This window comes from Populus trichocarpa, chromosome 5 (assembly GCF_000002775.5).
Source record: "Populus trichocarpa isolate Nisqually-1 chromosome 5, P.trichocarpa_v4.1, whole genome shotgun sequence".
Taxonomy (NCBI): domain Eukaryota; kingdom Viridiplantae; phylum Streptophyta; class Magnoliopsida; order Malpighiales; family Salicaceae; genus Populus; species Populus trichocarpa.
Genome location: NC_037289.2, coordinates 8235936 through 8306170, shown reverse-complemented (window position 1 = coordinate 8306170; position 70235 = coordinate 8235936). Strand labels below are relative to the sequence as shown.

Below are 70235 nucleotides of genomic sequence, written 5' to 3'. Positions count from 1 at the left end.
TTAGACAGGGTTGGAGCTGACATTCCAATTGTTCGAAGGCATGGAAGCAGCTTCAGGCGTCTGACTCTTATCGGTTCTGATGGTTCTCAACGTCATTTCATTGTCCAGACATCCTTGACCCCTAATGCAAGAAGTGATGAACGAATACTGCAGCTTTTCCGTGTAATGAACCAGATGTTTGATAAGCACAAAGAATCAAGACGTCGTCATATATGCATTCACACTCCAATCATCATTCCTGTTTGGTCCCAGGTGATTATCACTGCTGAATTTATTTGAATCTTTAAATGGATAAGCATGATGAAAATCATACAAAGACAGGAAATAGCATCTTATAGTGGGACATTGAATCCGTGGTTTTCTGTTCTTTGTTTCCTCTCTTTCTTACTAGTACAGTTTTTGCTGATAGATTGCACCTGATAGTGCTAACAAGGGCCTATCTGAATTGTAATTCTGATAATTATTTTCTGCATGGGCAGGTCCGCATGGTCGAAGATGATTTAATGTATAGCACTTTTCTTGAAGTGTATGAGAACCATTGTGCAAGGAATGACCGAGAAGCAGATCTCCCAATCACCTACTTCAAGGAGCAACTAAACCAAGCTATATCTGGCCAAATCTCTCCTGAAGCTGTTGTAGATCTTCGCCTCCAAGCTTACAATGAGATAACTAAGATTTATGTGTCTGATGGCATCTTTTCCCAGTATATGTACAAGACTCTTCTGAATGGCAATCATATGTGGGCTTTTAAAAAGCAATTTGCAATCCAGTTAGCGCTTTCAAGTTTCATGTCTTTCATGCTGCAGATCGGAGGAAGGTCCCCAAATAAGATACTATTTGCTAAGAACACTGGCAAGATTTTCCAGACAGATTTTCACCCTGCATATGATGCAAATGGCATGATTGAGTTCAATGAACCCGTTCCTTTTCGGCTAACAAGGAACATGCAGGCATTCTTCTCCCATTTTGGAGTAGAAGGTCTTATTGTGTCTGCCATGTGTGCTGCAGCACAGGCTGTGGTTTCACCAAAAGTAAGTTTCGGTGACCATCCATTTAGTTGGTGAGTTACTTTGATGGATATCATCCAGATGTAATGTTTTCAAATTTCTATTTTGCAGCAAAGCAAACATTTATGGCATCAATTAGCCATGTTTTTCCGTGATGAACTTCTGTCTTGGTCTTGGAGACGACCACTTGGGTTGAATCTGGGACCTGCTGCCAGTGGGAGTAGTATGAACCCTGCTGATTTCAAGCATAAGGTCACTACCAACGTAGACAATGTCATCAACCGTATCACTGGAATTGCTCCACAGTATCTCTCTGAAGAGGTAACCTCTATCTCCAATATCCCATCAAATGTGATGTCTCAATTACGTATTTTGGTAGTTATGAATAGCAGAGATACAGGCCCTGACATATTTGGTTAAATCTGTGGCAAAACCATCATGTATATTGTAGTGGTGAGGCTTGAAGATAAGCTGCCTGATTTGCATTGGATATCTTGAATCATCATCTCACACATTCTTTATGGTGTGCTGAGATTTAAAATATTGTAGAGTTCAGGATTGAACTTAAAGCACCATGGCTTTATGGTTTGGATCGGATATAAGGAAATTCATTAGCATTGCAACCCAAATTGGTTGGAGTTAAAACTAAGACAAAAGTCGCTGATTTCTTCATATTGACTTTACCAATCGTATTCGAACAGAAATTATTCATCTTTCTGTGAAGCAGTCAATAAGCATATATGATAAGAAAGGTGACTGCTGTCCCAAATCTGTCATGATGCGGCAATGTGCATGATGCCCAAAAATGTGATCAACGGAAGATCTAAAACTAATTCGTTTCCTTTGCTGATGGACGTGTTTTGTTTTCTTTCCCATTTTGTGCTGCATCAGGAGGAAAATGCTGTGGACCCACCACAGTCGGTGCAGAGGGGTGTCACTGAGTTGGTAGAAGCTGCTTTGACACCAAGGAACTTGTGCATGATGGATCCAACATGGCATCCCTGGTTTTAAGCCATGAATGGAGAGTAGCGATTGAATGTCAATAGTGGTTTTCTATTGTAAATAAAGATTATTATGCACAGCTGAATCTGGAAATTGCTGCTAGTTGTCATTCATTTTGAAGTCTAAATAGTTAACGGTAGGCTTTATATATGAATGTTCATTAATTGAATTAAGCAGTTGCATCATGAAAATTCTACAATCAGATGGAGGATTTTACAGTCTTAGGAGTCCATGAAAACGGAACGTGTCTTTACTGAGTTTATACACATTTTAAATAGTGAACTTCTTAGTTTGCCCTTTACAGGGGTATTTTTTGGGTTTTCTTGAAAGGCTCATTGGCCATTACACAAGTGAAATGGTTGACTTTCTTTTAAAAGTAAAATATTTGAAACTGGTATCTATAGGTTTTTATTTATTTCATTTGTTCAAGCACATTAAACACTTTTAAGAAGATTTTTTAACATTTGAACTACCATTAAAAACAAGCTATGTTGTGGAACTAATCACCCAGTAATAGGGTTAGGGTTGGTGCCCGGTAATAGGCTAGCATTGTCAATCAGTTTGTTTGATGATTTAAGTTAATATAATAACATGTTTGTAATATGATATAAAAATGATATAAATTAACCTGACAGTCAATATGCTATGAAAAAAATTTGTGGTTGTATTAGTGGTAAAATGACATTCCATCAGCAATGATGGTGATCGCGTGTTGGAAAGTGATTGCCAACCGTGTGTTCATATAAAAAAAGGTGAGAAATTATGGTTAAAATCATAAAGTAATGTGAGGAAAATTCATTTTAAGCATGAGCATACAAAGGAAAAGTAATGTAATAATATTCCAATCATGTAATGTAATGGACCACTAAGCTGAAAGGTGAAGTAAATTATGTTTTTATTCGGTAGAATGTAAATATTTTAACGACGAGGTAATGATATTGATATAATATGACAAGATAAAAATAGTGATAATACAACTAAAATCAATTGTCATAAAACAAAACAATTGCTAAATGACCTAGAGTATGAAGAATACGAATTTTAAATTGTAGAGTATAAAAGTCGAATCACTAAAAAGTATATGATATCATGTCTATTTGTAAAAGAGTGAGTCTTAATTATGTTTCTTTTTATATAGATAATGTTGCCTATTAACATGTGGGTAGAAAAAATTATTTATTAGATGACATGATGGGTATAGAAATATATCTATATAAATCTAGCATGAAGGGTTCGAATAATAAATTGGATGTAAATAGCGAAATTGAGAGTGATTAAATTGATATGTGTTAACATATGTATATGTTAATAAGAAAACGATGCATAAACTAAGTTTTTTATTATCAATGTATAATTGATTTTGAATATTATATGTTGACTCCCTATGAGCTAGGAAATAAAAATTATTATGAACAGTGTGTTTGTAGGTCGTTTGATTCCTTATATTCTAGCTTAACGAAGAAAAGATCAAAGTTTAAGGAATAAACCATAATACTCTTGTATTTTGTTAAAAAAATAACCTTGATTTGTTTTAGTTCAAGGCTCAAAGAAGCTATTTTACGTGTAGAAATTATGGGGTGTTACAACTGTTAAATACTAATTTAGGCATGTCATTTGCTGAAACGAAACAAGCTATATGTCATGAACTTAGGTGGAATTATTATTATATGTAAGTTGATACAACTTGAAGGTGTCAAGTTGAAGAACATTAGTATTATCCTTTACCGATTACATGCGATACTATTTTAAAGACAATTATTGATTTTATTTTATCCAAAGTTAACCAATTCATTTGTTTGTCCCAACTTCTTGTTGAATTGGTAAAAGAACATCACAATTTGTATATGACTCATCTTAGCCTAGTGACAATGAAGATTATGATATGTTGGGCTCAAATGTGATAATATATGTTAATGGTGATGTTGAAAATGAGGTAATACCTTTTGTTCTTAAACATGAAGATGCTTCAGCATTTACATATGCTTTTTTTTCCATGATTAGCCGCTTAATCATAAACATTCAATCAAAGGTTCTTATTTGACGGTTAGACAAACATTCAATAGTAAAAGTGATTTAGTGAATGCAATTAAATGGTAGTATATTACAAATTTGTTATAATATCAAGTTCAACGATCGACCTTAAACTTTGTTCAATTTTAATATGTGCAAGCATCGAAAATATCAATGGTTTTTACATGGAGGGTGCTATAAAAGGTCAAACTTCTTTTAGATAACAAAGTTAAAAGGGTTTCACACATATACCACCATCTTTATCCAAAAAGAACACCATCAGCTTGAAGCAAATTTTGTTGCTAATGTTATTTCAACCCTTGTGATGAAGAACCTTTCTATAGGTTGTAAGCATTCATGATGAAATAAAATTAAATTACAAATATAAAATCTCTTATGATAAGACATAAGTTGTAAAATAGAAGGTGTTTAAACATCTTTTTGGTTCACATGAGAAGTCGTTTGAAATGTTGTCAAGATTATTGTTAGCAATAAAAGCATCAAATTCTGGAGCAATTGTTGTCTGGAATCACAAAGAAAATCTTGATGATAACACAATGATTTTTTAAAGAGTTTTTTTTTTGTCATTTAGACATTATATTGATGGTTTCAAGTATTGTAGGCCACTAATCAATATTGATGACATATATTTGTATGAGCGATATGATAAGAAGTTATTAATTGCAGTTGTTTTAATGTAAATAATAAGATATTCCCTTGGTTTTTTCCACTTGTTTAAGATGAAAATAATTAAAATTGGAGATGGTTTTTACTTTGCTTATAACGATACATTATCGATGAATGAATATGTATTTGTATAATATTAGATAAACATGCAAGTATTAAAAATAAAGTAGCAAAATTTTAGCATGAACCTTTAGGATACCATCAGTATTGAGTCTGATATTTTATTAACAGCTTCAATCACAAATTTAAAGACTCATCTACAAAATAAGATTTGATAAAGATGTGTTATGAACCTTTAATGCATAAACTTGATTTATGGTTCTCGAGAATGTGCAAGTTAGACCCAATATCAAGAATGGCTTGAGCTGGAATAAAAAAAGTTGGCACTTTTTTATGATAGTGGTCACCAATATAGCAATATGACAACCAATCTATTTGAATTATTTAATCAAATCCCGAAAGGTGCTCGTGCAATTCTTATTTTTGCTTTAGTGCAATTGACATTCTACAAGTGTAATAGTTATTGGATCGAACGGAGAGGTCAAACAAATAATTCCATTCAATGTGGAATAATATGGCGGCCAACAATTTAGGTTAAATTGATAATTAACAGGGATAGATCGATGTTGAACAATAGATTTTCGATGGGCAAAATCCTTATAAAATTAGGTGTTGTTAAAGAAGTAAGATGAATAGTCAGATTGAATAATAGATAGTTTGTCGACCATGTTTACATGTTTTTGCATGTTGCGCTAAAAATCGCTTGGACTTTAAATAGTATATTGATAATCATTACACTGTTCAGATCTACATATTAACATATGACTTAACATTTTGTCCATTAACAAATGAGTTAGAATAGAATTGTGACACAGGATCTCAAGTAGAAGCAGACTCATCTAGATGGAAACTTGGGCATGGTCGACGAATGTCAACTCGTTTGTATAACAAGAAGGATACAAAGAAGGAGCATGCACCTTATTGACGGGGTATATGCAATGAAACAAGCCATAATAGAAAAACATATCCAACTCGACAACGTATATTTGTTAATACATTTATATTGTACTTTGTTATTGCTTTAAATCCATTATTATGTTTTTGTTTACAATAATATTATACTCATTGAATATTACATTTCACAAGTATTATTACATAGGATACCACACATGTGAGGTGGTAAATCTTCTTCTCATGGAGGGCATACACATTGGGAGGCTAACATGCTTGACATGCCTAATTATTTTGCTTAAAAGTTTGTCACTTTACATACCTAATGAGCATGCTAATACTTCTGTCCTATAGTTATTAGATAAACACAAATAAGATAATGTATTTGTCGGCATCGTAAGTATATTTAACTTCAATTAACATTCTCATTGCTTAACATTCAATATACTTATATTTTAAACTGTGTTGCAGGATGAAGTTAAGATACTACGTGATAGGGTTAAACCATTTATGTTTCAGACGGGTTTTGTATATATTAGTTGTTTGAAGCACATTAAGCTTGATCACAACTTGATCAATGCATTGATTTAGTGATGGAGATGTAAGACGCACATGTTCCACACAGGGAGATGAAACCCATATTACAGGATGTAACGGTTCAACTTGGAATTTGCATTAATGAATATGCAGTCACATCTGATGGGGTGTGTAATCGGGTTGCGATATGCGAGTGTGCATTTATATTAACACCATTTTCTAATGAATTGAAAGGGGTATTATACGTCTTAAATGGATTGAGAAGATATTTTTCATACTACCAGATGATGCTGATGACGAGATCTTATGTATGAATGCATTAAATTATTATTTGAATTTGTGAAGTATATATAAAATAGTTTGATCATTAAAAGCTTATGCAAGTATGCCAAAGTGTATATATTGCATATATTTAACAGCCTTTTATTCACATATTTCACAGGGATATGTGTGCCTCTTATTTATCTAACGTTTCTTGAGGATTTTTAACATGATCCCCACATATAGTTAGGGTTTTGCTGTTTTGACATGCCTCTTCAGACATCTATATATTGCATGTATGAAGGGAGTAAAACATGTTGAGGGATGTTTACTACTTTTATAGGTATAAATGAAACAATTTAGAATTTTCATTTGCGTTTCAAGTGTTTGTTGGCAATATGAAGAAAAATAACTATTATGTTTTTTTAATAACTAATATAGTCTTAGGAGCATCTTCATATGAGTCGACCTCAAATTTTAAGGAAGTCAGTTATGATTGTGTAGACTATAAAGATTACACTTTAGCTCCTATTAGGATGCAAATAATCCAATGTTCAAATGTTGCTTAAAAAAGCTAATAGTATTATGATTTGTAATGTTAGGTGGTGTGTGATCAAGATGTTTGATAATAATCCTACACATGTATTGTCATTTTATCAGAGCGAGCTAAATAGGCCACAACCTATCCATGTATTTTTTGAACAATTTATTTCATAATTCAACTTAACTTTTACCTATTATTTCCATTTAATATTCTTGACACTTGTATTTAGGCCATGTGTAATCCATATGAGGATGTTAGAATAACAGTTGCTCTTGTTGTTTGCATTAGCAAGATAAACATATAGACATTAATGGTTCCACTGGTATTTTTTGAGATGGTTGAGCTACATTGCCTAGATCGAGTAATGTGATAGTTCGACTATAGACAACACATTCTAGTAGACATTGATACAAGTGATGGGTTACACGCCATAAATCGTTGGGATAAAAACGACGATTACAATTGGTTAAGCCACCATAGAACTTATATATCATAGTGGGATGCAGAAGGAACAAGATATTTATTGAAATACATCATGTGATTACAGAGGAGAAGTATATGATTTGGTATATGGATATCACGCACTGGTCATTACACCAAATCTCGAGCAAGTTCTTCCACCGATAAACTTGCAATACGAGTCATCGATAAACTTGCAATACAAGCATCATATTTAAAATACCTTAAGTAATGATAAATTTTTAGAATTAATATATATTGAACGATGTGTTTTATTTATGGAACCTTTAACGCGTGTATTTGATTATTATTAGGTTAACTTGTTTTTACCGGAGGATTGAAAGGCCGCCTTTGTGCTTCATAATATTGATGAAGAAAATGAAGGGCATATCTATGTGTCTTGGTGGTTCATTGTTTGTCACAATACTCTTACAAACTTTACAGAGACATTAACTCTTGATGATGTCGTGGTCGGAGATGAGGCTACTCAGGCAGGAAGTAGTTGTGCTATTGATGAACCTGAGTCATCCAATAGATGATGTAAGCATAGATAGATGGACTTGCTTATATGCTTTCAATACATTTTATTGTGTTGTTTTGTTAATTATGAGTTTGATGTTGTGTTATTTTGTTAATTATGAGTTTGTAGTTAATTTTAGTATATTTATAATATTGTTTATTGTAACTTTTTTGGTTTGGGGCTTGGGTTAGTGGAGTTGAGATTGAGATTTTTTTTATATACAACTTGGAATACTAGAATATTTGAAGTACTAAAATTGAAAATCAAAATCTTACTAGTCACCATGTGAATGAAGATAGCATGATTGTTTATTGAGTTTAGTTTTAATTTGAATATCTTTTAGTTTTTGAATTTACATGTGTCATGAACCAAATAATTATAAGATTAATAAATCAAATAACCATTGGAAGTAGAGTTATTATGCAATTCATCCTAAATCCATATGGATATTTTATTATACAAATTATTTACAAGACATGAAAACAGGAAAAAAAAATAGTTATTATGTAATTCACCATAAATCTTACAAGACATCTCCTAAATCCATATAAATTTGTTATTATAAAAAAATAATTACAAAACATGAAATTCATAAAAACAATAATTACAGGACATGAAAACGAGATAAACTTTTTAGTTATTAAGTAATTCATCATAAATCTTACAAGACCCCTTTCAAAAAAAAATATTTTTATGGTTTATTATATACAAAGGTGGAGATTTAGCTAGAAGAATTTTTAACTATTTCATTATCTGTTGTGTTTTGAAAATACGATGTGTAAAGAAATTGCAGTTTGTAAACATGACATTTATTTGATATCACGTTGCATAAATCTTACAAGACCCTCCTAAATCCATATGAATTTGTTATTATAAAAAAATAATTACAAAACATGAAATTTATAAAAAAAATAATTAGGGATAAATTTTTTAGTTATTATGTAATTCATCATAAATCTTACAAGACCCCCTTCAAAAATTATAATTTTATGGTTTATTATATACAAAGGTGGAGATTTAGCTAGAAGAATTTTTAACCATTTCATTGTTTGCCATGTTTTAAAAATGGGAGATGTAAAGAAATCGCGGTTTATAAACATGATATTTATTTGATATCACGTTCCATAAATCTTACAAGACCCCTTCTAAATCCATATGAATTTGTTATTATAAAAAAATAATTACAAAACATGAAATTCATAAAAAAATAATTAGGGATAAATTTTTTAGTTATTATGTAATTCATCATAAATCTTACAAGACCCCCTTCAAAAAATATATTTTTATGGTTTATTATATATAAAGGTGGAGATTTAGCTAGAAGAATTTTTAACCATTTCATTGTTTGTCACGTTTTGAAAATGCAATATATAAAAAAAATCATGGTTTGTAAACATGACATTTATTTGATATCATGTTCCATAAATCTTACAAAACCCCTCCTAAATCCATATGAATTTGTTATTATAAAAAAATAATTACAAAACATGAAATTCATAAAAAAATAATTAGGGATAAAATTTTTAGTTATTACATTATCCCTAATTATTTTTTTTTATGAATTTCATGTTTTGTAATTATTTTTTTAGTTATTAGGAATACAATTTTTAGTTATTATGTAAATTCATCATAAATGTTACAAGACCCCTTTAAAAAATATATTTTTATGGTTTATTATATATAAAGGTGGAGATTTAGCTAGAAAAGTTTTTAACCATTTCATTATCACGTTCCATAAATCTTACAAAACCCCTCCTAAATCCATATGAATTTGCTATTATAAAAAAATAATTACAAAACATGAAATTCATAAAAAAAAATAATTAGGGATAAAATTTTTAGTTATTACATTATCCCTAATTATTATTTTTTTATGAATTTCATGTTTTGTAATTATTTTTTTAGTTATTAGGGATAAAATTTTTAGTTATTATGTAAATTCATCATAAATGTTACAAGACCCCTTTAAAAAATATATTTTTATGGTTTATTATATATAAAGGTGGAGATTTAGCTAGAAGAATTTTTAACCATTTCATTATCTGTCGTGTTTTGAAAATACAACATGTAAAGAAGTCGTGGTTTGTAATTATTATTTTATTTCATTGTCAAAGAACAATCTCAACCTAATAGCTTAAACTGTTAGGTAAGGTTTCAATATATTATTTATATTATTCTCTGTGAAAGCCTTTTGGTCTTCAAACTTACACAGGTCCACATTACCTTGTGTTTAATTTTTATCAAACAAATAGGGATGATGAGATTCGAACTCGTGATCGCTTGGTTATCAAAGCTCTGATACCATATCAAAGAACCATCTCAACCCAATAACTTAAGTTAATATATTATTTATATTATTCTCTGACACAATATCATCTTAATTTTCCGTGCAAAATAAACACAAAATCTCCTTTCAAATAAGCACAAAATCCCCTCTACATCCCAGTATCCGTGAGATCCTCTCATTCAGCAACTATAGAGACTCAATCATAACCACTTTGTACTACACCCAATACTACTGTTGAGCTCTCAGCTGCTCTCGTTGACGACATTTTCTTGAATTAAACTTCCTATCAACACATCATTGGCAGATGTGTTAATTTAGAACGAGATTTGCCACAAAACCGAAGACATTAATTCTTATGAACTAAAAGGATTGCGCTATTATTTTCATTAATCTTTGTTCCACAGTTTCACTTTCATGTGTAAATCAAAACCCACAAAATGCTGAAAAAACGAACAACAAAGCGAAGGAATTTATCTTCCAAATTGGTGTCGAGAAAGACAACCATCTAATAACAAAACCATCTGATCGGATAAAAAAAAAATCACTCATTCCTCTTCTGTATGGAAGCGTATGTGCTTCCCTTTCGGAGTTGGCAAACCTTTCAAGCGTAAATCATCATCTCCACAGTCTACTACTTCTTCAACAATCTCATCATCACTGTTGTAAACAAATCGTGTGTGCTTTCCTTCAAACTTGGCCATTGCTTTCTCTTTCACACTTATTTGGCTAATGCCTTCACAAAGCTCATCAAGCAACCCTCCAACATCAGCCTCCTCCTCCTCTTCTGCCTCTTCATATTCATCACGATAATAATAATGCTCTTCTTCTTCCTCCTCTTCTTCAATTACTTCTTCCTCATCTTCATCATGGGTGCTTGCATTGACCTGAATTGACCAAATAGAGGCATTGTCATCATCTGCCAATGATGACTTGTCTTTGCTTTCACTTGTTATCACTTCACAGTTATCTCCTTGGTAAGTCAGTGCAGAAGAGCATTTTGATGAATCAGAACTTTCAGATTTCTCAGAGAAATCCAGCATTAATGACCTCGTCAAACTCTTTTGAGATTCAAGACTCTCTTGTTTCTTCACATTAAAGATCTCACTCACCTCCTGCCATTAAGATAGGAACCCAGATCCAATGAGATCCAAAAAAAAATTCGAAGTAATAGTTGATAAAACTCTAGATTATCAAACACAAGACAACCTGTATACTGGTTGCAATTACATAAAGAAAATAACCTACTATCTTATATTTTCAGTTTCTTTCATAAATAAATACTCAACTCAAGATTTCCAATTAAAACAGTCTGTCAGGAACAGGTATTGTTACCTGACAAATCTTTAATTTCTCTTCAATAACTGGCAAGGGAGTGACAGAGGCCAAGACAATGTCATCTCCAGAAAGATTAGGGACCTGAGGAGTATTTGCTGGAGTTGGTGCAAGAAGTCCCATTGGAGAATTAACAAATCCTTGAAGATGCAGAAAAGGACGGTTCTCCAAAGAAAGTTTTGAGAGCTCTGCCTCTTCTTCAACTTTCTGCAAGAGGGTTTTCACTTGACCCCTAAGCAATGCCTCTCCCGACCCAGGTGTGTTGGGGATGTTGTTCTTGGCTCTACTGTTCTTTTGCTTGGCTAATGCTGATGATGGAGTCTCTAAAATTCCCATTGCAATCCCAACAATTGGTGAATCATTTGTTATATCAATAAGTGCAGACCTATCTTGTAGTTGTTGTTTTGCATTCCTTCTTCTTGATTTCGTTACACCCTTATCAGAAGAATCTTCAATCTTCCCTGAAATAGCATCAACAACCAAGAAATCTCAACAAACAAATCTAGAAACTGTATAAAGATATTCTTTATGAATCCAAGATTGAACAAAACCAAGGTTTAATGCAAAACCATTATTTCTCAATCTTTGAATCTCAAACACTTACTTGAGAGGGGAATATTGTTGTTGGTGTTAAGAGCAGCAACAGTTTGTGATCTTGTAACTCTTTTTGTTGAAGATGGGGTCTCCATTGAAATTAATTCAAGAAGGGAATAAGAAAAGGAATCTGAGAGAAGAGAATGAGAGAAAAATACAAAGCAAGAAAGTAGAATTGAAAGCAAAAAAATACAAAGTAATGGATGTTTTTGACATAGTAGATAGGGTTTATAAAGTGAGAGAATCTGACCGTTGGAGCCTAAACACAAGCACACGGATTCACACATTTGCAAGGAAACTAGCCGTTATGGTGGATTAATTTTGAATAGTGTGCCTCCGGTTTTCTTTCGTACAGTTCCTTTGTTTGGGTTGGAGATTTGGACTTGCTATTATTGGGCTGATCCTTTTAACCGGAAAGAAATAATGGAACTTTCTAAAGATGCCCACTTCCTTTGATACATTTGAAATTTTTATATATATATATAAACACACACTGTGTGTGTGATCTTCCAAGAAAAAATAAACTTTTTTTTTTTAAAATTTGTGAGAATAATTGGGTTAAATTAACGGGGAAATTGAAAATAAAATAAAGTATTAAGTGATTTACTTCCAAATATGAGCATCTATATGAGTTTTCAAAAAAAAAAAAATCCTCAGCAGGATAAAAGCAGGTTTCGACCTGATTTTTTAAATAAGTTTTAGCCCCAGAGACATGATTTCTTTATTCAATTATTTCTTGTTTTTTAGATTTTTTTTTGTGAAGCAACTTTTAATGCACGTTATATATGTACGTTTAATCTGTTCAAACTATTATGTACAAGGTTGTCAAAAATATTTTTAACACGACACAAAAAATACAACATAAATTTGAATAATAAAACAAATCATAAAATTATAAGTATTTTTTTATATATAGTTCATACAAACCAATAAACAATTCCATCGATAAAGATTATTTGAAGATTACTCTTAATGAAATTCAAGTAACAGCACAAAGATCATTCGGTTAAAATTAGGTTAGATTGCCATGTTTTAATAAAACTACGAGATAGGTAAACTCGAATCGGTGAAGATATGGATGTCTCAAAGTTACCTTAAGGAAACTCCAAGTAGAGATATGGAGTTTGTTGGAGAGGAGTATTTTCAAGTCCTAGCATCGCCTTCTTTCTTTCGAGACTCGAGATGAATGAGTTTGAAGATATGAGATTCAAGATGCATGACATGCTCGCTGCATGCTTGATTTTGCCCAATTTTTGACAAAAAATGAATGCATAACCATGGATGTCAAAAAACTTGGTGAACCAACAACGAAGACTTTACATGAAAGGGTTCGTCATTTAAGCAAGAAGCTCTTAGAGGAGACCTTTTTTTCTGTGTCCATTCGCAAATCAAAAGGTCTTTGTAGCCTCTTGATTTACACTATAAACCCTAGGAGTTGCACTACCTGATGTATTCAAGCAGTACTTGACATTGAATTTATTAGGGTTTTCAATCAAAGAAATACCAAATGAGGTAGGGAAATTGATACATTTGAGACACCCCAATTTGACACATTGTTTATTTTTGTTTTCCCTACCAAAAACCATGTGTAATTTATGTAACATGCAAGCCCTAGATGTTTTTTTTTTTTTATAAACTTGTAAATTTAGGTGTAAAATCATAATTTTGCACGAATTAAGTTTTATTTTACTGATTTTCGAGTTTATAATTCAAATTTGCATGTTAAATATATATTAACTTCTAAAATTATATAATTTTATAAATTAACTTATGTTTTTCACGACAATTATTATTTACTAATAAAGGTGAAATTGACATAACCAGTGGTAAAAAGTTAACATTATTGGTTAGTGATATTTTTTTATAGTTAAATCCTTTCATTTATTTTGTGTGGACCTAGCAATTAAGCCTAATTAACTAAGACAAGATTTATCCGATGATAGAGTACATTATTGATTTATTATCATTATATCTAAAATAAATAAAAAAATCCTATGAAAATGTGTGAATATTAATTGGCCCCTATATCATGTAATTATTACCAAATAATGGTTATTAAATAGTGTTAGTTTTACCCAAAAAATAATTAAAGCTGGATAATAATTACTGGGGTAAATTATGTTAACTATCTTATAATTTGATCACGGAAATATCTTAGTATCAACGGGTTATTTATTTTTTAGAGTGAAGTTTTATAGAGATGGTTTGAAACTTTTTTCTTGTAAGAAATATTAGAAAAAAGTCGAAGAAGTTTTTTTATCCGATTTGATCTTGGATTTTTAGATCAATTAGAAAGTATTTTAAAGTTAGAAATGAGTTTATTAAAGTTCAATGTTTTCATATTAAAAAAGTTGAAAATAATTTTTAGAATCCAGAAAAACACCAACCCTGACTTTATGAGCACCAGAGATGGCCAGAAATCAAACCAGTTGACATCATATTGTTAAGCCAATGTGTTATCCATCTTATTGGTGAAAGAAACTATAGAAAGTCAAGGGAGCGGGCTCATCCTTCTTGTATGGACTCTTTTTAAATGGTTCTTCAATTTTATTTTATTTTAATTTAGAATGAAATTAAATAACTAAAATTATTAAAATGATATTTAAGAAATTATCCAATCTTTTCATGACTTTAAAATAAGATTATATTTTTGTTGTGTAATATTAACAATTACTTTGGGAATCATTATATATGAATCTAATATGATTTGTTTTTAAAAAAATAAACACACTCATTAATATTCAATGATAATAAAACATGTTCATGAAATAAAGATATGTTTTTGTAAAAATAAAAAATACATAAATAGAATATTTACCTGATAATTTTTTTAAAAGTTTAAATAATTGTTTTTTATATATATAGATATCTATTTTAACCAGTGGAAAGGTAGATAGAGACGGTGGGTAGGTAGGACGGTGCTGGGTAGGCAGGCAGGCAACTTTTGGACTGTTAGTCAGGAGTGAAAATGCACGTGACGACTCCTCACCTTCTACTAATACTATGCAAAGACTTCCCTTTTTATTTTATTATATAGGAATTCTTGTGATTTTGACACTATTCTTTATTATTTATTTATTTATTTTTGGAAATCTCCCTGCATCACACATGACGACTTTAATTATGAATGAAGCTATTAATCCATGTCTGTTTTTTCCTCTTTTTATTCAAAGTCGGACGGGGTAAGTACGGCAGGTTTAGGTTTTGATGAGAATTCAATCCATGCCTGTTTTTTCTAAAGTATGTTTGAAATTAAGGACATGATCATGTGTTTTATTATTAAATCTAAGTATATAATTATTTATTTGATTGCTCATAACAAATCGCAATTTGTGGAAAAGAATTACACAAAAGAGTATAATGGAGGCTAGAGAATGGGGGCAGAAGATTAATTATGTAATGGCTCATCGGCATTTGACAAAAGTAATTAAAAGGGAAATCAAACAAAATTTCTTTAGGAATAATCACTATCAGATTTTTGCATGTTACCCGTGGATTATTCTATTAGTATTTAGATACTGGTTTTGTAAAAAATACTTCAACCGACATAATCACATACCGTTACTGTTTGTCTAAAAACTTATCGTTGGTAATTTCTATTATGTTGGTTATTCCGTCGATAATATAATCATTGATGAATTTACAGATGCTAAAAAAAATTACCACATAATTTTATCGGTAGTTCAATCTGTAAGAATGACATATCATTGACAGAAAATACCGTTTGTAATTTCATCGGTGATTTATTTTTATTTTACCAATAGAATTAGCTTGTCGGTGATTAAATAGTGTTAGTGACATTTCCTATAGTTTTTTCAACTCCCTGGAACTCTACGATGAATTTAGTCCGTTGGTGATTCTGTTTGCAATAATGAGTGAAATTTCAAGTAATTTTTAGTATGTCGATAAGTCCATCAATAAGTTGATTAATTTTTTTCTTCTTAATATTAATTCTAATAAACAAAGTATAAAAAATTGAAAGAAATTAAATTAAAATAAAAAAACCAAATATTTATTACAAATTAAAAATTCAACAATTTAAATATAAATCATCTAGAAAAGAGGGGTCGAAGGAGGAGGAAAAGGAGGCCAGTCTTCGCCAAGACTAGGAGTAATAAGGTGGACCACATGTATCACCCATGTTTGATTTCAGCTCCATGTACAATTGCTCAAGTTCGGTCGTCTTAGCACCAAATTATTGTGTCTCAGTAGCAAGTATAGTTGTTTGAGCTTCAACTTGTTGTTGTACAATCGTCTAGAACTCTAGAGATTCAGTGCTGAAAATTGATTGCAAGTATCCAATGGTCAAAACACTACGGGCCCTTCACAAATTCTCGGTCATAGTGTTTGAGATACCATAAACTCGATTTTTATCGGGTTCATTTGACAATTCGGCCTCCAATCACAAATTCAGACCAAGTTCCAGATGGGTCGAATATCATCCTCGTATCTCTCATATAATTGAGTGGTATATGTTTCTTGAAAAAAACAAAAACAGTTAGCTAGTTCAAAAAAAATAACAATTTAAGAAAAAATTATTAAAGTGATAATGGTTTAAAATATTTTTCGTTTAGAAATACATTAAAATAAAAAAAATTATTTTAAAAAAAATATTTTTAACATCAGCATATTAAAATAATATAAAAACATAAAAAAATTCATTTTAAATAAAAACAATTTAAAATTTTAGAAACACGGTGCAGTTCCTATAACTTAGTAGCGAGAACAAATGTAGCACGAAACCTGGTATACAAATTAAAAGCTAAATAGGACGACAATAAGTCTAAATTAAGCAAGAAATCATCCACCCCATTATTATAATTTCAATATTGAGAGGTTGTGAAAATTAAGAATATACAAATATCCTCTTCAATCTCTATCTAGAAGCAAGAGCGCTAAAGAAAACGAAACATTAAAAGCTTGGTAAGTAGGAACAGCCTCACTCCCTCGCCAGCTAAGTAGCTAAGGAGAGGTAGGTGGCACATGCCGCCATCCCCTATTATACGTGGTTAAATACACACGCAACAGCGGCACTCTCTAACCAGGGTAGACTGGGTAGTCAAATACCGGCATTTGCATCCCGATTTTTTGCTTTTATAAGAGCTAGGAGAAAAACACAACCACTTCAAGCACTCAAGTCTTCGAACCAAAATCAAGCCGAAAACGATGGCCCCTTCTACCCTCACAGCTCTGGCAGAAGAGAAAACCCTCCAAGCAAGCTTTGTTCGCGACGAAGATGAACGTCCGAAAGTGGCATATAACCAATTCAGCAATGAAATCCCTGTCATTTCAATAGCTGGGATTGATGACGGTGGTGAAAAGAGAGCTGAAATATGCAACAAGATCGTGGAGGCATGTGAGGAATGGGGAGTTTTTCAAATTGTTGATCATGGGGTTGATACTAAGCTGGTGTCTGAAATGACAACTCTTGCTAAAGAGTTTTTTGCTTTGCCACCGGAAGAGAAGCTTCGGTTTGATATGTCCGGTGGCAAAAAGGGTGGCTTCATTGTCTCCAGCCATTTACAGGTATATCTTCTTTTACGTTTTGTTTTCTAAATTTAACCATTACAGACCTTTACTGTTAAATTCCCTATCGGAGTGATCTTTTTCCAAATGAAAAATACATGTTTCCAACTAAAAAAAGATACCATGCCAAGGCAACAAGTAGCAAGCAAATCAATCAAATTATTTAAAATATTCATAAAAACTTGTGAGAAATAATTAAACAATTTTTTTGAGTTTTTTTATTATATAATCTTGATTAGAAACTTAAAAGAAAAATTAATTCAGTTTGGTTTCGGATTCTTAGAAACTGAAAAAACTAAACCATGAATTATTAGGCATGGCACGACAGAATTGACTGAAGAGCAATACCTAATATATCCAGTTTTGCTAGTAAATCATTTCTTGATTACGCAAGATCAAGAAAGCCACTATTTTGGTTCAGGAATTCCTCTTCCCCGCAATATGAATGTGTATTCTGTTCTTACATGGAGACGAAATTATACCTTAAGACTACAAGGTCAACAAGGGAATAGTTGTAATTTAACTGACTGTCAGCACCCATGGTGGAGCTAAGACTTCTATTTTTGGGTTTTTTTTTCTTAATGAGATAGAGTGAGTGAATTAAAAGTACAATGCCTCACTTTAGGAATCAATATCATCAAGTACTTGATGCTTTGAAGATAGTAGACAGTACTAATAATAAATCAATATCCTGATTTATTATCTTATAAAACAGGGAGAGGCAGTACAAGACTGGCGTGAAATAGTGACCTTCTTCTCGTACCCAATTCGCACCAGAGACTATTCAAGGTGGCCTGACAAGCCAGAGGCATGGAAAGCAGTGACCGAGGAATACAGTAAGAAGCTAATGGAACTTGCTTGCAAGCTTCTTGGGGTCTTATCAGAGGCTATGGGATTAGAAACAGAGGCCTTAACTAAGGCTTGTGTTGACATGGACCAAAAGGTGGTGGTCAATTTCTATCCAAAATGTCCACAACCAGACCTTACACTTGGACTCAAACGCCATACTGATCCCGGCACCATCACCCTCTTGCTCCAGGACACCGTTGGTGGTCTTCAGGCCACTAGAGATAACGGAAAGACTTGGATCACCGTTCAACCTGTTGAAGGTGCTTTTGTGGTCAATCTCGGAGACCATGGTCATGTGAGTATGAAACTAAAATATTTCTTGTTAATGAAATTGACGTGAATGTTGAGCTGGGTTAAATACCAGCACTACTACCCGTAATTAATTGTACTAAAACTAAATGGTATGTTTGTGAGGCAGTATCTTAGCAATGGAAGATTCAGGAACGCAGACCACCAAGCTGTGGTGAACTCAAACTCTAGCAGGTTGTCCATAGCCACATTCCAGAACCCAGCACCAGATGCTACAGTGTACCCTCTCAAGATTAGAGAGGGAGAGAAGTCGGTGCTAGACGAGCCAATAACATTTGCTGAGATGTATAGGAGGAAGATGAGCAAGGACATTGAGATAGCCACGAAAAAGAAGTTGGCTAAGGAGCAGCTGCTGAGAGATTTGGAGACAGCCAAATTAGAAACTAAGCCCATTGAGGAAATCCTTGCTTGAATATGTCATTGTTGTCAAGTGTTTATGTGCTGGCCGTCTTTTACTCTGTCTGTCATTGGTGTCTGTTTAGTTTGATGGTGAAATGTGTTGAGTCTGTGGGTTATCTAAGAGTAAACCTTGCTTCTTATAGTTAAAAAATAATTTCTCCACAACCTTGGAAGTCTTTCATTTGTTGCCCAGGGCCAGGGTTCTTTTGTTCTAAAATATCTCTCAGAGCTTTTAGCTGTATCATGGAATTATGAAAATAGTCCTTTTACATTCTTCATTCAATAAAATCTCAGACGGACCATGTTCGATAGAGATCGAATCTATAGTTTCCAAACTTCAAATTCACAAGTCTATTCCCATTGTGGATGAACCAAAAGAGAATATTAGTATTCCCCAACTTTAACTGTGAATCTATAGGAACGATGCAGGCTTCATTCCTATGCTAACCAGCTGCCCATAGCACAATTAAAGCTGCAAAAATAAAAGCCAAAGAAACGATATCTCTAAGTTACTGCTCTTGCAATTTGAAGCAGCTTTAAATCTTAACGCACCATTCTATTTTTTTTCTTTTTTTATTGTAGTTAATGAAATCTATGGTTATTTGAAAGAGAAGTAGACACAGAATCCAAAACACAAGAGGATGAAATCTTTTTTTTTTTTTATTAACGTGGGTGTTCGGGCTAGCTTGTGCAAATTCCATAGGATCTGAAGTTAATGACTATGTAATCTTTTAGTGACACTAAGATTTGTGAGACTTAAACTAATGATGTCTAAAGAGTAAATTCAAGTTCTTGTAAATAAAAGAAATTCAATTTTACTTGGAGAAGAAGAAGGCGAGACAGTCCAACATAGAGAAAATTAGGTCCAACAATATACACTGAGACGAGGCCTAGGACAATAAGCAGTCTCCCAAAACATCCTCATAGAAAGTGCACAAAACTAGTAAAATGAAATTTCAGCCGCCTCGTAGACAGCACTAGATCGATAACTCACGCTGCAACGCTGGCTGATTTTAAAAAAAAAAAGAGTTAACGTGAATGAGAGATGCTCAACCAACAATAGTGTTTTTAAATAAGGAAAAAATATTGAAGGAAAGCGGCCAAGATGAATTCCTACTGCAACACATATTGCAGAGTTTTATAGAGTTTGATTCCATCTGCAATGTCACCAGTCCTCTGTATTCATATCATGACTGCTCTGTAAACAATTGATAGGATAATTATTAATATAGATAGATTCTGATATGTTGATAATATAGGAGAATTAATGGTCATCATCCTTCCTGTTGTTGCCTCTAATTCTGTATATATCTTAGCTGCTGTAACAGAGAAAAACATGAAATAAGATTCTCCTTTCTCTTTTGTTTCTTTAACATGATATGATATTAGAGATGCTTATTTACCAAAAAAAAATAATCATGAATGAGATGCTTTTGATATTTTATTTTGTAATTACATCATGATTCAGTGAACCCAACTCACCAAATAATGTGTTGACCTTTTTCTTTTGTTAGATTATAGAATGAAACATCAAAGTGTGTAGTTTCATTTTGATTCTTCTTATCCTTTCCTTTCATAAAAAGTAATTATGATACAACAATAAAATAATAGTGCAATAGTAATTCAACCTAGGTTGTTAAAATCGCAAGTGAACTCGTAAAATTGTAAGATTTTACGAGTCAATATGTATCTAACGTGTTAAATCGGATTAAAAACTCGAAACCAGTAAAATCGGACTTAACTCATGCAAAATCGGTAAACTCGGTTCGATTTTACGAGTTTACTAAATTTGTGATATGAACCAAGTCAGGTTCAAATTTGGTCTTAAAATATCTGCTGACTAGTTTTGCGAGATTAAGTATATCTTTCAAACCGTATATTGAATAAAGCTGAAATTTTACAGGGAAATATTATATACATGAAAATATATTGTAGTAAATTTTCAGGTCAAATGGAGTTAGGAAACATAATATTTTAGAGGATCAAATTTAGTAAACTAATATTGTCAAATATGTCAAACAATACCTTCGTGTACTTTTTGGGACATATCTAGAGTTATTGGTGGAATTTTGTTTCGATTAAAGTTGGGATAGAAACTAGACATCTGAAATTTTCCAACTATATATTGTAGGTCCAATAATTTATCCAAACGAGAGAGAACGACATGTTTGAAATCAGGACTCAAATCTGTCAAGAATATACAAAAATTAGAGATTCAGCTACGTAGAAGAATTTTAACAAGAAAACTTTTTTATTATTCTATTTTATTTATTTAATTAATTTTAAATAATTATTTTTAATTTGAATTTTTTCTAGCACATTAGACATTGTTTAGGGGTTTATTTTATTATTGAATTTATGTTAGTTAATTACTAATTTAAACTCATTAGCTTCCAACCCAAAAGGAGTTTATCAAGACTTATTGTGATGGGAATAACCAGGTTGTCACTAGGTTTATATGTGCTTCCTACCTTTCAGTAATTTCCTGTAATGCAAAATTTTATTTTGATACTTTTTATTTTTCCATATCATTAATTAATTAATTCATATTATCTATCTCTCATTTTATTTAAATCACTAATTAATTATAATATTAATATTGTTGACTCACCTTTAACCTAGCTATGATTCGAGAAGTACATCCCACTGGATCAAGGAAATCAAGCTTAAAAAGGAGGTGCCACGTGCAAATATCTGGTGTCAAGTTGAATGGGATGATGTTAGTTAAAATTATGTCTAATTTCCACTAATTAAAGGACCAAAACGCAAGTTTATTAAATAAAACACATCACTTTTGACACTTGTCATCTTAGAAATTAGTTCAATGATCGTAATCAACAATACATAGCTCACGTACATAAAAAGAACTTATTTTATAGTATTCCACTTGTTCAAATTCAAACCTAGAATTCCCAGTCCTTCGACCTCTCCTTACTGTGCAATCAGCAAATTTAATATTGGGTTTGATGGTGGCTATAAGAGTATATGTTTAATTTTTCTTTTACAAGTGATCCAATATTGATAGAGTTTTTATGAAAATATATTTGTCTTTATTAAAGAAATAGGGTTATTGAGACCAGAAAAAAAAAAAGATGATATACTTTATTTTCTCAGTAATTTTCATTTTTCTTCTATATCTCTTTTTTTAAAATTTTTTTGATCATCTCTCTAAAATAATATTTATAATGCATTTTCAAATTCTTGAAACGTTCATATGCATTCATTTATTTTCCTATCCATGTAAGATTTTCCTATCCGTGTAAGAAATTAATTTTCTCATCCATATTCTTACCTCCAAAATAAGAGCAATTACAAACAAGATAGCAAGAACAACTCCATAGCCTCCATTCCATTCACGTCCCTTTTCACCTAAATAGATTCCATAAAAGACATTTGCTACTACAAATATAATCAAAATCCTCCCCACACTGTTGTGATACCAATTCCAATACTTTCTTACTTTTAAGGACTTGTCTGGTCGAGCAAAAAATGTCATCACCTATTATATTATATACTATATTAAAACGCGTGGGAAAAACACTGTATATATACTGTGGACACAGACTCATTGCATTGTGGACGACATTGTAGCCATAGAGAGTTCGCACTGTGGACGGCACTGTAACACCTATGGAGGGGTTGTCTTTGCTATGTTTAGTCAAAAATTATTGTTGGGGGCGTTGTCTTTTCTATTTTTTATGCCAAAAGCTGTTGAGTCTGGCTTCCAAGCCATACCCAGATTGCTTCCAAAAGATTCCAATAGCGATAGGTCCTACCCCTAGCAAGACCCAATAGCATTGGGTTCCTCTCCCAACAAGACTCGGTAGCTTTAGGTCCGGCTGCCCAACAAGACCTAATAGCTTTGGATCCTGCCCTCCAGCAGGATCCAAAATAGCTTTGGGTTCGGCTGCCTAGCACGACCCATCAACATTGGGTCCTGCTATTGGGTTTGGCTCTGCAGCCAGACCCATGTTTATTAGGTCTAGATATTGCCAATTTTATTTGTTTTTCTCTTTAGATTTTTTTTTCTATTTCTCTTATTTAGTCCCCCCCACCCACCCGCCCCCCACCCAACAAGGCCCATCAAAATTAGTCCTACCCCCAGCGGAACCCATTAGAATTGGGTCCTGCCCCCAACAAGACATAATAGCTTTGGGTTCAGCTGTCAACCAGAACCCCATAACTTTGGGCCCAGCTGCCTAGCAGAATCCAATAGTGTTGGGTCATGCCCTCAACACAACGCGAAATAGCTTTGGGTCCGACTGCCTAGCAATACCCAATAACTTTCGGTCTGGCCTTAGCCGGGCCCAAATTTATTGGGTCTCACTCTTCCGCCAGATCTAATGATATAAGGTCTGGCTCCGCAACCACACCCAAAGATATTGGGTCTGGCTATGCAGCGAGACCCAATAGCGTTGGGTCCTGCCCTGAGCAACACCCAATAACTTTGGGTCAAGTTGCCCAGCAAAACCCAATAACATTGGGACCGGCCTCATCAACACCCAATAGCGATGGGTCCTGCTGGCACCTGGACCCATCAGCGTTGGGTTATGCCCCTAGCAGAACCCATAAGTGTTGTGTATTGCTTGGTCGTCAGACTCAAGATACGTAAAAAATCCTCTATACTTTTTATTTTTTAACATTTGAAAAAAAAAAAGTTATTGGCCCGCTGCGAACTGCGAGCTAATATGCTAGTATATACTAAAATACAAGTCACAATCAGAGAGAGATGATATTCAATTAACCTTTTTTCCTTTGCTAACAAATAAAAGGTATAAATTTGAAATTTAACAACTCATATCAATTGAATTACATGATCGATCCAATAATTATGTCCTGATATTTTCCTGACCTGAAGGCATCTAAGAAAAAGGAAGACCCCAAGACCCTTGTGGTTAGACACATCAGCACCAAGACGATCTTCAACGACAAGTCCGCAGATGAAACCAACTATACCTAGTAAAAATCGAATACAAGTGTGGACATAGAACCACATATGATCCCATTCCCTGAAATAGCGAGCAACTATTGCTCCGTTTATAATCAAAATACCCCAGCCAACCATGTTCAATGCTTCATAGCTCTTCCTTAATCTTGACTGTGGGAGTGAGGTTTTCTATTTTACCAAAAATACTTAAATAAAAATTATACCTTCATTATTGTATTATTATTTTGTTTAAGATTCGTAACTAGGTTTGTAATTAGCAACGCTTGGTTCGTTTTTTTTTCTTTTTTTCATAAGTTCGTTTGCAGGAATCATCCGTGGCAAAGCATTCAGCTGGAAAAAAATAATACTTTGACTCTGTTTCGGGTTGTGTTTGCACTAGAATTTTAATAATATTTGAATTTTTTTACTTAAAAATATATGTTTTATTTTTTTTAGTTTGTTTTAATGTGCATTTAAAAATAATTTTTTTTAAAAAATATATATATAATTTTAATATATTTCTAAAAAATATATATTTTAAAAAACAATTATTAACACCATCTCAAAACATTCATTCAACCAAACCCAAATTTTATTTACTCTAAGTTAATTATATATGAAAAAGTTTTCCTATCCGTGTGTAGGCAGTAATAATTACTTAATCATTCATTCATAATTACCCAAATCTTGAAAACGAAAATTAACTACCACACTCTAAAGAAAACGAAAAATTAAAAGTTTGGTAACTATGAACAACCTCGCTCCCTCACGAGCTAAGGAGCTAAGGAGAGGTAGTTGGCACATGCCAGCATCCCCTCTTATATTTAGTTAAATACACACGCAACATAGGCACTCTGTAGCCAGGGTAGTCAAATACCGGTATTTGCATCCCGATTTTTTGCTTTTATAAGAGCTCGGAGAAAAACACAACCACTTCAAGCACTCAAGTCTTCGACCTAAAATCAAGCCGAAAACGATGTCCCCTTCTACCCTCACAGCTCTGGCAGAAGAGAAAACCCTCCGAGCAAGCTTTGTTCGGGACGAAGATGAACGTCCGAAAGTGGCATATAACCAATTCAGCAATGAAATCCCTGTCATTTCAATAGCTGGGATTGATGATGGTGGTGAAAAGAGAGCTGAAATATGCAACAAGATCGTGGAGGCATGTGAGGAATGGGGAGTTTTTCAAATTGTTGATCATGGGGTTGATGCTAAGCTGGTGTCTGAAATGACAACTCTTGCTAAAGAGTTTTTTGCTTTGCCACCGGAAGAGAAGCTTCGGTTTGATATGTCCGGTGGCAAAAAGGGTGGCTTCATTGTCTCCAGCCATTTACAGGTATATCTTCTTTTACGTTTTGTTTTCTAAATTTAACAATTACAGACCTTTACTGTTAAATTCCCTATCGGAGTGATCTTTTTCCAAATGAAAAATACATGTTTCCAACTCAAAAAATATACCATGCCTCGGCAACAAGTAGTTGGTGCCCGGCTGGCTAGCAAGCAAATCAATCAAATTATTTAAAATATTCATAAAAACTTGTGTGAAATAATTAAACAATTTTTTTGAGTTCTTTTTATTATATAATCTTGATTAGAAACTACAAGAAAAATTAATTCAGTTTGGTTTCGGATTCTTAGAAACTGAAAAAACTAAACCATGAATTATTAGGCATGGCACGACAGAATTGACTGAAGAGCAATACCTAATATATCCAGTTTTGCTAGTAAATCATTTCTTGATTACGCAAGATCAAGAAAGCCACTATTTTGGTTCAGAAATTCCTCTTCCCCGCAATATGAATGTGTATTCTGTTCTTACATGGAGACGAAATTATACCTTAAGACTACAAGGTCAACAAGGGAATAGTTGTAATTTAACTGACTGTCAGCACCCATGGTGGAGCTAAGACTTTTATTTTTGGTTTTTTTTTTCTTAATGAGATAGAGTGAGTGAATTAAAAGTACAATGCCTCACTTTAGGAATCAATATCATCAAGTACTTGATGCTTTGAAGATAGTAGACAGTACTAATATTAAATCAATATCCTGATTTATTATCTTATAAAACAGGGAGAGGCAGTTCAAGACTGGCGTGAAATAGTGACCTTCTTCTCGTACCCAATTCGCACCAGAGACTATTCAAGGTGGCCTGACAAGCCAGAGGCATGGAAAGCAGTGACCGAGGAATACAGTAAGAAGCTAATGGAACTTGCTTGCAAGCTTCTTGGGGTCTTATCAGAGGCTATGGGATTAGAAACAGAGGCCTTAACTAAGGCTTGTGTTGACATGGACCAAAAGGTGGTGGTCAATTTCTATCCAAAATGTCCACAACCAGACCTTACACTTGGACTCAAACGCCATACTGATCCCGGCACCATCACCCTCTTGCTCCAGGACACCGTTGGTGGTCTTCAGGCCACTAGAGATAACGGAAAGACTTGGATCACCGTTCAACCTGTTGAAGGTGCTTTTGTGGTCAATCTCGGAGACCATGGTCATGTGAGTATGAAACTAAAATATTTCTTGTTAATGAAATTGACGTGAATGTTGAGCTGGGTTAAATACCAGCACTACTACCCGTAATTAATTGTACTAAAACTAAATGGTATGTTTGTGAGGCAGTATCTTAGCAATGGAAGATTCAGGAACGCAGACCACCAAGCTGTGGTGAACTCAAACTCTAGCAGGTTGTCCATAGCCACATTCCAGAACCCAGCACCAGATGCTACAGTGTACCCTCTCAAGATTAGAGAGGGAGAGAAGTCGGTGCTAGACGAGCCAATAACATTTGCTGAGATGTATAGGAGGAAGATGAGCAAGGACATTGAGATAGCCAAGAAAAAGAAGTTGGCTAAGGAGCAGCTGCTGAGAGATATGGAGACAGCCAAATTAGAAACTAAGCCCATTGAGGAAATCCTTGCTTGAATATGTCATTGTTGTCAAGTGTTTATGTGCTGGCCGTCTTTTACTCTGTCTGTCATTGGTGTCTGTTTAGTTTGATGGTGAAAATGTGTTGAGTCTGTGGGTTATCTAAGAGTAAACCTTGCTTCTTATAGTTAAAAAATAATTTCTCCGCCACCTTGGAAGTCTTTAATTTGTTGCCCAGGGCCAGGGTTCTTTTGTTCTAAAATATCTTTCAGAGCTTTTAGCTGTATCATGGAATTATGAAAATAGTCCTTTTACATTCTTCATTCAATAAAATGTCAGACGGACATTTTAAATTCACAAGTCTATTCCCATTGAGGATGAACCAAAAGAGAATATTAGTATTCCCCAACTTTAACAGTGAATCTATCGGAAAGATGCAGGCTTCAGTCCTATGCTAACCAGCTGCCCATAGCACAATTCATGCAGCAAAAATAAGAGCCAAAGAAACGATATCTCTAAGTTACTGCTCTTGCAATTTGAAGCAGCTTTAAATCTTAACGCACCATTCTATTTTTTTCTTCTTTTATTGTATTTCATGAAATCTATGGCTTATTTGAATGAGAAGTAGCCACAGAACCCAAAACAGAGAGGACGAAATCCAATTTTACTTGGATAAGAAGAGGGCCAGACATTCCAACATAGAGAAAATTAGGTCCAATAATATACACTAAGAAGGCCCGAGGCCTAGGACAATAAGCAGTCTCTCAAAACATCCTCACAGAATGTGCACGAAACTAGTAAAATGAGATTTCAGCCGCCTCCTAGACAGCATTAGATCGGTAACTCACGCTGCAATGCAGGCTGATTTTAATATAAAAAAAAAGTTAACGTGAATGAGAGATGCTCAAGCAACAATAGTGTTTTTAAATAAGGAAAAAATATTGAAGGAAAGCGGCCAAGATGAATTTCTACTGCAACACATATTGCAGAGTTTTATAGAGTTTGATTCCAACACAGATTAGAGAGTTTGATTCCAATTCTCTGGATTCATATCATGATTGCTCTGTAAATAATTGATAGGATAATTATTAATATAGATAGATTCTGATATGTCGAGATTATAGAAGAATTAATATACACAGTAACCTTCCTGCTCTTGATCTCATTTTTAGCCATGGGTTCGTTGTGCTGGATATATTGAAAATGAGAGTTTGGATGGCATCCTTCTGATTTTCTTTTCTTTTTAGTTTTAGTTGTTTATCTATATTTTTTTCTACTATGAGACAAGGGATGACAGGAGTTCTTGCAGCAGTCCTTCTGAACCTTCTAGTCCCACAATAATTTGGTGGCAACTGATAGCACTGAATTTTAGCTCAAAGACGCATTGATAGGAATGGGTTATGACCAAGGATCCAGCCTCTAGGCTTGAGGCCCAATAGTCTATAATTTGAGGAGTACATTCTACTGGATCAAGGAAATCAAGCTTAAAAAGGAGGTGCCACATGCAATTATCTGGTGTCATGTTGAATGGGATGATGTTAGTCAAAATTACATCTAATTTCCTCTAATTAAAGGACCAACATGCAAGTGTATTAAATAAAACGCATCATTTTAGACACTTGTCATCTTAGAAATTAGTTCAATTATCGTCATTAATAATACACAGCTCACGTAACCCAAGAATTAGAAAGATGATTTTTGCAATCTTGAGGGGTAGCTCAATTGGTCAGGTTTTAGGTTTGCTCCTCAATAATCACGAGTTCGAATCCCCCAAGGGTTACTGGAAACTTACATGGTCATTAACTTCAGGGCTCGTGAGATTAGTCGAGGTGCACGCAAGCTGGTCCGAACACCCACGTTAATTAAAAAAAAAGATGATTTTTGCAATGCCTATTGTCAATTTAGACCATTCTTTCTAAGTAATGCAAATATATAAGTGACAAGTATATTAATCACTTATCCTTGTATAAACATATCTATGTACATGGATTCACGGTTATATAAGTAATTTTCAACTCTAAAATAAAGGATTTCATCTTCTTCCTCTAGTTTATCTCTGCAACAAGAAAATACAGACACAGTCTTATAAGAATTCTATCTCCAAATTAAACAAATTTAGGCATCAAAGAATTTCCAAATCCCATAAAAAAAAACTTGTTTTGTAGTATTCCACTTGTTCAAACCTAGAATTACCAGTCCTTCAGCCTCTCCTTACTGTGCAATCAACAAATTTAATATTGGGTTTGATGGTGGCTATGAGAGTATATGTTTAATTTCTCTTTTACAAGTGATCCAATATTGATAAAGTTTTTATGGAAATATATTTGTCTTTATTAAAGAAATAGGGTTATTGAGGCCAGAAAAAAAAAGGAAAGATGATATACTTTATTTTCTCAGTAATTTCCATTTTTCTTCTATATCTTTTTTTTTAAAAAAAATTGATCATCTCTCTAAAATAATATTTATAATGCATTTTCAAATTCTTAAAACTAACATATGCATTCATTCATTTTCCTATCCGTGTAAGAAATTAATTTTCTCATCCACATTCTTACCTCTAAAATAAGAGCAATTACAAACAAGATAGCAAGAACAACTCCGTAGCCTCCATTCCATTCACGTCCCTTTTCAACTAAATGGATTCCATAAAAGACATTTGCTACTACAAATATAATCAAAATCCTCCCCATACTATTGCGATACCAATTCCAATACTTTCTTACTTTTAACGAGTTATCTAGTCGACCCAAAAATGCCATCACCTAATATATTATATACTATATTAAAACGCGTCACAAAAATATTGTATATTTACTGTGGATACAAACTCATTGCAATATAGACAACATTGTAACCATAAAGTGTTTGCACTGTGGACGACACTGTAGCACCTGTGGGGGGGCGTTGTCTTTGTTGTGTTTAGTCAAAAAATTATTGTTAGGAGGCGTTGTCTTTTCTGTTTTTTTGTGTCAAAAGCTGTTGGGTTTGGCTTAAAATCCACACCCAAATTGCTTCCAAAAGGTTCTAATAGCGATGGGTCCTACTCCTAGCAGTACCCAATAGCTTTAGGTTCAGCTGCCCAGCAGGACCTTATAGCTTTGGATCCTGCCCACAGCAGGACCCAAAATAGCTTTAGGTCCGGGTTGCCTAACAGGACCCATCAGTGTTGGGTCCTGCTATTAGGTGTGGCTCCGCAACCAAACTCATGGACCTATCAAAGTTGGTCTTGCCCCTAACGGAACCTATTAGAGTTGGGTTCTGCCTCCAGCAAGACCCAATAGCTTTGGATCTAGCTGTCAAGCAGGACCCCATAGCTTTGGTTTCGGCTGCCCAGCAAGATCCAATAGTGTTGGGTCATGCCCTCAACACGACCCAAAATAGCTTTGGGTCCAGCTGCATAGCAAGACCCAATAGCTTTGGGCCTGGCCTTAGTCGAACCCATTCTGGCTCCACAACCAGACCCAAGTTTACTGGGTCTACCTCTTCCGCCAGATCCAATGATATTAGGTCTGGCTCCCCAGCCACACCCAAAGATATTGGGTCTGGCTACGCAGTCGAACCTGATAGCAGGACCCAATAGTGTTGGGTCTTGTCCTAAGCAACACCCAATAGCTTTGGGTCCAGCTGCCCAGCATGACCCGATAGCTTTGGGTCCGGCCTCAGCAACACCCAATAACAATGTGTCCTGCTGGCACTTAGACCCATCAGCGTTGGGTTTTGCCCCAAGTAGGAACCATCAACATTGGGTCTTGTTTGGCCGTCAGACCCAAGACACTTAAAAGATTCTCTATACTCTTTATTTATTTTACATTTAAAAAAAAATTGTTATTGACCCGCTGTGGAGCGTGGGCCAACATGCTAGAATACTAAAATACAGGTCACAATCAGAGAGAGAGAGAGATTTTTCCTTTGCTAACAAATAAAAGGTATAAATTTGGAATTTAACAATTCATATCAATTGAATTATATGATCGATCCAGTAATTATGTGCTGAGATTTTCCTGACCTGAAGGCATCCAAGAACAAGGAAGACCCCAAGACCCTTGTGGGTAAACACATCAGCACCAAGACGATTTTCAAGGACAAGTCCGCAGATGAAACCAGTTATACCTAGTAAAAATCGAATACAAGTATGGACATAGAACCACATATGATCCCATTCCCTGAAATAACGAGCAACTATTGCTCCGTTTATAATCAAAATACCCCAGCCAACCATGTTCAATGCTCCATAGCTCTTCCTTAATCTTGACTGTGGGAGTGAGGTTTTCTATTTTTGCCGAAAATACATAAATAAAAATTATACCTTCAATATTGTATTATTATTTTGTTTACGATTCGTAACTAAGATTGTAATTCAGGCGTGTCATTGGTGGCTTTTAGTACCTCTCTCTTACACGTCCTGACATATCATTTGTGGTTAACAAACTGTCACAATTCATGCATAAACCCACTGCTACACACTGGACAGAGGCAAAGAGACTTCTACGCTATTTGAAGCATACCATTTATCATGGTATCCACATTCGAAAAAATTCACGCTCGAACCTCATGACTTACACAGATGCTGATTGGGCCGGCAACTATGATGATCGCAGCTCAACATCTGCCTGTATTTGCTTTCTTGGCTCCAACCTAATATCCTGGAGCTAAAACAAATAGCGGGTTGTTGCAAGATCATCCACCGAAGCGGAATATAGAGCCCTTGCAAATACAGCCTCTGAAACCATCTGGCTATTGTCCCTATTTCAGGAACTCGGCCTATCTCTCACTTCGCCTCCAATATTGCTTTGTGACAACCTGGGTGATACCCAACTCAGTCTCAATCCCATTCAACACTCTCGGATGAAGCACATTCAATCGACCTACACTTTGTCCGGGATATGGCTCAGAAAGGCATGCTAAAGGTTCATCATGTACACAGCCACGATCAGCTTGCTGACCTCCTCACCAAGCCCCTGTCCACCCAACAAACTGAACGACTCATAACCAAGATTGGCCTTGCTGATGGCAGCCCTATCTTGCGGAGGCGTATTAAGGATCATTCCATGTATCCTGCCTCAGATCATTCCACAGATTGTACCTCAAATCAAATCACAGAAGACTAGCCCAGAATCAAGGCTCACAACGGTTACAATCTTCACAGCCACAATTATAGCTAGCTTTCCTAAAATAGTTTTTCTAATTCTATGTATATATACAGCTCTCAATTATTTGTAATCTGTGTGGGAAAATAATATACTCATTCCATCAATACATTGTCTACATTTAATCTTCATCAGAGGGAAGCACAGTGGACATGGAAAGATAGATGAGACGAGGGCTAATTTGGATTTTGGAGAAACAAATAAACTTTTAGCAATGTTTTCTCAACAGCGGCCACAGCAAAAGCAAGCCACAGTTGCTTTTGCTACGCCTGCGGTTGCAACGCAGGTTTTTATGGGTCCCATGAAACAAAATATGTGGTTTGCATCTAACCAAATACATTAAAATTGTGGTGGCACCTAAACATGGAAGCTACCACGTAACCAAACACAATCGAAACCAATTATACCTAGTAAAAATCCTAATGATCGAATACAAGTATGGAAATAGCAAGCAACTATTGCTCCGATTATAATCAAAATACCCCAACCAACCATGTTCAATGCTCCATGGCTCTTCCTTAATCTTGACTGTCGGAGTGAGGTTTTCTATTTTACGGAAAAAGTTTATTATGTAAGTCTATATAGTTTAAAAAGAAACGGAATAAAATCCAAATACATAAATAAAAATTATACCTTCATTATTGTATTATTATTTTGTGTTTAAAAAACTAATTTTTTAAAAAATATATATATATATATAATTTTGATGTATTTTTGGAAAAAAAAATATTTTAAAAAACAATCATTACCACACTCCCAGACATTCATTTTCATTCAAGCAAATCCATTTGCTATATCTTTTGCTCTTTCTTCTTTTTTTTTTTTTTTTGTCATGGCTATGCAAACCCAAATTTTATTACTCTAAGTTAATTATATATGAAAAGTTTTCCTATCCGTGTGTAGGCAGTAATAAGTACTTAATCTTGAAAACGAAAAATTAACTACCACACGCTAAAGAAAACGAAAAATTAAAAGTTTGGTAACTATGAACAACCTCGCTCCCTCACAAGCTAAGGACCTAGGAGAGGTAGTTGCACATACCAGCATCCCCTATTATATGTAGTTATATACACACGCAACATAGGCACTCTCTAACCAGGGTAGTCAAATACCGGCATTGCATCCCGATTTTTTGCTTTTATAAGAGCTCGGAGAAAAACACAACCACTTCAAGCACTCAAGTCTTCGAACCAAAATCAAGCCGAAAACGATGGGCCCTTCTACCCTCACAGCTCTGGCAGAAGAGAAAACCCTCCAAGCAAGCTTTGTTCGGGACGAAGATGAACGTCCGAAAGTGGCATATAACCAATTCAGCAATGAAATCCCTGTCATTTCAATAGCTGGGATTGATGATGGTGGTGAAAAGAGAGCTGAAATATGCAACAAGATCGTGGAGGCATGTGAGGAATGGGGAGTTTTTCAAATTGTTGATCATGGGGTTGATGCTAAGCTGGTGTCTGAAATGACAACTCTTGCTAAAGAGTTTTTTGCTTTGCCACCGGAAGAGAAGCTTCGGTTTGATATGTCTGGTGGCAAAAAGGGTGGCTTCATTGTCTCCAGCCATTTACAGGTATATCTTCTTTTACGTTTTGTTTTCTAAATTTAACCATTACAGACCTTTACTGTTAAATTCCCTATCGGAGTGATCTTTTTCCAAATGAAAAATACATGTTTCCAACTAAAAAAAGATACCATGCCAAGGCAACAAGTAGCAAGCAAGTCAATCAAATTATTTAAAATATTCAAAAAAACTTGTGTGAAATAATTAAACAATTTTTTTGAGTTCTTTTTATTATATAATCTTGATTAGAAACTAAAAGAAAAATTAATTCAGTTTGGTTTCGGATTCTTAGAAACTGAAAAAACTAAACCATAAATTATTAGGCATGGCACGACAGAATTGACTGAAGAGCAATACCTAATATATCCAGTTTTGCTAGTAAATCATTTCTTGATTACGCAAGATCAAGAAAGCCACTATTTTGGTTCAGGAATTCCTCTTCCCCGCAATATGAATGTGTATTCTGTTCTTACATGGAGACGAAATTATACCTTAAGACTACAAGGTCAACAAGGGAATAGTTGTAATTTAACTGACTGTCAGCACCCATGGTGGATCTAAGACTTTTATTTTTGAGTGGTCACATCACTATTTATATTGGTTTTTTTTTTTTTTAATGAGATAGAGTGAGTAAATTAAAAGTACAATGCCTTGTAATTAGGATGATTACAACATAAATAATAATATTTTTTATATTAATATTTTGAGTTATAATACAAATAATAATATTTTTTATATAAATACTTTGAATTATAAGAGAAAAAATAATATTTATAACACACATTATTATAGTAACACACATGTGATTGAGCGCGGACGCGTCTAGCCCAACTTGGGGGTGGGCGTGGACGCTTCCTAACTTGGGGTTGGGCATGGACACGTCCAGCCCCAACTTGGGGTTTGGGCGTGGAAGCGTCCACGCCCAACTTGGGGATGGGAGTGGACGCGTCAAACCCAACTTGGGGTTAAGCGTTGACGTGTCAAGCCCTAATTTGGGGTTGGGCATGGCTGTGTCCAGACCCAACTTCGGATTGGGCGTGGACGCGTCCAGACTTTTAATTATAATAAAAATAATTATAACACAAATAATATTATTTTTAATATTAATAATTTTAATCATAATAAAAATAAAAATAAAAATAACAAAAATAATACTATTTTTTATATTAATACTTTTAATCATAATAAAAATAAAAACAATTATAACACAAATGATACTATTTTTATTATAAGTAATAATATTATAATAACAATGGGAAGCGGACAACTGGCGCTTGGTCTGCCCTAGCGCCACGTGGCACTAGTCGACCCTTCCCTAGCAATCTGACCCGAGCGCCTTATGGCGCTTGGGTGAGTCAGGCCGCGTCCGCCCCACGTACATACCCGAGCGCCACGTGGCGATGGGGGTGGCTTGGGGAGAGACAGCGTGATTGGATCACGGCAAAGGGCTTGATTATCTTGGGTCTGAGAAAGGACCCGATTGTCTTGGGTCCGGCGTCATATCCCTATCTCAATGGGTCTTGCGTGACCCAATTCTAATGAGTCTTGATGAAGGATTTTAAATATTTTAATTTTTATTATAATTAAAAGTATTACTCTTAAAAATAGTATAGTTGGTGTTACAAATATTATTATTTTATTATAATGAATAGTATTTGCGTTAAAAATATTATTATTTTTATTAAAATTTAAAATATTCATATAAAAAATATTATTATTTGTGCTATAAATATTATTATTTTATTTATAATTAATAATATGAATACTAAAAATATTATCATTTGTCGTATAAATATTAGTATTTTTATTATAAGTAATCATAATATAATAACAATAGCAAGCGCACGCCTGGCGCTTGGGTGGCCCTGCTCAAGCGCATCCCTGGCACGCAAACTCGAGCGTTGGGTGGCGCTTAGGGGTGCTTGGGGTGAACCAAGCAGCGCACGCCCACATACATACCTGAGCGCCTCATGGCGATGGCGGTCGCTTAGGGTGAGCCACCCCGCGCCCGCTCAATGTGGTGCACCTGCCGCTTGGGTTTGAAGTAGGACTCATTGTCTTGGGTCCGGCATTAGCACCCAAGCTCAATGGGTCTTGCGTGACCCAATTCTAACGGGTCTTGATAAAGGATTTTAAATATTTTAATTTTTATTATAATTAAAAGTATTAATATCAAAAATAGTATTATTTGTGTTATAACTATTTTTATTATAATTTAAAGTATTAATAGTAAAAATAGTATAATTTGTGTTATAAATATTTTAATTTTTCTTATAATTAAAAGTATTACTATTAAAAATAGTATAATTGGTGTTACAAATATTATTATTTTATTATAATGAATAGTATTTGCGTTAAAAGTATTATTACTTTTATTAAAATTTAAAATATTCATATAAAAAATAGTATTATTTGTGCTATAAATATTATTATTTTATTTATAATTAATAATATGAATACTAAAAATATTTTCAGTTGTGGTATAAATATTAGTATTTTTATTATAAGTAATAATATTATAATAACAATGAGAAACGAAAACCTGACGATTGGGCTGCCTTAGCACCACGTGGCGTTGGGGCTGCCATAGTCAATCGACCCTTTTACCAAGACCCAAGCACCATGTGGCGCTCAGGTCTGCCCCACGCAAGGGCCAGGCAACCCAAGCACCAATTGTCCTTGCATGGGTAGCGCTAGCGCCAGGTGCCCGCTCCCATGGTCTGCAGTCCCACCAAAACTTGTGTTGACCATTTTCTCCTCAACTATCTTTTCAATGTCAAATGCACCCCAGTGAAAAATTAACCTCACCCCTCCTCTACTGCCCTTGTATCTTTTTGTGTCAAGAGCTGAACTGTCAATTTGTGTCAAGAGCTGAACTGTCAATATACTGCTTTAAAACACGATGTTTTGTATCTATATAAACAGGCACATGAATCTTTTAGTATATTATGTCTTCTAAGTGCTTTGAAGATAGTAGACAGGACTAATATCAAATCAATATCCTGATTTATGATCTTATAAAACAGGGAGAGGCAGTTCAAGACTGGCGTGAAATAGTGACCTTCTTCTCGTACCCAATTCGCACCAGAGACTATTCAAGGTGGCCTGACAAGCCACAGGCATGGAAAGCAGTGACCGAGGAATACAGTAAGAAGCTAATGGAACTTGCTTGCAAGCTTATTGGGGTCTTATCAGAGGCTATGGGATTAGAAACAGAGGCCTTAACTAAGGCTTGTGTTGACATGGACCAAAAGGTGGTGGTCAATTTCTATCCAAAATGTCCACAACCAGAACTTACACTTGGACTCAAACGCCATACTGATCCCGGCACCATCACCCTCTTGCTCCAGGACACCGTTGGTGGTCTTCAGGCCACTAGAGATAACGGAAAGACTTGGATCACCGTTCAACCTGTTGAAGGTGCTTTTGTGGTCAATCTCGGAGACCATGGTCATGTGAGTATGAAACTAAAATATTTCTTGTTAATGAAATTGACGTGAATGTTGAGCTGGGTTAAATACCAGCACTACTACCCGTAATTAATTGTACTAAAACTAAATGGTATGTTTGTGAGGCAGTATCTTAGCAATGGAAGATTCAGGAACGCAGACCACCAAGCTGTGGTGAACTCAAACTCTAGCAGGTTGTCCATAGCCACATTCCAGAACCCAGCACAAGATGCTACAGTATACCCTCTCAAGATTAGAGAGGGCGAGAAGTCGGTGCTAGACGAGCCAATAACATTTGCTGAGATGTATAGGAGGAAGATGAGCAAGGTCATTGAGATAGCCAAGAAAAAGAAGTTGGCTGAGGAGCAGCAGCTGACAGATTTGGAGACGGCCAAATTAGAAACTAAGCCCATTGAGGAGATCCTTGCTTGAAAATGTCATTGTTGTCAAGTCTTTATGTGCTGGCCGTCGTTTACTCTGTCTGATCATGTTTTTCTTGGTGTCTGTTTAGTTTGATGGTGAAAATGTGTTGAGTCTGTGGGTTATCTAAGAGTAAACCTTGCTTCTTATAGTTAAAAAATAATTTCTCCGCCACCTTGGAAGTCTTTAATTTGTTGCCCAGGGCCAGGGTTCTTTTGTTCTAAAATATCTTTCAGAGCTTTTAGCTGTATCATGGAATTATGAAAATAGTCGTTTTACATTCTTCATTCAATAAAATCTCAGACGGACCATGTTTGATAGAGATCGAATCTATAGTTTCCAAATTTCAAATTCACAAGTCTATTCCCATTGAGGATGAACCAAAAGAGAATATTAATATTTGCCAACTTTAACAGTGAATCTATCGGAAAGATGCAGGCTTCAGTCCTATGCTAACCAGCTGCCCATAGCACAATTCATGCTGCAAAAATATGAGCCAAAGAAACGATATCTCTAAGTTACTGCTCTTGCAATTTGAAGCAGCTTTAAATCTTAATGCATCATTCTATTTTTTTCTTCTTTTATTGTATTTCATGAAATCTATGGCTTATTTGAATGAGAAGCAGCCACAGAACCCAAAACAGAGAGGACGAAATCTAATTTTTTTTTTTAATCGTGGATGTCAGGGTCAGTTTATAAACATCTTGACTAATTCCTCGAGGTCCTGAAGTTAACAACCATGTAATTTTTCAGTGATTTTGAGATTTATAATACTTGAATTGATGATTTCAAAGGAGTAAATGCAAGATATAACCAATTAAATTATATTTTTCAACGGATAAAATTTAATTTTACTTGAATAAAAATAATATCAGACAGTCCAACATAAAAAAAAATTAGGTCCAATAATATACACTAAGAAGGCCCGAGGCCTAGGACAATAAGCAGTCTCCCAAAACGTCCTCACAGAAAAGTGCACAAAACTAGTAAAATGAAATTTCAGCCGCCTCCTAGACAGCACTAGATCGATAACTCACGCTGCAATGCTGGCTGATTCAAATAAAACAAAAAAAAGAGTTAACGTGAATGAGAGATGCTCCAGCAACAATAGTGTTTTTAAATAAGAAAAAAAAACCTGATATTGGAGATGCTTTTTACCCCAAAAAAATCATTTTTGAGATTTTATTTTGTAATTACATCATGATTGAGTGAACACAACTCTTGTTATACATTAAGATTTTGCACATATAAATTTCAAAATTAATAAAAAAAATAATCAAATCACCAAATAATATGCTGACCTTTTCTTTTAATGACTAGCCATGGGTTCGCTGGATGGCACCCTTCCGATTTTCTCTTCTTTTTAGTTTTACTTGTTTATCTATATTTTTTCTACTTTGCGACAAGGGATAACATGAGTTCTCTGTCCTTGCTGTGCAATCAGCGAACATAATTTTGGGTTTGATGGTGGTCATGGGAATTTTTTTTTAATTTCTCTTTTACTATATTGAAAGAGTTTTTATGGAAATATATTTGTTGTCAAAAAAAACAATTTCAATTTAATAACTTAAACTTTTAGGTGAGGTCCCAAAATATGATTTATATTATTCTCTAATACCTCCTTCAAGTGAAAGTCTTTTGAGTTTGAAACTTGTACAAACTAACATCACTTTATGCTTAATTTTTATCAAATAAATGGGAATGGTGAGATTCGAACTCGTGACCGTTTGGTCATCAAGGCTCTGATACCATGTCAAAGAACCATCTCAACCTAATAACTTAAGCTTTTGGGTGAGATCCTGGAATATGATTTATATTATTCTCTAACATTTATCTTCGTTAAGGAAATAGAGTTGGTGCGGCCAGAAAAAAGGAAAGAAATATATATTATGATTAATTTCCACTTTTTTTCCATATATCTTTTTTTTTTATATTTTGATCATCTCTCTTAAAGTAATATTTATAATGCATTTTCTAATTCTTATAACGTACATATGCATTCATTCGTTTTTTACCTTTATTTTTTTGACAATTTTGACAAGGTTATTAAAAATAATCATAATATATTTATTTTTTATGAAAAGGTAAAACCCATTCATAAAATTATATAAAAATCAAACGTGAAAAAATCAAAATCAAAATGTTTAAATATATTTTTTTAATGAAGAAATTAAATTAGAATTGATAATTATAAAGAAACATTTTTAAATTCAAATGTATTTGTTTTTACAATAATAAACTCTATATAGTATCGGATGTATTAATTTTTTTTATCTACATTCGATGTGTCTCATTGGATGTTAAGGTGATCATGAAAAAGATGGTTCAGAAAAGTTGTGTTGTTAGTCAATTTTTATAAAAGGTAAAAACTAAGAACTATATTAGATGGAAAAGAAAACCCTGTAAAAAACAATGTATACAAAACTGAAAATGAAACATATCATAAAAACTATTTAAAAAAATAATCTTGTAGAATTCTTTTTAAAAAAATCAAAGGTTAGTGTTAGGGCTCTTATTCATTGCCAAATCGAATTTAGTTTTATTCTGAATTTATATAATAGCATAACTACTAAACTGAAATCAGCTTTCATGGTAAGATTTTTTATGCTTGATTGTTTTATATATATAACTAAACAAGGAAAAAAAAACAAATTTTATTGTTAAATTTCATCTCATATTGTTTTTTTTCTCAACTAGTTATGTCTTATTCACGAGTTTTTAATTTACAAATGAAACCGTTATTATATAATTTTGATGTTGTTACTACATTTTTTTTTTATGTTAATGTCTTAATCCTGTGTTATATTCTAGAATTAAACATGTTGAACTTAAACTTGAAAGGTGTAGCTCAACTGGTCAAACTCTAAGTTTACTTTCTAGAAGTTACCAGTTCGAGTCCCACAAACCTCAAAGCCACTGGAAACTTACATGGTCGTTAATTTCATGGCTCGTGGAATTAATCAAGATGCACGCAAGCTAACTCGAACACCCGCGTTAATAAAAACAAGAAAAAAAACATGTTGAACTTAATTTTTATTCTGTAAGAGAAAGGGTTGCAGCTAAAACACTTAAAAGTTACATTTGTTTCCAGCAAAGATCAAGTGGCAGACATCCTGACAAAGCCACTATCTCCAGTTCGATTCAACCTGCTTCGCTCGGCTCTTACGTACTATCTCCCCTGTGTAGCTTGACTCGAGGGGAACTATACTTCAGTGTTTTAAAATACATTAACAAAACAATCAGATATTGATTTTTTCAATCACCTGGAATATACTTCAGGGTACACAGGAATCCAATCCCTTGTATATTACAGGTAAGTTAAACAAGCAAGCATTGTAATCATCATTAATTATCGTTGACATGTAATTAAATTGTTAATTATTAGTATTTATTTTTAAACATTTCAATGGGTTATTGATAATACAAACCGTAACGTCTAATTTTCTCAATTAAAAAAATCTACTGGTAGTGTATAATGTTTATTTTTTTTACCACGGCTGTTTTGGGTAAATTAAAATACCTACGAGTCCGTCTTTTATATTCTTAGCTATTGTCTGACCAGGTCGTCAAAGGAGTCACTGATGCTGAATTTTCAGAGAATGCTAGCGAAGTATTATTGGATGAAATCGCTTTCGTTTGGGAAAAAAAAAAAAAGTCTTAGTTTATGCAACTGGCTAGTCTTAAGTCTTTTATGGACTCGGTCAGTGTTTGATTTTCTTCCATAATTTCGTTTTCCTTTCATGTGATGTCAATTGGGAGTGCAACCCCTCCACAAAAGTTAATTTTGCCCTATTAATATATTGACACCAAGGGGAAACTTCATGCAAGTCTTCAAAATAATACACTGGATAGGAAACCTTTTTCATATATAAAATTAACTTAGTCCTGTTTGTTTGTTGGAAAGTAATTTTTTTTTAAAAAAATAAATTTTAAGAAAATAAATTTCAAAAAAATAAATTATTTTTCGATATTTGACCATGACAAAATACAATATATAGAATTATATAATAAACTTTTCAGTAAAATAGATCAAATCAATCATGATTAAAATGACCAGCTGTTTCAAGAACTCCAGATTCAATTTTTTTCATACATTAAGCTCTTTTTTTAACATGGAACAATACAAGATAAATCACTGTTTTATTATTTATTAAGCTTATTTTTCATCAATAATCTCTTAAATTAATTTGTATGTTATCACAACAACTATATTGTGTATGGTGTTTTGAGATTTTCATGTGTAATTATAAGTGTAATAAGTCAGAAAATTTTATAATGTATAAAAAATAATTAGTGATATCTTATTACTTACTAAATTCAATTTAAAAAAAATAAGAAAAAGAAAAACACCATACAAATTGCTCCTACCAAGTTTCATTATCAACATGCTTCCATCTAGCATAAAAATCTAGTTTTAGGAACCAAATTTAGAATTGGTGTATAGGCTGGCGTCCTATATAAGATTATCTTTTTTATATTATTTGATCTCCTATTCATAATTCAAAACGTGCTTAAATCAACTTCTAAGATGGATTAGTATCTTTATTTTCTATATTAGAGTATAATATGGTAATCAACTATTATGATAGCTTATAATGACCCGGTTTGCGAGTTTGGTGAGGTAATTCTGGTTGTCCTGGTTTGTGGGTTTAGCGGGGTATTTTTTTTCTAATTAAACTTAATTATATGATTGTTTATTTTTCTTTTTATCATATGGTTAAAAAAATATTTTCATAAAAAACATGTTATTAAATTTTAAAAAGTCCATAGGCTTGTTGAAGAGTATGGCGAGTTTGATTTCTTTTTTTTATATAATTTTTTTTATTTCATCCTTTGATATTGAATTGATTGAGAATCGAGTTTAATAATTTGTTTCATTTTACTTTCTATGAGGTTATCATCATCTTAAAAAAAAAGTTCAGTATTGGTTTGACGCTTAGATTTGCGATAGTTTATTTTTGTTATCATATAGTTAAATAAACAATAGTTTAGGGAAAAAAAGTTATTAATCCCAATGGAGTCCATTACCCGGTTTGACGTGTTGACCTGGGTTACCCAATTCATGGGTGTAGTTGGGTTTACCCATCAAACTTGATATGCTTTTTTTAGTTTCTGGTCCTTTAATTTTTCTAATTGTTTTTTTATTCCACTCATTCAATATTGGATTGATTGAGAAATTGAATTCATGGTTTTTTTTTTCTATTTTCTACAAAGTTATCACGATCTCAAATAAATATTTTTTTTAGGGTTGGCGTTCGATTTTGAAAGCATCTAATGTTATCATAAAATTAAACAAAATTAATTTAAAAAAATAATAGAATTATTAAACCTATTGAAGTCCATAATCCAGGTCGCAGAATGATCAATATCGATCCAATCTAGCATCGTTTTAATATAAAAAAATATTGTCTTAAATTTTTTTAAAAAAAGTCATGTCATGTTTTTACCGGTCATCTAAGTTATTTTTTGACCCATTAAATTGAATAATTTACTTTGGATAAGCTCTCACGCGGTTTAATTCGAAATTCGAGTTAGACAAGGAGTTAGGTTGATAAATTTTACTATCACAATATTTAATTAAATTTAATAATATTATCTAAAAAATTATATCTTTAATATTTTTTTAAAAAATTTAAAAATAATTCAACACACAACGAAACGCTGGAGCCAGTGCTAGTACATGCTATAGGATGTTGGATTAGAGAGATAGCAACTTCCAATGTTTTACTTTCTGGAAAAATAAATCCCACATGTTCCCAACGGGACTGTTTTTTAAGGAAAAAAGTTTATATTCCTTTTTAAGCTGCAATGGTTCCTGTAGTCACACCTGTAATAATTTGATTTGACAGGCTAACAGACAAGGATTGTCATCAGTGGTCCACCTGTAATTTGCTTACACGTTTATACGATAGCCGCGGCACGCGGTTGGATAAGAATGTGCGTTCATACTTGTGAGCTTTCAAAAACAGAATTGAAAAATGTGTCGACTTCTTAAAAGTTCATTTCAATTTCGGTGCTGTTGATTGTGCCGGTTGTTTTTTATATATAAAAAATATTTTTTAAAATTTATTTCTTGAAATCAATATATAAAAACAATATAAAAATATATTTAGAAAAATATGACTGAATTTAACAGCCGACGAGTTTGAATTTGGGACACCAAGCCGAGTCTTAAAAAATAGTGTTTTTTTTTTTTTTTTTCCATGTGCTATGATGAATCTATCATGCCAACTTCCCTTCCCTTGTCTACACAAGTGTTCATACTCGTGGGCTTGTTGCCCTACTATTATATATTTAAGGTCACATGTTTGTTACATAAAGGTTGTTGGTGAAATATATATATAGTTCCATCTCTTTCCACAACTTTGCACTTTTTTTTCCTCGTGTGCTGGAAGATATCCGTCCTCGTGGCTGCAGATACAGGAATAGTACTGATTGAACAACTTTTTATTATTTATTATTATTATTCATGTATATATATTCAGGTGAGTTTGTTACTATTTCAACTAATCCTACGAGTTTTGAAGTTAACGATTATATAAATCTTTGGTGGTCATGTTGTTTATGAGACTCCAATTGATGATTTATAGAGAACAAACTCAAGACCTGACCAGTTAAGCTACACCACTCAAGGTTATAATTTTTTTTTTTAATATGCTTGTGATAAAGTTCCTATAGCTACTTCATAAGTGTCAACGACACGATTAAAAATATAATAGTTTGTTGCTTAAATCTTTTTAAATTGTGTGTTTAATATCATGGTTTTAAATTTTGATTTAACTAGTATGGCCAAGTGATGCTCTTTTTTTTTTTTTAAAGTCATCTTTTTCTTGTTTTAAATTTCATATTCATAGGTGGATAGATATTTTTTTATAAACGGTTTTTATTCGTTTCTACATGGTTAATTTATAATTGCTAGGCCAGACTAGACAAGCTCAAAGCACACAGTAATTTTTCTTCATTATAAGTGGAGGGAGGATGTTGAAGACATGAGTCAATATTCCAACAATAATATAACACGAAAGTGGATTTGACCATGTTTCATACGTCACCACCAAGCAATCCAATAATAAACGAGAGATTGCTGAAAACTCTTTAATTTCAACTTTAGCTTTTTTGTCAATGACTAGTTATATAAAAACAATAATTAACAATCTAATGAATAGTTGTTGGTTGAATTTCATGGCTAGTAATTACCTTTTTCCTCAATAATGAGTGTTCCTATGAAAAAAAAAATCAAATTATTTTTTATATATATATTTTAAACTATTTTGATATACTGATGATATCAAGAAATAATATTAGAAAATAAAAGGTTATTATTTTAATATATTTTCAAAAATATATTGTAAAAAAATAACTGCTATAATAATAATAATAAACGGCGTTTTTCCTATAAAATGCAAAGGCTCGAAACGAGGCATGTAGTCAATTACCTACTACTCATTCGTAGAAAAAAACAAAAGTGGTTGGATCAAATAAAAAAGATCAAATGCCAAGGCTGGAAACGAGGCAGGCAATATCCGGAGATTTACCGTGTTTTTTTAAAAAATATTTTTTTATTTAAAATAATTCTTTTATATTTTAAAATTATTTTTAATATACTGATATTATTAAAAATAATTTAAAAAAAATAAAAAAAATTATTTTAATATATTTATAAATAAAAAATATATTAAACCACAACCGCTACCCGACCAAAACAACCCGAATAAAAAAAGAGTGAATTGGTTTTCCAGGAGACAGTTCGTGTCTAGCTGTCCTTGTCATCAGCATGGGGTCAAGGTCTGGAAAAGCAATAATTGTACTTGTAGATGACATATGCGATGACTGACCCCGGTTTGATTTGACTTTTGAAGATGTCTTAATTATGACCATTTCATCAAATTTACAAGTTTTATTTATTGATCGTTTATTTCTAATCCCTGCTTGCTCGTTGCGATTGCCTGTGGCTGTGAAGCAGCGTCAGCAATAATAAGTTGCTAGAAAAAAAATTCACCTCAATGAAATCATTCATAAATTATTAATTAAACCAGATTCTTAAAACAACTAAACTTCAAGATCTGTTTTTAAAATTGTTTAGGTTTAAATTTTAAAAAAATTAATTTATTTTTTCAATGACAAATAAAACTGAATTTATTTAAATTAAAACATATTAATAATAATTAATAAATCTAAGGAATAGATCAAACAACAAATTGCAAACCGGACAGAATAAAATAGACATGCATTCAAAGCAACATAACAAAAATAAATAAACCAGCATGTCAATAAAAATTTCATTAAAGTTAATAAGTAATTTACAAGATATTAAATACATGCTACTTTGTTCTCTTTTAATTACCTTACCGACTGACTATCGCAATAGACATATATTTCTAGCATTATCTATGATTAATATGGAATATCTTTTAAGAAATTTTAAATTCACTTAGGCCCCGTTTGTTTGCTGGAAAGTAGTTTCCTTTTGGAAAGTGAATTCCGAGGAAAGTGAATTCCGGGAAAGTGAATTCCAGGAAAGTATTTTCCGATGTTTGGTAGTGTAATGGAAAATAAGTTGGAAAACACTTTCCAGTGTTTGGTTATGTCATGGAAAATGAGCTGGAAAATAACTTATTAATGTTTTATTTTTCTCAAGTTTATTAAAATAATGAGGAACAAATCTTACAAATTAAAAGGTTGAATGAGAATGAAATTGAAAAAAAATATAATTTCATAAATTATCTCAAATAAAATAAATAATAATCAAAATAATAGAGATCAAATCTAAAAAATTAAAAAAAAAAAAATAAAAGGTGAAGAAATTAAAATAATAATAATTAACATTTCATAAATTATTTCAAATAAAATAAGTAACAATCAAAAGAATGAGGATCAAATTTGATAGATTAAAAATTTCAATAAAAAAATGATAAGGAAAAAGCAAATATCAATTATAAAAATAAGGACCAAAATTAATATAAAAATTAAATTTTAAGAGATGGAATTGAAAAATAAATATTTAAAACAAATTATATATAACAATCAAAAGTTTGAGGATCAAATTTGATATAATCAGCAAATAATGACATTTCTAAATTTTTCACAACTTCCGGAAAGTGTTTTCCGCCCAAATTTTCCAGGAAAACACTTTCCTAAAAACCAAGCCAAATTTTCCTTTGACTGGAAAGTGTTTTCCGTTGACCAACTTTTCTAATGGCAAACAAACACAGGAAAGTTTAGAAAGTGGTTTCCCGGAAACCACTTTCCGGAAAACAAACACAGCTAAAAGGGAAAACACTTTCCTGAAAATCAAACCAAATTTTTCTTTGACTGGAAAGTGTTTTCCGTTGACCGAAAAGTGTTTTCGTTGACCGAAAAGTGTTTCCGTTGACTGGAAAGTGTTTTCCGTTGACCGGAAAGTGTTTTCTGTTGACCAACTTTTCTAATGGCAAACAAACACAGGAAAGTTTGGAAAGTGATTTCCCGGAAAGTGAATTCCGGGAAACAAACATGGCCTTAGCTTCATCTCTAACTTTATCAAGAGCAATAAACTATAATTTTATTATGCATCTTGCAATGCTTAAAGGATTTCCAAAACACAATTGTTTTACCGAGCTTGAAAACATATTTACTAGTGGAGTTTGAATAATTGATGTCAAATTTCCAATTCACATCATTATAACCCTCAAGTAATACCGAGTAGTTAATATAGTGTAGCTCATACTCTAAAGTGTATCTTAAATATTTGAGTATCATATTTACAACTTTCTAATAATCCAAATCATGGATTATGGGTAAATCTACTTAGCATGTTAACTCAGTACAATTGATAATATACATTAAGCTTTTGATAATTTGATGATATTTAATCAAAGGATCTTTTCACCTTTATTTTTAAGCAAATATACACTTATATTTATTCATGTTTTGACAATATTATTATCACTTTTAGAAAATTTATCAAGAATTTTCTTGATACAATGAGATTGAAAGAATGCCAAACTATTAGATGTTATTGATAATAGAATTTGTCAATGCTATTTTGAAGGAGCTCCCAAACTTATTAACATGACATTTATTTTTTAAAAAATTTATATTTTATATTCAACCATGCTATTTTGTTGAAGTGAATAAGTAGTAGTAGTTTTGTGGATGTTGCCATTTTAGAAATAAAATTCACCAAAAGATGTATTGTTATATTCTTTACCTTTATTGCTTCTTATTATCTATATCTTTTTGTAAAATTGATTTTCAACTTCACTTTTATAGTTTTAAACATTTCAAGAGTCTTGTGAAAACAATCTTTCAGTTCGACTCCTTGTGTAACTTGTATTTAAAATTAAATAATAAAAAGAAATTTATTATGGTTTTTTAAAATTATTATTTTATATATATAAAAAACTCCATCAGTTGACAAGTAAAATTCTGACGTTGGCGACTAGCAGCAATTAAGCTGAAAATTTTCTTGTCGAAGACTTTGTTTGTTCTAAATTATAGTTGTATAGAAAAGTTAATTATAACTCCTATTAATTAAGGCTTTATTTGGCCCTGTAATGTCTATTTGGACTTAAAATAAAAGGGGTGTTTCATTGGCAAACACAACATAACCAAACAAACCCTAAAATATGGATTGATTGGAAGCAATTCCTCCCGCTTAAAAGCTGAACATTATTTATTTTTTGATTTTTTTAGATGGCAAATCACTTGATCAAAAGTTTTTAAAGTTAATATATCAAATATATCATGAAAAAAAGTTTCATTGAACTAGCTACTCTTATTCCAGAAACCCTAAAACTTCAGATTTTGGCCTTTCCTATTTCGTTAGACTCAAGACTAGATGATTGTATGATATGCATGCGCAGGGAACACTTCTGTGCTATACAGTCCAAAATCAGCTTATTTGTGGTTGCTTTCCACGTTCGGGAATTACTAGGAAATTTATTTTATGTTTTAAAAATGTTTTTTTAAATAATTTTTTATATTATTTTAAATAATTTTTTAATATTTTAAAATATATTGATATCAAAAATAATTTTTTTAAAACAAAAAATATTATTTCAATATATTTCTAAATAAAAAATACTTTAAAATATATCTGTATCATATTAACTAAAAACTCTAAGTGTTGATACACGATGGACTTGGTCGTGGAATCCGAGAGCCAAGATCAAAATGCTAATTTGGCTGATCTTTCATAACTATCTTCCTACGAATTTACCTAGGTTACAACGAAGGGTGGTGTCGAACTCTTCTTGCTGTTGATGCAATTATGCAGTGGAAGATATGTTGCATTGTTTAAGGGACTGTCTCCTTGCTAGAACAATCTGAGACACTCTTGATTTTACCATTGTTGTTGGGTTCTGGAGTTCGGACGTTGTCCATTGGATTAACAAATTCGCTTCAACTGACAGGCCATATTTATTTTTGGCCGGACTTCGGTGGCTATGGAGGAACAGATATATTAGGGTAAATAGTTGTGTTTATATATATATATATATATATATTGAAAATATGTATTTTTAAATTTTATAGACACATTGATACGAAAGAGTTTTAAAATAGAATTTTTTAATAAACTTATAGAAATTGTTATTCATGAGTTTAAGACTTTGCTATATAAAATTATAAAAATTATTGACTATAAGTTTAGGACTTTAATACATCCTGAAGATATATTGTTTTAAAATTATAACAAATATAATAAGAACAATTAATAACTTAAAAATAATTATTTTCACGGCTCAAAATCTATTGCTACATTCACTACCCATAATAGTAATAATAGCTTGGCAACCTTGAGAGGTATGACTCAACTGGTCAGGTTTCAGGTTTGTTTTGTAGAGGTTACTAGTTTAGTCGAGGTACACGCAAGCTAGCTCAGACATCCATGTTAATAATAATAAAAAAAACAATAGCATGGTGATGTCCAGATGATGGCTGTGTGAAACTAGACATTGAAGGCAGCTGTATAGGTAAACCAGGGGAGGGTGGGATTTGGTGTTCTAATCATAAATATGGACGGATCTTGGTTGGTGGGAATCACGGGTTTTGCCGGTATCAATTCAAAACTTTTCCCGGAACTGCTAGCTATTAAACACGGTCAAACTGTTGCCTGAGTCATGGATATAGAAAGATTATATGTAACTCTGACTCCAAGGATGCCCTTGGCCTCATTCAGGGAGAAGTTTCATTGTTGTTACACTAGTTTAGTGCTATTATTATAGATATTAAGGATCTTTTGTCGAGAGCCTGTGAAGTAGGTCTACTCGATCCACACCCTCAGGAAAGCTAATTCATGTGCAGATTTCATGGCAAAGTACGCGGCTAGCTAGAGGGATGGAAGGTCTTCATATCTGGGATCACCCCCCGCTAGGTCTGAACCATCTTCTGCTCGCAGATCCAATAAACATCCTGGGCCTCGTAGTTTCTTGTTTTTTCTCCTTTCCTTTGTACCAAAAAAAAAAAACATTTATGATGAAATAATTAAAATCAGAATTTAAAAAATAATTAAAATAATTTTCCAATATATATAGACTTTATTTTTGGAGTACATTAAAAAAAAACAGAATTTAAAAAAATAATTAAAATCAAACTGGTGGGCGATATATATATATATATATATATATATATATATATATATATATATATTGCCATCCCTCCTTCAACTAAAATAACAGAATTTTCAAAAATACAGTTCCGTCCATAAAGATGAAATGACGAAAAGAGAAAGAAAACAAACAAAACAAACAGTTTGCCTTCTCTCTTTTATTATTTCAAAAAACAATAAAAATAACAATAAAATAAAAATAAAGAGTCTCTTTTGACCACCTCCACGGCTCCACCCTCCCCTCTCTTTCTTCTCTTCTTCCTCCTACCTTCTCCTTCCCTTCTCCTGGAAAATCATGCATTTTCATCTATCATCTGCCAAGCCCACTATTTATTTTCGCCCTTCGCATCATCTCTCAATAAAGTCTTGAACTTTGCAGATGAATTAAAGTAAAATTCAATACAAAATCATGGGTGCTTGTTTTTCTACCATCAAAGTTAGTGGTTCTAACAGCAACAACAACGTTATTCACAGCAGAAAAGAACCCACCAAGCCACAAACAAAGACAACAAAAGCAACAACAGCAACAAGGAAAAAGCAAGAAGTTGTGCATCATCATCAGAATAATAAGAACGTAAACAATGAGGCAGAAAAGAAGCTAAAGGTCAAAGAGAAGCAAAGTAGCAAGGCGATCCCTTGTGGGAAAAGAACAGATTTTGGTTATGATAAAGATTTTGACATGAGATATACAATTGGCAAATTGCTGGGTCATGGTCAATTTGGTTATACATATGTTGCTATTGATAAGGCTAATGGAGATCGAGTTGCTGTCAAGAGAATTGAGAAAAACAAGGTATTTTTTTTTGGTTTTCCTCATCATTTCGTGAGCTGGGGTTGTTTTGTTTGGAGGATAAAAATTAAGATTCTTTCGCGGTTGCTGTTAATGTTAATGGTGGTTTTATTGATCAGTTGAAGATTCTGAGAAGATCTTATAAAGGGGTTTTTGCTTCTTATAGATAAGTTCTCTAATCTGCGTTTAAAATCATGGTAGACCCAACCTTTTCCCTTCTGTTTCAAAAATCCCCCCGCCCCCCTTTTTTTTCTTCATCTTTTAAGTGCTTCAGAAACTGTTGCATCGGGGAATTCGCTTCGCATAATGTTCGTTGACTTGTTGGATCCTAGTTTTGCAACCTAGGGATGTTATTATGTTAGGTGCTAGGACAAACAGTATGCAATTATTGCAAGTTTGGTTTTGGTGAATACATACTTACATAGCATTGTTTTGCTAAGGATGATTCGCCTATCAAATAGTGAAATTCTGGTCTTCTCCAGTATTGGTTGAAGAGTGCAGGTTTGAGAATATTGCATTAGATTGTGAATCACTTGTTTTTTATCATTCAGAATCTGCTTTCTCTTTTTTCCTATCGAAGAAAGCAGAAAAGTACGTTGGTGGATAAGAATGTTCTTACTGTTTCATATCCTTCACATAAGTTATTTTATCTATGCTTTTCAAATGGAAAGCTTCAATTGTGTTCTTTGGTAGCTTTGTTCCATTCAATCATCTTAATTTTCCTCTTCCAAATTACTAGGTGATCAGTAATGTTTCGTTTCCTTCTCCAGTTAGATAAAATGGAATTTTTAGCCATTAGCAATTCAGGTTAGACTAAATAAACGTTGACTACTGAAAGCTTGAAAGTTTTAAGATGGATAAAGTATTATCATTCTCCATCTCTCAGAAAAAAAAATCGTTTATGTTTTTATTTTATTTTTATTTTACAGTAGATGTTGAGAACTTCTTACCTACGTAAAATTAATACTTGGCTTTGCTGGTAGATGGTTCTTCCTATTGCAGTAGAGGATGTTAAACGGGAGGTCAAGATATTGCGAGAACTCACAGGCCACGAGAACGTAGTTCAGTTTTATAATGCATTAGAGGATGATTCTTATGTATATATTGTTATGGAGTAAGTTTTATATTCACTGGATCTTTTCGGACTATACCATTCACATTTTACCTTGTTGCTTATGTAATTGTATCTACTCGCATTTCTACTTATTGTCCATCATGTTTTTTCCCCCCTGAAGAGTGCTTTTTACTTTTAATCTTCACTTGCTATGCTCACAGTTTTCTTTCACTAATCTTGTCAATGTTTTATGTTGTCTTTTACCAGGTTATGTGAAGGTGGAGAATTGCTAGATCGGATATTGTCAAAGTAAGAAATCTTTGTTCATGTTCTGTAATATTGGTTAAATTTATTTGAAAATAGTGGCACTCAGTATACTACCTAAAAAAATACCATTTTCAGTAGAATTATTTTTTGCAACGTTCAGCTTACAGCTGCTTGATTTTCTTCAACCAGGAAGGACAGTCGTTACACTGAGAAAGATGCAGCAGTAGTTGTGCGACAGATGCTCAAAGTTGCAGCTGAATGTCATTTACATGGCTTGGTGCACCGCGACATGAAGCCTGAGGTATCGCCAAGTTTATCAGCATGGATATTAACTTATTTGTAGAATCATGCTTCTTGAGAATGATTACCTTTTATTCCTTGCCTGTAGAATTTTCTTTTCAAGTCAACCAAGGGGGACTCACCTCTGAAAGCGACAGATTTTGGTTTGTCTGACTTCATAAAACCAGGTGAGTCATATTTTCATCATGCGAAGATCTTACTTGTGCTTATATGCATGATGTCTACAAAAGAGAGAAGGAAGGAAGAAAAATACTTATACTTGCTAAGAACTTACATAATGTGAGTTGTGTGGGCTGACCAGATCAGGCTGATTCCAAAAGCTCTACTTTTTAGTTTTACTTGACCAATGAGAGTGCAGTACTCTTGCCAACCAGTGGTTAACATTTGATTTCTAGCATTTCTTTTGGAACCCATAGATCATTTATATTATATGATCGGATGGAATGCAGGCAGGAAGTTTCAAGATATTGTTGGCAGTGCCTACTACGTTGCACCTGAAGTATTAAAACGCAAGTCTGGACCTGAATCAGATGTCTGGAGTATTGGTGTGATCACATACATTTTGCTATGTGGGAGGCGTCCATTTTGGGATAAGACTGAGGATGGTATATTTAAGGAGGTGCAGTACCATTTTAACTTTTTGACAAGGCTTTTTTCATTCCTGATTCCTACCTGTCTCTTGTTCTAGCCATTGTAATTAGACAGACAATGGATATGCTAGAGCATTTAGTTTCTGTTATATTCATTTTTTGAAAATGTTTCTTACACTTAATACTTGATATTGGGACATATTTGATATATGATTGTGTGGGAATGGCACAAAAGGATCCATATAGCCAAACCCCAACTAGTTTGGGACTGAGGCTTGGTTGTTGTTTTTGTTGCTTACATGTCAATAACCTTCCACAACACTGTACTTTTATTTACATTAAGTTCTGTAATTACTTTAAACCCTAGTCAGTTCATTTTCCAAACTCAAAGTAGCCAAAATATCCCATCCTCAATTGTGTCGTCATCACAGTTTTCCAAATAATCATATCCTTCTACTAATGGGTTCTAGCAAGACCTTTTTTGCATAGTGGCTCCCTTTGAATTCCCACTTAATTCAATCACCACATGTTGGATACTTTTTTCTTTTGCATAATTAATGTTAGTTTGTTCTTCAAAATTCTAATAACTGATGGATGCAGGTTTTAAAGAACAAGCCTGATTTTCGCCGTAAACCATGGCCTACCATTAGCACTAGTGCAAAAGATTTTGTGAATAAGTTACTGGTGAAGGATCCTCGGGCAAGACTTACTGCTGCTCAAGCTCTATGTATGTGTCAGCTTATGGAAGAAATAAATGCTTGATTGTTATGATCTATTATAATTAGATGCATGTGTTGTTTGGTTCTAAAAGAAATCTGTCCTCTTTTTTCTTGCTTAAAGAGTTGATTTCTTGGTTTTCAACTTTTCCAGCACATCCATGGGTCAGAGAAGGAGGAGTTGCATCTGAGATTCCTATTGACATATCTGTCCTGAGTAACATGCGACAATTTGTGAAGTACAGTCGTTTGAAGCAGTTTGCTCTAAGGGTAAAACAAGCTTTGTTTTTGTAGGATTGTTTGAAGGAAAAAGATGGTTCCTTTCATTTTTTTTTATATTTTATGGATTGATATTTTGCAGGCATTGGCAAGCACGATTGATGAAGAGGAACTAGCTGATCTTAAGGATCAATTTGATGCCATTGATGTGGATAAAAATGGTGCTATTAGTCTTGAAGAAATGAGACAGGTAGTTTTCTTTTTACCTAACCTGTTACGTGTTTCCTTGCTATTGAAACCTAAAATTTCATTCTATGCATTCTGTGCTCAATGAGATACATTTCCATGTGTATGGTTTCTGCATTTTGTTGTAACGATGATGGTTTCAATGCAGGCCCTTGCTAAAGATCTTCCTTGGAAATTGAAAGAATCGCGTGTCTTGGAAATTGTTCAAGCGGTAAGTGTGAATTTCATTTCTTCTGAATAGTTTCCGACCCCAAAGTAAAAAAGATGGAATTGAGACTTGAATTTGTTGGTGGAAGCCTTCTTATTTTCCCTGTGCTGGTCATTTCTATTTTTCTGCTGTATGAAGTGAGTAATGTAAGATGCATTTTGTCTTTTTAGTGAGGAACATTTTTTCTGTCCATGGAATATAACATTTTTGGCTTTTAAAAGAGGTGTAGGAAGCTCCTAAAACTTGGCAACCACTGGTTCCCTGCTTGTCTAAGTCTCATGCAACCAGGCTTAGTTATCATAATGTCTACAAGTACTTCTGATGAACATTTTCTTCTAGTGGTCATTTGTTCTAATGTTTCTCCATTCCCAATTTTTGTTTTTCATGGTAACCAATATGACATTACCCCACCCTTCTTTCATCTTGCTTCTGAATTCTGTTTTAGATGGAGGATCCACCAAGGTTTTCAGATATTCCAATATTTATACTATAAAGATAATGCATTAGATATTAGCTATTTGTTTTATTTAAATCATTTCCTTAGAGACTCTTAAGATTCCTTTGGTGCTTATATATGAAGCACCTATTCATGTGTTTTGGAGTGGTCTTTGGTGTCATATCAAAAAGCTGTGTACTTCCTCTCTCTATTGCATGTCCCTTTTCTTATTTTTCTTCTCCTCTCATCTAATATCTGCTCTTTCATCCTTTCTTGCCCACCCAAAATCTTTTCTTGCTCTTCATCAGTTTTGCTTGTTTTGGAACCTGATGGGGTTATTTATATGTTTGATGCAGATTGACAGTAACACAGATGGACTAGTAGATTTCACCGAGTTTGTTGCAGCTGCTCTGCATGTCCATCAGTTGCAGGAACACAACTCTGAGAAGTGGCAGCTGCGGTCACAGGCTGCTTTTGAGAAATTTGATATTGACAGAGACGGATATATAACTCCAGAAGAACTTAGAATGGTCAGTGTTATTACTCTGCTTTAAATATCCTAATTCTTCATATCCCTTCCTCACTTAAAACTGAAAACAGAAATGAATAAGAAAAATGTACAGAATAGCTGAGTGAAGGTTCTTATACTTCATATTTAATTTAAGTGACTATCTTGTTTAAAATGCCAACACGTTAAGTGTTCCATCAATGTAGTTCCATTGGCAAAATTAAGCTAAATATTTATTTGATTGCCTAAAAGAACTTTTTAGCTGTTGAAGAAATAGTTTCATTGAGTTTTGGAACAGAATTTATTTGGTGGGAACTATTGAATAATGCCTGATGTTAGTCCATGCATTCATCCTTTTATTTTTGATGCATCACACTTTTTGACATGCACCTACTATGCCATGCCAAAGTCTCCTTGATCATGTGTACTACTAGCATTTCACCTCTAAGAAATTCTAGATGGTATCGGAGCTCGTAGTTCACTTTGTGCTTTCTTAAGGACAAGGGTTGGATTGTTGTGACTAGCATTACTTTTCGTGTTTCAGCTTTAATTGCTCAAGTGATTTTGCGTTTTTGCCTTGCAGCATACGGGCTTGAGAGGTTCTATTGACCCACTTCTTGAGGAGGCTGACATTGACAAGGATGGTAAAATAAGCCTTTCAGAATTCCGTAGACTTCTAAGAACTGCTAGCATGAGCTCGCGAAATGTGCCAAGCCCATCTGGCCATCGTAAATCTCATAAAATATAGATAAGAATTGGAGTTTTAAAGACTGAGACTAGCGAGCAAGCTAGAAAAGTGGATCTCCTTTTCGCGGAAGCTGCCCTTCTAGATTATATCACGCCAATTTCTCAATAACCATCCCACCTGGCTCATCTCTTTCTGAAACTCAAGTCTTCAATGGTAGAATTCCTCGTATAACTTGTGTATATTAAAAGATGTAGTGCGTTGAACAGAGAGAGAGGTTTTGGTTATAGAGTTGGAACTTTTCCCGGAGGATGGCTCCATGGACGTTATACTAGTCTACATTCTTTTGTGAGTGCGGGGGTCCTCCTTGCGGGTGCCCTCTTCAAATTGTAAGGTGCAATGCAAGTATCAATGAAAGGTTGGTGTTTGGGAGTTGAGTGCGTGCCCATCTTTACCCTTAGTCAGTATCCCAATTTTTGGTATTCATGAATACTGAAACGGCAGTTATACTTCTCTATATCTCGCAATTTATACTTATAGTAATGACGAGTTAGTAACGTCAGGTTAATGAAGATTCCCTCTGATAGAGGCATGTAAAGGAGGTATTAGAGTGTGGATATCAAAATATGATTCTATCAAGAGTCACATAGGCTGCAGAGTGCTAAACAGAATGCACAAATCCACGCATTACGTATATTATGCTTAAGCTGATGAAAGTAGTTTCGACATGCTTCCTCCAGAGAAGTATTGTTTTCAGAATTTGAGCTCTTGGCTATAATGATATAAAGAGAGATTGCTAGGCTAAATAAAAAGAAAAAAACTGTACTTTCTTTCTCCATTGCATGTCTCTTTTCTCATTTTATGATTTGCCGAAACTTGCTTATGATTTCTTTTGTAATCGTTTCACACGCCTGGCTCCCCTTCAGCAACCACTGGCTTTGGCTTTTGAATGGTAAAAACCCAGATGCATCTAGATCAGTCATGAAAGAAAATTCACCAAGTGCAGGTTGCTTCACCCCCGACATTATGTTATTCGTTCTATTGCTGGCGGTGAATGCTTAACTGGGAATTTCACTCCTTTCATAGATTGTCGAATGTGAGACTCCAGTCTTTTCACTTTTCTTTCTATCGAGACGCTTGAAACCTTCCTTTTGAAATGATTGCAACAACCTACTAACCTAGTTACATGCTGCCTGCATGATAAATTGCAATGGAAATGGTTATAACCATGTCGCCCAACTCAAATAATTCTAGCATACGATCCATTAGAGTTGTGCTTCACTGAGGCATTTTTCATTGCCATTGTAAAAGCAACAAAATAACAGATTAATTTCAACTGTGAAAGGCTGTGATGCTACATAAAAAGGAACTTACAACAGAAAGGGATGTTTACAACTAAACTGGCTAACCAATGAAAGTATCAAGCATTTTGCAGTGATAATTTACAGTTTTCTCCACCTGTATAAATTGCTCTTATATTGATCAGCAGGCACCTAAAAAAATATCGGACAAACCTTAAGCTTTATGTCAGTTAGTCAAGAACCAGATCAGAATTCTAGAGAAGTAGACTAAATAAAATGGAGTACGGTGCACCCTCTTCCAGGTCCTTCTGTTGCCGCAGATAACCAGGTTGTTACCCCAAAACTCCACTATAACCATAAAGCATGCTGCTTCCATGTTGAAGCTGTTAGAAATGATCTCATGCTTGTCAGGCTAAAGCTCAAATCGAGGAAATTATTATCCAAGTGTCACAAGAAACACATAATATCTTAACAGTCAGCACTTAGAAAGCACCGAATGCGCGAACAACTGGCAACCTCAGTTATTAGGTTTTGGGACATCTCCATGCTGTTAGAGGAGCATCCCTGAAGATGACGAGCACGAGGAGCTAACATTTGTGATAATTCTTTCCTTTCTTTGACATTGCTTGCCTTTCTTTTCTCCAGATGATATATCCTGCACAAATGCTTGAAATCAGTTTTGTGTCTTCATGTGCCAAGAATTAATGCCTAATAACTTCAGAGTGGACCTGTTGTGCTGATGATCCAGGCATTTTAAGTTCAAGGTCAGTTGCAACATCAGAAGAATCGTTGCATCTTTCTTTATTTCTGCCCCCCTCGTGATCTGTTGACTTGGTTCTGGAATCCTGTTTGCTTGAAAATTGGGAACCAGAAGCATACTGAGCAGGTGGCTGATCATTTGGGTGATTTGCAGTTGGGTATGGAATAAATGTTGAACAAGGACTAGCAATGGCACCGGGATTCTGGTTTCCAAAGAAGACAAATGGCTGCAATGACGGGTGCATGGAAATTGGGCCTGGAGGGACAGGTACAGGAACCGGATAAGAATAAGGAGGAATTACAACAGAAGGATCAACAGCAGCCCATGGGAACATAGCCCTTGTACTTTGATGATACTGGGCATTTAAATTTTCAGTATCAGCTTTCAAAGATGCCTTCTCTTCCCTGAGCTCATTTTTTTCCTGCATTAGCTGCATAAAATATATTTTCATCAAGCCTGCATTAGCCAATTCTTCTTAGCATTCAATTACATGAGGAATCATACAGGCATAAAGCATAACAACCATTAGGGACAAACACAAAAAAAACCACCTCATGGGTTTCTTCTGAGAGTGTCGCACACTCAGCCTTTAGCCTGTTCACTTCAGCTGTTAGATCCTTCAGCACTTGAATTGTGTCTGTCAAAATGGTTGCCTTGTCATTCTTTGGCCTATCTGGGTCTGCATGCAAATGTAAAGAAGTAAATAGTTAAAATCAAGCACTTTCACATTCTCCTAAAAAAAAAAAAAAAACGAAGTGCATATTTATAGCTTGTGACTTGTGAGTGGTGAAATTATACTATTTATTCACATTTGTTTGCAAAGCCAATAATTTCTCAAAAAGGAAACCAGCTTATGGAGGTTGATGCATCAGCAAGTTAACAGCCTAACACACACACACACAAACCCCTCTAAAGTAAATCAATTGAATATTATCAGAACTAGAAGTCCAGTAACTCAATGGTGAGTAGTACGCAGTTTGAGTTCATGCAAGATATGACCCATTAAATCATAAAGACAATATCAATCATTTACATCCATTAACAAAATGTATCATATTATACAGAAATAACTAGGCTTCCCTTTTCCAATTTTTTAACTCAATTGGGACAGTGAGAGGCAACATGTTCAATTGGCAGAACAAAAGGAGTGCATTCGAGCATGAAGGTACTAATAACCAAGAATAGCAGCAAATTATTACCTAGTGTGGTACCCAATTCAAGAAACTGCTCATTAAGATTATCCCTCCTCAATTTTTCACGGTCTGCCTTTTGAACTTTTTTTGCAACAGCAATTGGATTTTTCACTTCCACTTCTTGCCTCTGCCTGCCAAAAAAAAGGTGATACCCCATAAAACAAAACAAAACCTCAAATAGAGATAAGAACTTAAATCAAATCTGCACTTTAACAAGAAAAACTTGCAAACCACATTCAAACTCAATAACTTCCAATCACCACAAACAAAAGTCATGCTAAATTCCTGTACAAGAATGAACCTTCACCAAAATATATAGTTCAAAAACACCTAAAAAAAGAAACAAACTTCAACCAAAACCCAGAAACAAAAACTCAAAACTGAATCACAATATCAACAATAGAATCAGTATCAGTCGTGTTAATTCTAGATTTGATTACAAAAAAAAAAAAAAAAAAAAACAAGAACCTGGGTTCAAGAGCTGAGTTCTGAAGACGAGTAGAAGAGCGAGGTGGGAATGAATGAAGTGAATTTGAAGGAACCATATTGGTTGTTGCAGCAACGAAAGATTGAGCGTAGTCATTTCTTGTGTTCCATTGATCCATTTTTTCACTTGAACTACCTGGCCTTCGTTGTCTATAGCTAAATTTTTGGTTAAAAGATTGATCTAAGATTAAGAAGAGATATAATTGAAAAAGTTTGCCACCACCATTACCAACAACAAATCAAAAAATAAACAAAGAACCCGTGCTTTCCACGAGACAATAACGTCATGTGGCTACCCATACACTTACACATTCCAACCCAATGTTCTCTCTGTGTTTTGTCAATTATCGGAAAGTAACTTTTGTTTCAGATGGATAGAGACAAGACATATAATAATTGCCAATGGCTTGTGCGGTCCACGCTCGCCAAGTTAAACGACATGTCGTAAGCTCAAACTCCAATAAGAGGATGACCTAATTCTTCAGATATTTTCTCAGGCTGAAAATGATTTACTTATTAAGGAAAATTATCCTTTCGTTCGTTTGCAGCCGTAATAGGAAAAGCTATGTAAAAAAATAGATCAATATTGTTTATATATATATATATATATAAAGAATTATACTTTAGCCAAGTGAGACTTGGATGCGATTGTAAAATTTAAACTAATTTACAAAAACTATTCAAAACTAAAAAAAAAAAGGGCACAGGATAGCAGTCAGTCACTTTTATCAAATGAGTTTTTTTTTGGGTTTTTAGATTATTAAAAATAAAATTTGATGGAATAACATAACTCAAAAACTATTTTAAAAAATAATACAATTTAAAGAGTCACATATATCATATATGACTCAAGAGTCGCAGATACTATCTGCGAATTTAAATGAAATTTAAAACCAGAACCCCCTTTCTTCCTCCCTTCCCTTCTCGAGATCATAGCCTCTCTCTTTCGCCACTGTGAGTCCAACTTTTTCTAGCCAAAACCATCACCATCAATCACCACCATCACCCATATTCTACACTTAGAGGTATATTCAACACTTTTTCTCTATCAATTTGATGTAATTTATGCTAATGTATGTTAATTTTGATTCAAAAAATATTTGGGTTTAGAATCAAGGATTTTTTTTAAAAAAAATAGGGTTTTTTATAATTAGGTTCATTAGATATAATTTGAGTTGATAATTATGTTATTTTATAAAATATTAAATGATTTTGGGTTGTTGTTGATTGTGAATTAAGGTTAGAGTTAGGGTTTATTTAGGTTAAATTATGAATTATAACGAATTAGGTATAAAATAAGATAATTAGCTATGAAATACATGAATTAGGTTGATAATTTTGTTATAATTGTAAAATTTGAAGAATTTATGTTTTTGTTGATTAATTTGATGAATTCGAAGTTGATTTTTAGATTTGCTTTGTCGATTTGTAATTAGCAGTTGCACTAAGTTGTGTATTATATCAGTTGAACATGAGGTGACTAAGAGTTCCATGACTCAGTTTTTTCAAAAGCCTATTAAATATCATCAATATTGTTCGTGATACTTTATGAGTAACTTCAACACTAAGTTTAAAAATGTTGCATAGAAAAATATGCTGCATAGGATATCGATATGTACAAATCCTTCAAAACAGGAGTTTGACATTTTATAGGAGGATTTGATGGAAAATGATGATGCAATCAGAGCATGGCTAAAAGTTGAACCTAAAAAAAAGGGCACTGTCATGTGATTTTGGTGGTTGTCGTTATGACAATACGACGATAAATTTATCAAAGATATTTAATAATGTTTTGAGAACTATACGTGACTCGCATGTATCAGCTATAGTGCAAATAACTTTTTTAAGTGTAATAAATAATTTGTAGAGCACGTAGAAAAAGTTGGATAATTTTTAAGTCATGATGTATTGTGGCCTCCAAAGATCTCAGCTAAATTACTTGCTGATGCGGAAGCTTCTAGATCACACATGACAACTCTATTTGATCTTGGAATGAGGTTATTTTAGTATGAGACACCCCCAATAACTAGTGTTATAAGAGAAGTCCAAGAAACAATTAACATCAATGAAACAACTTATACATGTGGTTAATGAAAACTATATCAACAATCGTGTTCACACCTAATTACATGTCACACTTACAAAATATAGACTATGTGCAATTTGTTGATGATTTCTACTCCAACTTGTTATACAAAAATGCATATAGTCCTCTTTTTCAACCCTTGCCTGATATGCCATTATGATCTGCATATATTGATCTAGATGTATATGGATGTCCAACTAGATGATAAACGAATAAGGTTCGAAGAAAATCAACTCATCTACATAATAAGATGAATGCTAGAGAGGGTTACTCACTGAATAGATATGGCATATGTTGTCAAATGGATCGTAATAGAAAAACTTGTAAAACTAGACAATGAATGTTAATAGCTGCATTTGTTTCAAATTATGTAAACTTAAAATATTGTTATTAATTCAACTATATGGATATTAAATTGTGTTGCAATGCTAATAGTTTTTTTTATACAAAACCTTGATGGAGGCATGGTTTGGACTAGAAGAGTTTCGTCTGCTTTTAGAAGTGCTGACAGACAGGACCACCTAGTTATTGAGGCAGATCCAAATGATAAGTCAGTTCTAAATATGTAAGATCAACATCATTTAGATGATATTTGAAGTGAAGAGGTCATATCTCTAGATTAATACTATTTTTAAATAACTATTTTAATTATTTTAATTGTTTAAATAACTAAATTACTTGATTTTCAAAGAGGTGATCTTGTAACACCTCAACAATATACATTGATGGAGTTACATGAGCATGCCCACCTATTTGTTATCAAGGCAAGTTTTTATGAGATCAATCAGCTGTGTGGCATACATCTTGACCACACATTAATTGTAGCTTTGGTTGAGCGATGAAGGTGCGAAAAAAAAACACTTTCCATCTACATCCATACTATAGAATGTCACAATATTGATTGGTCTTCCGATAGATAGAGCCCCTATGACAAGATACAGAGGGTTGATTGACAAAGATGCTTTATATATTATTTATTAAGATGGGTGCCTCTAGTAAGTGCTTACAAGGGCGATTGCATTAAATTGACATGGTTGGACATAAATTTTAAAACTCCCCAGTAAATAGGACCACTTGGTTTATATGCTCAGACATATATATTGTATATGTTTGGAGGTCTTATTTTCACGAATATTGCAGGCAATACAATACTCATGTTCTTTCTGATGCTACTTAAGGACTTCTAGGTCATTCCTAATTATAGTCAGGGGGTAATGCTTGCATGTCTCTACCAGCAACAATGTAAAGTATGTTTATAGAATAAAAGATAAATTGCCAAGTGTCTATTATTTGTTCTAGTATACTAATTTAAATTCTTTGATTGTTAGAATTAACTATATTTTAAATACTAACTTAGAATTGTCAATGTTAATTAATATAACTCTAATCATGGGAGTATATTCATATCGAATATCTAGAGAGTTGGAGTAATAATATGTTGGCCACTATAACTAAGAGGCCACTATCCATTTGCTCTAGGTAATAATAAAATAAAATTAATTTTAATCAATATTTTATTTATATAAATTGAATGAAAAAATGTACTTTATGGCTTGACATGTTAGGATGATGTGATGTTAGACATTTCACAGTAAATCCCTCTAATGTCCACGAGTTATACCAGGATGAGTTTGACACACATTAGGCACATCAGGTGCGGGTTACAGATTTATTGTATTTTTTGAAGTTTAATTTTTTAATTTTTAACTTGTTATCTAATATAAATCTTTCATATATTTTGATAGGTTATATGATGTCATATTCCGTTAACTTGATACTTTTAACTTTGCCTATATGTCGTGACGAATATGAGCTTTGGTTAGTACAGGTCCCATTACATTGCTTCAACATTATTGACATGCATTGCCCATATCGAGATAATGCAATAATTTGGTGTATCTCAGCACATACAAGATTATGTTGATATTGATGATAAACTGTATATTATTAGTTACGCTAAACGTGATGAGAATTGTTTAGTGATTCATGAATCTTACCTAGATATTTGGTATGCTAAAATGGATGGTGTTTTTTAAGAGCAACATCGGACGATTGATGCAGATATCTACATGAGACGATACCTAACCATTAAACATCATTTTATTACACCTACCTGATCGTGTTTCCCTAGACATCCACACAACTCAATGTATTAAACTCCTCGATATTTAAGACAAAATCGATTGGTATGCAATATTGTTTTACATACAATATTTATTAAATATTGTTAATGTTATTATATATAATGAGTACTAATTTCTTTTTAATGTATGTATATAGATCCATTACTTAGTGTGAGAGGCTAAAAAAACAACAATGACTATCTGTGATGGTGTCGATGAGATGAGATGTATTATGGCCAACACTACACTCAATTAATGTCATTGTGTATTTTAAGAGATTAAGGATGCTGAGTGTCTTGAAGCAACATTAGCGAAAGATGAGATTGTTTATCATGGGAGCGTTGATGATGTTGGTTTGTCCTCAAGCATCCTAGGCCTGTTTACGAGCTGGGGTGATATTGGTGTTGAAACCTACATATATTTATTCTCGAGTTGTAATTGTTCTTTAAATTTTTTTATATTTATTCTAATATCAAAAATATTTATAAAAAATAAAAAAAATATTATTTTAATACATATTCAAGTGAAAATATTTTAAAAAATAACTACTATTACACTCCTTTTCACCCCACCCCACCCAACCACAATTCCACTAACTCTCCTTTTGCTCTTTTTTTTTTTGTCTTCATAATCTTAATTAATAGTTACAAACTAGTATATTGGCCCGCGCTTCGCAGCGGGTCAATATCAATGTTTTTTAAAAATGTAAAAAAATTTAAGAGTCTAAAGAATGTTTTAACCATTTTTGGTCTAGCAGCCATACAAAACCCAAACGACTTGGGTCTGGTAAGAATACCATCCCAAGAGCCTTGAGTTTGGTAGTCATGCCAAGTGGATTGGGTTTATCGTGGTTGCCAGATCTAAGACACTTGGATGTGGTAAAAACACTGGACGCAAGCTACTCTTTTGTTTTTTCTAAGGCTAAAAGCGTTATTGTACTATACATGAAAATTAAAAAAACCTGAAATACCCTTTTCTGACAGCCTATCTTTTTTTGATCTTGGGGGTAAATAAATATTTTTACTGTTACAAATATTATGAAAAGTCAAGAAAGTCATTGATCAACAATTCTAATTTTTATTGACTCAAGGGGTAAAAGAGTACTTTAACTATATTAAAAATTGGAAAAGCCGCATACACCCCAAACAATCTTTTAATGACCACTGAGCTAGATGAAAAGACCCAAATACCCCTAAAACAAATACTTAAATTTAAGTCACTAAAGAGTAAAAGGATAAGGTCTGGCAGTCATACTGACCTAAGTGACTTGGGTCTGGCATGACCAAGCAAACAACAAACAAAGAGAGGACAATTATACACTTTAGTTGTCAGGAGAGAGAAAATAGAGAAAAAATACAAACAATCGATCACCGACAATAATACGATCATGATATATCTACACACATTGCACCATGTAAAAGAAGGCATAACTGTGCATTTAGTTAGACGGCGAATGACCAAATTTGATAGCTGGAAAACATTTCACGTCTCTTTGATGACATGAGCGCTGCCCACTCGTTGGGGTGTGTGTAACAGACGCTAGCAACTTTTCAATTAAAAAATAAAAAATACAACATAAAAATACTAAAATATCCCTTATAATCATTTTAATATATAATTTTACTATTCCAATCCACGGTTATAGCAACAATGAAATTCTCGCCCCATTTGACTTTCTTTATAATTTCACTCACAGGAAACGAAATTATGAAGCCAAGAAATAACATTAGATTTATTAATAGCTGATGGGTACGTGCCCTTTTTTTCTTGCACTCGAGGTAATGCTAAAGGCCTTACTGGGTACTCCGGTAAGGTGTTTGATCAATTGGTTCAATGAAATTCAAAATAAATTTTAAAAGTCTGCAATTCTACTGATGATTTTATGCTTCTTTACATGGGTTGCAACATTTTGTCGTGTAAAGTCTGCTTTTTCGAGTTCCGAAGTAGCATTGCCGGTTGCGGCAGAGGAGGGTTTTACCAGGTTTGTTGATTGGTCTAAAAGAAGAAAAGGGCTTCAAGAGTTTGCCAAAGATGGGCTTGTTAAGGTTGATGGTGAAGGACGTTGTATTATTGCCGATCATGATCATTTTGCTGCGTTTTAATGTGTAGGAAGTTTGCATATGGGCCTCAAGCGGCGAGTGAAGATATGGAGAGAATTGAGTTTAAGATGAAGTTTTTTAAGATATTACAGGTAATTAACTTTGTTTTTTCCCCCCTTGTCATTGGTGATTATGCATGAGTTGACATGAAGAGGTTTATAGCACATATCACGTTTGCTTTTTAGTCTTTTGATGGTTAAGTTCGAGTACTTGATGTCGGTAGTGTATTGCATAGTTTATCACGGATGAGTGATGAAGAGTTCCGTATGCTTTGATTGATTTTGTCGATGTGATGCTGGCCCCGATTTTGAGAAGAATGATTAAGCTGTGAACTAATTTTTAAGCAGAGCTTGTCTACAATGCTATGACTATCTGGAGCATTCTTAGTGTGTTGTAGCTTTGTACAAGTTCATAAAACTTTAACAGTCAATGCAAGCATTGAATATATTTCTATTCTCCTCTTTGTAGATTTGGAAGATGGTTCAGGTCTATGCTAGTGCAGTCAGGTGGCCTCTTTTTTTTATTTTTTCAGGGAAAAACATCCTGAAAGGTTTAAAAATTCACTTGATTTGCATTTTGCGTGGTTTTAATTATTGATTTATAGGTTGAGTTATACTTGGAGAGCAAACAGAGATTTGCAGTTCTTATATAGATAGTGTTGTATTTTTCACTGTCCATGTTTACTAGCCTCTTCATAATAAGAGTTCATCAATTCTTATCTCCTTCTGTGATTGACCAATTATCCTTCATATCCTTGCACATTATAAATTTTCACGTTGCTAAAATTTTGTTTCCTCAGAGGGTATCTTTCTGATTGATTGAAGTTTCCATTGAGTAGTATTTAAAAGTTCTTTTTTACTTGCATCATTATGAAGTCATTATGTGTTTGCTTCCTTTTCTTTGGGAAAACTTCGTACCGAGTCCTAGTTTTTCCATCCTGAATTGTTCTGCAGAAGAGGAGCATGCAATGCTGGTCGTTGAGTACAGGTGCTGAACAATTTAATTTTGGGAGTAGGATTGACCATATTCTTTGTGCTGGACCATGCTTGCATCAAGAGCATGACCTGCAAGGCCATAATTCTTTGTCCTGCCATGTCAAGGAATGTGACATATTGACAGAGTATAAACGCTGGAAACTTGGAGATACATCTAGGTATCATTCGATCCAGCTATATCTTGAATGTGGCAATGCCATGGAACCTCTCAGTTTTCTTTGTTGTCTGAACCTCTCGATGTTGTGTGCATGTTTATATATATATATATATATATATATATATATGTTAGCTTGTTCATGTGTATACCAATGAGTCTGTCTGTATACTGCAAACACCATAGCTTTCTTTACTTGGCTACACAGGTGGAAAGGAGGGTGGGGCATCAGATTGGAAGGCTCAGATCATGCTCCTGTTTATACAAGTTTGGAGGAAATCCATGATATTCCCACACATAGCACTCTGCCTTTATCTTCTAGATATCTATCTGCCAATGATTCATGGTGTCCAGCAAACTCTTGGTATGACAATTGTGTTCTAGATTATTGTTTCTATTTATGTGCTAGATATCATCCTCCCCCTTTTTTTCTTGTTTTCCTTTGGGAATTCTATTACTACATCTTTTCTTCTTTCAATTTTGTCCATGTATTAATCTCAAGTCCTTAACCTTGTGCAGTGACCTTGTTAATGATAAGGCAGGCTGCTACATGACTTCAATCCTGCAGGATATCAAGTTCATCTTCAGATGGAGATGCTACTGTACGGGTATGCAGTTAAAGCATTAAAAGATCATTCAAGGGCTGCAGTATATTTTGCTAATCTACAAGTGCCTCGTGTTCTTTGACCAAAGATTTGAATGGTGCCTTTTCAAAAACAGACGTGAATTCACTGATGAGAATCAGGACCGTCCTAACACTACAGTGATCCTGCAAAGTCAGCATACTAAGTTGGTGCCTGCAGAGGGAACCCAGAAAAAAGCAAGAAAAAGTTGGTGTTTCCAGCTCTCTCTAAGATCTTTTTTCCAGAGAAGTCCCAACCTTAGCACTGTGGCTGAGAACTCTTCTACTAAAACATCACCTAGGCAGGCAGAACCAAACTCTAGAAATCACTCGAGTGATTCTCATGCAATGGATGATAAAAGCAGCAGTCCCAATTACTGCAAAGTGAATTCAAGGACAGTCTCTCAGGATCAAGATGAAGGAAATGATGGTTTGCTTGAGAGACAGAAAAATAGTGTGCTATGTTGGAGTGGCAGAAGATACAGCAACTCATGCAGAATAGTATTCCTGTTTGCAAGGGTCACAAGGAACCTTGTGTTGCTCGGATAGTAAAGAAACCAGGTCCTACTTTAGGCCGCAGGTTTTTTGCCTGCTATTCACCCTAATCCTTCTTCACATCCAAGCATTCAATGATACGCATACATCCAACTATGTTTTAGTATACAAATCAAATGCCTTTGGAACATTATAAGTTAAAATCATTTAGCACGTCCACAATGAAGCAATTCTTGTAAATGACCTGTCATTTGACCAACTTCTCTGGCCTTCTGTACCGTGCAGAATGTGGCAGATAGTGTTTGACCTCTCTGGTGATGCTCCTTTTCATTTCAAGTTCTTTTGGTCTTGTGGGGACCTGCATCCAATCCTGAAGCAAATTGAGGCTACTTCAAATGGGCTTCTTCCAAATCCAGGCACAGATGACTGCTTGTGACTTATTTTGTAAATAACTATTGCTGCAGTTTTTGTAAAACTTCCCTTCCCCATTCAACAATTTGTTCCCAGTCCTCTGTTCAATCGAAGGGCTTTAGGCTGTTCGGCAATTGCACCAGCTGAAGATGTTCTGCATCAGCTGGTTGTGTTATGTGAAATTGTTGCACTTTATTCTGTTACTTATAATTAATATGATGATACAATCAGCACGCTGTGATATACAATTGTCTTTAGGCAATTGAGCATTAATCCAGCCGATATGCTTTTATATTCTCTTTATGAACCCATAATAAGAGGCAGGCAGCAGCTAGTAGGCAAGTTAAAACTTGGAGCTTCTAGAACCTTAGATTGTGGAAACAAATCCCAAAATTCCCATTGTTATCCCATTCTATTTATTAAGAGAGAAGCATGGTAACCCTTGAGTTAGGCAGCGAGTAGGTCTGGTGACAACGACTAGGTAGGGCCGTGCTATGACCCGTGCGCAAAATACAAGTGCTTGTAAAAAAGCACAAATAACTTCAGAATCGGGGTTTTAACTCGATTGAGTATTAATCTAAATAATACAAATAAAAAAAAATGTAACTATAATAAATAATTTGACAAAAAAACTAACAATGTTAAAAAAAATAAAAACTGAACTTATCTAGATTAATATGCAAAATCTTCAACTTGGTTGTGATATTGGGATAATCTTGTTAAAAACAAACCAAATAAAATCATGAACCTTAATTGTTAAATAACTTAATGTTCAAAGTGAAATAGAAAAAAAAATATTTTAAAAGAAGCAGTGAAAAAATAGATTTGTATCAACTCAGGTTAATTTGTTAACCTCGCGACCAAGAGTATAGGATTGGGATCACCCGAAAAAAATAAAAAAAAAAGATCAATTTCCAATAAATCAAATGTTTAAAAATGAAAGCGATTAAAAAAATTAATTTAAAAAAAAGAACCTAAAAAATCGACTAAATTCAACACGTGTTAACTTTCAAAACCGGTGACCTTGGTCAAGAGCCCGAAACCAACTCCGTAAAAGGTAAGCCCTAAAAAAACAAAATTAAAAATCAACAGAATAGTAAGGGATAAATTTGAAAAAAAAAATGAAATAAAAAAAAATAACAATAAAAAAGATGAAGACTAAGATAGAAAAATATTTTGAAATCAAATGATAAGGAATTAAATTGAAAACACATTCAATTAGAAAAAAAAGATAAAAAAACAACAATTAAAAGAAC

General features: G+C 33.6%; 8 protein-coding genes and 1 long non-coding RNA gene across 15 annotated transcripts in view; 6 read left to right on the top strand and 3 right to left on the bottom strand.

The window, feature by feature from the left end:
- Nucleotides 1-2227, top strand: part of LOC7486566 (uncharacterized) — a 24433-nt gene extending 22206 nt beyond the window's left edge. The window contains exons 32-35 of the mRNA XM_024602267.2: nt 1-252; nt 480-1031; nt 1119-1328; nt 1899-2227. The exon at nt 1-252 is cut by the window's left edge and continues 27 nt beyond it. Of these exons, the coding sequence (XP_024458035.1) occupies nt 1-252; nt 480-1031; nt 1119-1328; nt 1899-2018 (1134 nt within the window). The 3' untranslated portion in view covers nt 2019-2227. The remainder of the gene's footprint in view (nt 253-479; nt 1032-1118; nt 1329-1898) is intronic.
- Nucleotides 2228-10615: 8388 nt separating this feature from the next.
- Nucleotides 10616-12409, bottom strand: LOC18099196 (uncharacterized). Its single transcript, XM_006383046.3, has 3 exons — nt 12202-12409; nt 11598-12058; nt 10616-11377 (listed from the first exon to the last, which is right to left on the bottom strand). The coding sequence occupies exons 1-3, from the start codon at nt 12284-12286 to the stop codon at nt 10811-10813; spliced, it is 1113 nt and encodes a 370-aa protein (XP_006383108.2). The 5' UTR covers nt 12287-12409; the 3' UTR covers nt 10616-10810.
- A 4820-nt stretch (nt 12410-17229) lies between these two features.
- LOC18099195 (naringenin,2-oxoglutarate 3-dioxygenase-like) lies at nt 17230-19587 on the top strand. The gene is made up of 3 exons (XM_052452852.1): nt 17230-17717; nt 18433-18861; nt 18985-19587. The coding sequence occupies exons 1-3, from the start codon at nt 17358-17360 to the stop codon at nt 19285-19287; spliced, it is 1092 nt and encodes a 363-aa protein (XP_052308812.1). The 5' UTR covers nt 17230-17357; the 3' UTR covers nt 19288-19587.
- On the bottom strand, nt 19347-27415 carry LOC127905315 (uncharacterized). The gene is made up of 2 exons (XR_008059212.1): nt 27281-27415; nt 19347-19440 (listed from the first exon to the last, which is right to left on the bottom strand). It is a non-coding gene; the product is annotated as an uncharacterized LOC127905315 (long non-coding RNA).
- On the top strand, nt 25060-27279 carry LOC18099194 (naringenin,2-oxoglutarate 3-dioxygenase). The gene is made up of 3 exons (XM_006383044.3): nt 25060-25537; nt 26272-26700; nt 26824-27279. Exons 1-3 carry the CDS (start codon nt 25178-25180, stop codon nt 27124-27126), a joined length of 1092 nt encoding a protein of 363 aa, XP_006383106.1. The 5' UTR covers nt 25060-25177; the 3' UTR covers nt 27127-27279.
- A 5901-nt stretch (nt 27416-33316) lies between the features above and the next one.
- On the top strand, nt 33317-37968 carry LOC18099191 (naringenin,2-oxoglutarate 3-dioxygenase). The gene is made up of 3 exons (XM_006383041.3): nt 33317-33786; nt 36804-37232; nt 37356-37968. Exons 1-3 carry the CDS (start codon nt 33427-33429, stop codon nt 37656-37658), a joined length of 1092 nt encoding a protein of 363 aa, XP_006383103.2. The 5' UTR covers nt 33317-33426; the 3' UTR covers nt 37659-37968.
- Nucleotides 37969-50441: 12473 nt separating this feature from the next.
- Nucleotides 50442-56689, top strand: LOC18099190 (calcium-dependent protein kinase 28). Its single transcript, XM_006383040.3, has 12 exons — nt 50442-51028; nt 52009-52139; nt 52347-52388; nt 52536-52647; nt 52735-52813; nt 53096-53265; nt 53837-53963; nt 54107-54222; nt 54314-54421; nt 54566-54628; nt 55418-55591; nt 56153-56689. The coding sequence occupies exons 1-12, from the start codon at nt 50645-50647 to the stop codon at nt 56315-56317; spliced, it is 1671 nt and encodes a 556-aa protein (XP_006383102.1). The 5' UTR covers nt 50442-50644; the 3' UTR covers nt 56318-56689.
- Nucleotides 56690-56916: 227 nt separating this feature from the next.
- Nucleotides 56917-60353, bottom strand: LOC18099189 (transcription factor bHLH121). 5 transcript variants are annotated; one of them, XR_002981745.2, is made up of 6 exons: nt 59977-60352; nt 59515-59639; nt 58867-58994; nt 58284-58745; nt 57629-58210; nt 56917-57447 (listed from the first exon to the last, which is right to left on the bottom strand). XR_002981745.2 is itself a non-coding variant. In XM_052452851.1 (6 exons), exons 1-5 carry the CDS (start codon nt 60111-60113, stop codon nt 58106-58108), a joined length of 957 nt encoding a protein of 318 aa, XP_052308811.1. In that variant the 5' UTR covers nt 60114-60353; the 3' UTR covers nt 56917-57447; nt 58072-58105. The 5 variants fall into 5 exon arrangements, 3 of the variants coding, with proteins under 3 accessions (XP_052308811.1, XP_024456502.2, XP_024456500.2); XR_002981746.2 differs by having other exon boundaries at nt 57769-58210; XM_052452851.1 differs by having other exon boundaries at nt 58072-58210; nt 59977-60353.
- A 5459-nt stretch (nt 60354-65812) lies between these two features.
- On the top strand, nt 65813-69209 carry LOC18099188 (DNA-(apurinic or apyrimidinic site) endonuclease 2). Of its 3 annotated transcripts, none has more exons than XR_002981822.2 (8): nt 65813-66011; nt 66126-66184; nt 66313-66394; nt 67256-67455; nt 67660-67815; nt 67971-68059; nt 68172-68634; nt 68854-69209. XR_002981822.2 is itself a non-coding variant. In XM_024601071.2 (7 exons), the coding sequence occupies exons 1-7, from the start codon at nt 65949-65951 to the stop codon at nt 68216-68218; spliced, it is 696 nt and encodes a 231-aa protein (XP_024456839.1). In that variant the 5' UTR covers nt 65813-65948; the 3' UTR covers nt 68219-69209. The 3 variants fall into 3 exon arrangements, 1 of the variants encoding a protein (XP_024456839.1); XR_002981823.2 differs by having other exon boundaries at nt 68172-68653; XM_024601071.2 differs by having other exon boundaries at nt 68172-69209.
- Nucleotides 69210-70235: the final 1026 nt, after the last annotated feature.

Excerpts from the sequence above, each read along its gene's own strand:
- LOC18099194 (XM_006383044.3), top strand. The coding sequence starts at position 25,178 with ATGTCCCCTTCTACCCTCACAGCTCTGGCAGAAGAGAAAACCCTCCGA. Across the intron at positions 25,538-26,271 it reads TTGTCTCCAGCCATTTACAG|GGAGAGGCAGTTCAAGACTG; the intron begins GTATATCTTCTT and ends CTTATAAAACAG. Across the intron at positions 26,701-26,823 it reads ATCTCGGAGACCATGGTCAT|TATCTTAGCAATGGAAGATT; the intron begins GTGAGTATGAAA and ends TTTGTGAGGCAG.
- LOC18099195 (XM_052452852.1), top strand. The coding sequence starts at position 17,358 with ATGGCCCCTTCTACCCTCACAGCTCTGGCAGAAGAGAAAACCCTCCAA. Across the intron at positions 17,718-18,432 it reads TTGTCTCCAGCCATTTACAG|GGAGAGGCAGTACAAGACTG; the intron begins GTATATCTTCTT and ends CTTATAAAACAG. Across the intron at positions 18,862-18,984 it reads ATCTCGGAGACCATGGTCAT|TATCTTAGCAATGGAAGATT; the intron begins GTGAGTATGAAA and ends TTTGTGAGGCAG.
- LOC18099188 (XM_024601071.2), top strand. The coding sequence starts at position 65,949 with ATGGGTACGTGCCCTTTTTTTCTTGCACTCGAGGTAATGCTAAAGGCC. Across the intron at positions 66,012-66,125 it reads AGGCCTTACTGGGTACTCCG|TCTGCTTTTTCGAGTTCCGA; the intron begins GTAAGGTGTTTG and ends TGTCGTGTAAAG. Across the intron at positions 67,456-67,659 it reads AAACTTGGAGATACATCTAG|GTGGAAAGGAGGGTGGGGCA; the intron begins GTATCATTCGAT and ends TTGGCTACACAG.
- LOC18099190 (XM_006383040.3), top strand. The coding sequence starts at position 50,645 with ATGGGTGCTTGTTTTTCTACCATCAAAGTTAGTGGTTCTAACAGCAAC. Across the intron at positions 52,140-52,346 it reads TATGTATATATTGTTATGGA|GTTATGTGAAGGTGGAGAAT; the intron begins GTAAGTTTTATA and ends GTCTTTTACCAG. Across the intron at positions 52,814-53,095 it reads GTCTGACTTCATAAAACCAG|GCAGGAAGTTTCAAGATATT; the intron begins GTGAGTCATATT and ends GATGGAATGCAG.
- LOC18099191 (XM_006383041.3), top strand. The coding sequence starts at position 33,427 with ATGGGCCCTTCTACCCTCACAGCTCTGGCAGAAGAGAAAACCCTCCAA. Across the intron at positions 33,787-36,803 it reads TTGTCTCCAGCCATTTACAG|GGAGAGGCAGTTCAAGACTG; the intron begins GTATATCTTCTT and ends CTTATAAAACAG. Across the intron at positions 37,233-37,355 it reads ATCTCGGAGACCATGGTCAT|TATCTTAGCAATGGAAGATT; the intron begins GTGAGTATGAAA and ends TTTGTGAGGCAG.
- LOC18099189 (XM_052452851.1), bottom strand. The coding sequence starts at position 60,113 with ATGGATCAATGGAACACAAGAAATGACTACGCTCAATCTTTCGTTGCT. Across the intron at positions 59,640-59,976 it reads AACTCAGCTCTTGAACCCAG|GCAGAGGCAAGAAGTGGAAG; the intron begins GTTCTTGTTTTT and ends TTTTTTTGGCAG. Across the intron at positions 58,211-58,283 it reads CTGGATCATCAGCACAACAG|GATATATCATCTGGAGAAAA; the intron begins GTCCACTCTGAA and ends GCATTTGTGCAG.
- LOC18099196 (XM_006383046.3), bottom strand. The coding sequence starts at position 12,286 with ATGGAGACCCCATCTTCAACAAAAAGAGTTACAAGATCACAAACTGTT. Across the intron at positions 12,059-12,201 it reads CAACAATATTCCCCTCTCAA|GGAAGATTGAAGATTCTTCT; the intron begins GTAAGTGTTTGA and ends ATGCTATTTCAG. Across the intron at positions 11,378-11,597 it reads AGAAATTAAAGATTTGTCAG|GAGGTGAGTGAGATCTTTAA; the intron begins GTAACAATACCT and ends TCTTAATGGCAG.